Source organism: Zingiber officinale, chromosome 6B (genome assembly GCF_018446385.1).
Source record: "Zingiber officinale cultivar Zhangliang chromosome 6B, Zo_v1.1, whole genome shotgun sequence".
Lineage (NCBI taxonomy): Eukaryota > Viridiplantae > Streptophyta > Magnoliopsida > Zingiberales > Zingiberaceae > Zingiber > Zingiber officinale.
The window spans coordinates 78,844,246-78,915,327 of record NC_055996.1 but is presented as its reverse complement, the minus strand read 5'-3'; the positions used below and the strand labels follow the sequence as shown (position 1 = coordinate 78,915,327).

Here is a 71,082-nt window from a genome sequence, read left to right as displayed (position 1 = left end):
TTGGATGCTCTAGGTATTCACTAGGGATAACTTCCCTAGATACCTTCCTAGTGACTTTGTTTGACTTCTTAGAAGCCTTGGTCATTTTTTCTAGGTCAACTCTAGGGATTGCTTCCCTTGTGACATTCTTTGTGACTTTCTTAGACTTCTTAGAAGTCTTAGTCACATTTGTTGTTGCAAAGATACTTCTAGGGATAACTTCCCTTGTATCCTTGACTTGACCTCTAGACTTAGGGTTGACTCCATAGCTATATGGAACCCTATGGTAAGAAATTACATCCTTCTTAGTTTTAGGTTTGTATCCCAAACCCTTATGACCATTCGATGACTTTGATACTTCTAGACCTAGGTTTTGCTCATTTTGCCCTATTAGGATATTTTTCATCCTTTTTAGGGTCTTTTCCATTTTATCAAGTCTTGACCTCAAGACTTGATTTTCTTCCCATAAATCCCTAGATTTAGGTTTTCTATTTAATCCTTGAGCGTTTTTATTTCTAGGCTTATAGTTATTGACCTTAGTGTTCTTGCCTAGATTCCTATCTACCTTTCTAAACCTAGGTTGAGAGATTTTAGCATGATAAGCTACATGATTTTCCTTAATTTTATCATGCCTCCTATTTTCATGGTAAATAGCATTAAAATGATATAAGTTAGAACTAGCATGCTTTTTACCATAATTTAAAGGGGTAGTCTCAATAAAAGTTACCTTTCTTTTTACCTTGGAGGCTCTCACTTTAATTGAGCTTCCTCCTTGAGCCTTGACCACCTTCTTCCCCTTAGGGCATTGACTTCGATAATGCCCTTTTTGTTGGCACAAGAAGCACACAATGTGCTCCCTGCTCTTCTTTGTTGTGGGGATGGTCTCCTTGGGCTTCTCCTTGCCCTTGGGTGCCACTTGGCCCTTCTTCTTGGCCAATTTAGGGCATTTACTTTTGTAATGCCCTTTTTCCCTACACTCAAAGCAAATGATATGATTTTTGTTATTTTCTATTGAAATTGTTATACCTTTGCTTGTAGGGGTGGCATCTTCTCCTTTTGATCCGGAGGTAGAAACTTCCTCTTGATCCGAACTTGATACTCCTCCAATAGATTTGTCTTGACTTGTGGAGGTGGAAGCTTCTTCATCCTCTTCTTCTTTTGACCCGGATGTGGAGGCTTCTTCTTGCTCCGGGGTCAATGATCTACACTCCCCCTCAATCCTAGAGGTGGAGGCTTGATCTTCTTCTTCATCCTCTTGTACATGAAACAAGGAATATGCTCCTTCCTTGCTCTTTTGGTTGCATTCCTTTGAGGATGAAGTTTCTTGGACTTCTTCTTCGGAAGTTGAGCATCTCTCAACTTCGGAATTCTCCTCCTCTTGGTCTTCCTCCAATAAGTCGCCCTCTTTGGATTTTTCTTGGGTTGGTACAGTGGAGGGGATCTCATGAATTGATGTCAATTTGCTCCAAAGCTCCTTGGCATCCTTGAACTCTCCAATTTGCTCCAAAATGTGGCTAGGCAATAGATTGACCAAAAGCTTGGTCACTTTGTCATTGGCCTCACATCTTTGGATTTGCTCCGGACTCCATTTGCTCCTATTGAGAACTTTGCCCTTTGAATTCGTTGGAGCTTCGAAGCCTTCCATGAGAGAAAACCATTGCTCTATCTCCACCATCAAGAAATTCTCGATCCTTGATCTCCAAAGATCGAAACTTATCATGGTGAATGGTGGAGGCACCCTCGTGTCAAATCTAAGTCCATCTTGGAATTGCATCTTGAAGTTGAGCTCCTTGAATTCTTTGACTTTGATAATTTTGCTCCAACTTCTTCACCCTCTAGCTCTTCTTGTTATGTTTGCCCCTTCCGGCGATGATTCTGGTGAAGAGCGACCTCACTCTGATACCACTTGTTGGGACCGAAATGTAGCTAGAGGGGGGTGAATAGCTCGTCGCGTGCTCGTGGTCGGCGTTGCTTGTTTCTTCAAAGATGTGCAGCGAAAATATACAAGAAACAAATACAACAACGCTAACAAGTAGATTTACTTGGTATCCACCTCCAAAGGAGGTGACTAGTATTGGTGCAAGCTGCACCAGAATCAAACCTGAGTTTTGATGTTGTCAAAGGTTCAAGTTAAGTCTTGTTATGATCTAACAAGTTGACTGAGTGTGCAGGATGTTTTCTCAACCGGGAAAGTCCTAGCTGGAGGTTAGGCAGAGAAATCTTAGCAGGTCATGGAACTCAGGTGCAAGTCCAAGTGGGTCAAGGCTTGGCAGAGTGATCGAGAGGTCTGAAGGACCGAAGATCGAAGGAAAAGTCCTGGGGAGCCGATCAAGGCTTAGTGAAAAAGTCCAAACTAGATCTGGAGGATCAAAGTTTGGCAGGTAGGTTGAGGTAAACAAACTGGAGGAGCGACAGTGAGGTCGGGTTCCCGAAGGGAACAACCTTAGGTCGCTGATCCAACTGAAGAAACCGGGAAGGTTTCCAAGTTGAGATCAAGAACAGTTCTACTGTTCTTTTATTATACTGTTGTGCTAATATCTGTGTTGCAGGTTGTTTTGGTCTAACATCTGTGTTGCAGGTTATTTTTAACACTGTCTTGCAGGTTAAGTTGGATCGGTCGACTGAACCAAGTAAGATCAGCAAATAAGTCAGTTCAGATCAGAACCGAGCCAGAATCAGATCAAAGTCTGATCGGTCGACCGAACAATAAGATCGGTTGACCGAACCTAGTGACTCAGCAAAGCCAGCTTATCATCACCGATCAGCAGCAAAGGAAAGATGAGGCTGATCGGTCGACCGTACCCAGAGATCGGTCGACCGATCCAATCAACATTAAAACTGCATTAAATCAAGATCACGGCAGATTCTGACGAACAAGGAAAAGCTTGTTCGATCGACCGAAAAAGGGGTTCGGTCGACCGAACCATTAAAGACCAGTAAATGCAAAAGATTGAGCCAGCATCGAACTTTAGCCAGGAAGGAAGGGAGCGGGTTCGGTCGACCGAACAGAGGGATCGGTCGACCAAACCTCCAGTACACCTATAAATTCAGACTCGGAGACAGAGGCCACACAACAACTTTTCTGATCAAAATTTCTGCTCTGCAAATGTCTCGTCTTCATCTGTGCAGCAAGCAACGTCATCCGGAAGTGCCGACCTAAGCTACATCTCCATTTTATTAGTCGGTAAAATTTTATTTTAAGCATGCATTTCTAATTCATTTAGGCAAGATAGTAGGGTGTTACTATCTTGCTCCATTGTACGATCTGCTTCTTTCCGAAAAATTTCGGAAATAAGAGTTATAGTGATTTGCTCACAGGTGCGGTCAAGGACCGCGAGCCTTTGAGTAGGAGTCGAGCTAGGCTCCGAACGAAGTAAACAATCTGTCTCTTTTTACTTTCCGTTGTGCACGACTTTGATATAAAAGAAAAGATTAGTTTTAAAAAGCGCGATATTCACCCTCCCTCTATCGCTTCAAACGATCTATCAACTAGTCCAAGGATCCACACACTCACACACACCTCCACTAATAAACACTCCTTTTCAGTAACTACCGAAGGTAGAGAAGCCCTACAAGTTCATACTACAAGAAGAAAGGGAAAGGATACACAAATACAAGCAAAAGCTTACAATAAGTATAGAAAACCTTAACCCTAGCTTTCTTCCTCAGCTGTAGATCCGCCTCTTGACTTGGAAAACCTCCAAGAACCTTCAAGAACTGGCGATCTGAACTTTGTGGAGAAGCTCTGGGAGCACAGTGAAGATCTGAGATGAATCGGTGAAGTTCTGGAGTTCTCTACCGAAGGAATCGAGCGCCTGTAGCTAAATACGACGCCAATGGTTGGATCCCGATCGATGTGGATTGCTCCCAATCGATTAGGGAGGCTTTGGATCGATCAATGGATCGATCCAGAGCGCCTCTGTGCTCTGGAAATTTGCCTGAATCGATCGGTCGATCGATCGATCCATGGCTCATCGCGACAAATCACAGCTTCCCAATCGATCCACTGATCGATTGGGACCTCTGGATCGATCCACTGATCGATCCAGCAGTCTTATGTGTGCTCGCGACTGCCTCCCAATCGATCCACTGATCGATTGGGACAAAGGCTTCTCGCGGGGACTCCCCAATCGATCGGTCGATCGATTGGGCTCCAGCCAATCGATTGGCTGATCGATCCAGCTGCTGGTTTTTACCCAAAACCAAGTCCCAAGCCCCCCAAACCAATATCCGGTCAACCTTGACCTGTTGGTTCATCATGCCTAGCATCCGGTCACCCTTGACCTGTTAGAACTCCCTCACCAAGTGTCCGGTCAATCCCTTTGACCCACTTGGACTTTTCCTCATCGTGCCAAGTATCCGGTTACTCCCTTGACCTACTTGGACTTTTCCCTTCTTGCCAAGTATCCAATCAATCCCTTTGACCTACTTGGACTTTTCTTCCTCGTGCCAAGTATCCGGTCAATCCCTTTGACCTACTTGGACTTTCACCAGATGTCTGGTCAATCTTGACCCATCTAGATTTCCTCGTGTCTAGCTTCACTCACCAGGACTTCCCTTCTGCCTAGCTTCACTCACTAGGACTTCTCTTCTGCCTGGCTTCACTCACCAGGTCTTTCACCTAGCTTCACTCACTAGGATTTTCACCTGGCTTTACTCACCAGGATTTTCTTCTGCCTGGCTTCACTCACCAGGACTTTCACCTAGCTTCACTCACTAGGATTTTCCTTCTGCCTAGCTTCACTCACTAGGTCTTTCACCTGACTTTACTCACCAGGATTTTCCTTCTGCCTAGCTTCACTCACTAGGTCTTTCACCTGGCTTCACTCACCAGGATTTTCCTTCTGCCTAGCTTCACTCACTAGGTCTTTCACCTGACTTCACTCACCAGGATTTTCCTTCTGCCTAGCTTCCCAGTTAGGACTTCCCAGTCAAGTATCTGGTCAACCTTGACCTACTTGACTCTTCTTCAATCAACCTGATCAGTCCCTGATCAGAGGGGAATTGCACCAAACAATCTCCCCAAATGAACAACTGCACCTGCACTTGTTCATATCATCGAAGTCTTGTATTGTCAAACATTGAAACCCAAACCAAGACTCAAGCTTGGTCAACCACGTCAACCTTAACCTAAGGGATATTGCATCAACATAAATACCCACAATTCATTTTGGAGAAACGAATTTAAAGCATATCTTATGACGTCCTGATTTTGAAGCTTATGGTCGATAAGGTGCAATCCGTTGAGGATGTTTTTGATCCTTGCGTGAAGTTGTGTTGTCGTTTCTCCATCATATATTTTAATATTGAATGATGAATTTAATAACATATCTCTTTTTGTTACCTTCGCGTCATTACTGTCTGTTGGTGCAATATTCCGTAGGTCAAGGTTGACCTGGTTGACTGAGCTTGAATTGGTTCAAGCTCGAGTCTTGATGTTTGAGTTTCGATGTTTGACAATACATGGAGATTGCACGTGTAATTGTTCATGTGGGGAGATTGTTGGTACAATTCCCTTTTTGGTCAAGGTTGACCTGGTTGACTGAGCTTGAATTGGTTCAAGCTCGAGTCTTGATGTTTGGGTTTCGATATTTGACAATACATGGAGACGATACATGGAGATTACAGATGCAATTGTTCACGTGGGGAGATTGTTGGTACAATTCCCTTTTTGGTCAAGGTTGACTAGTTCAGATATGAAGTAGAGTCAAGTAGGTCAAGATTGACTGGATACTTGACTGGAAAATCCTGGTGAGTGAAGCCGGGTGAAAGACTTAGTGAGTGAAGTTAGGCAGTATGGAAAATCCTAGTGAGTGAAGCTAGGTAGAAGGAAAATCCTGGTGAGTGAATCTAGGTGAAAGTCCTAGTGAGTGAAGCTATGCAGAAGGAAAAGTCCTGGTGAGTGAAGCCAGGCAGATGAGAAGTCCTAGTGAGTGAAGCTAGGTAGAAGGGAAGTCCTGGTGAGTGAAGCTAGGCATGGGATAAGTCCAAGTGGGTCAAGGATGACCGGACACTTGACACAAGGAGAAAAGTCCAAGTGGGTTAAAAGGATTGATCGGACACTTGGTGAGGGAGTCCTAGCAGGTCGAGGGTGACTGGATGCTAGGCATGATGTACCAACATGTCATGATTGGCCAGATGTTGGTTTAGGGGACTTTAAACTTGGTTTTGAGCAAAAACCATAAGCTGGATCGATCAGCCGATCGATTGGCTCATGCCCAATCGATCGACCGATCGATTGGGAGCGGCGATTCTGCGCGATAAGCCCTAGATCGATCGACCGATCTATCCAGGCAATTCCCGAGAGTACAGAGGCGCTTTGGATCGATCGGTCGATCGATCCAAAGCCTCCCCAATCGATTGGGAGCAATCCAATCGATTGGGATTCGACCGTTGGCGTCGTTTTTAGCCGTTGGCGAGCGTTTCTCTCGGCAGAACTTCCACGGCTTCAATCTGTTGGTTGCTACTCGGAAAACCTAGAGGTTCCACTGTACAAAGATCTGAACCTTTTCCTAGCTACCATGTGTTCTTTTAAATTAAATTTTGGATCGCCTACGAAACTTAACACGTTTGATCCAAAACTTAATCTATTTGTTCTTTTAGGTTTTGACTTGGATCTCCTGCGGAACTTAACACGTTCGACCCAAATCACCTTAAGTTATTAATTTCATTAAATATTAATTTCCATAATTGGTTCCCAGTACTGACGTGGCGAGGCACACGACCTTCTTGGATATGGGAGCAACCACCACCGACTAGACAAAACCTTTTATAGAAATCTAATATTTAATTTCCTAAAATAACTTTAGGTTAACCAAAAAGAACAATCAAATCACAAGGAAAAGAAAAAAATAAAAGAACACAACATCGAAAAATATATTTGAAATTCTAGAACGTAAGCCTCTTGTATTTGGTATTATTTCCATAAATAACTAGCATGATGCGGAAAGAAAAATTACTAGTTATACCTTGTAGAAAAACCTCTTGATCTTCTATCGTATTCCTCTTCTAACCTCGGACGTTGTGTGGGCAACGATCTTCCGAGATGAGAAATCACCAACCACCTTCTTCTCCTCCTAGCTAGGTTCGGCCACAAAGAAAGAAGCTTCACCAAGGAAGAAAATCAAAACACTAACCAAGCTCCAAGAGATGCTAACTTCCTCTCCTTCTTCTTCTTCTTCTCCAAGTAGTATCTGGCCACCACAAGAGCTCCAAGCCTTTGAGAGAGGTTCGTCCACCACAAGAGGAAGAGAGGAGATGATGATAATGGTCGGCCACACCAAGGAACAAAAGAGGGAGAGAAAATAATAGAGGTTGTATCTCTTGAAGGCACCCCTACCCCTTCTTTTATATTCCTTGGCCTAGGCAAATTAGGAAATTTAATTACAATAAAATTTCCTTAATTTTCTTGACATGATTTAATTGAGAAAAATAAAATAAAATTTCCCAAATCAAACTCCAATGGCCGGCCATATCAATGAAGGAAAAAATTAGACAAGTTTTAATCAACAATTAAAACTTCCTAATTTGTTTCCGGAAATTTTAAAAAAATTCTCTTTAAAAATCTCTTCATGGTTGATAAAAGGAAATTTCTATAATTTTAATTTTATCAACATGTGGATAATTTTAAAGAGAAAATAAAATATCTCATCAATCTACAAATAAGGAAAGAGATCTAATCTCTTTCTTTAATCTTTTGTAGATCTTTTACAAGAGAGATATTTTAATTTTAATTCTCTTTAATAAATTATTTCTTCCACATAATAAAAATTAAAATTAAAATCCCTTTTTAATTTAATTTGGCCGGCCCCCACTAGCTTGGGTTCAAGCTAGGGCCGACCACCCAATTTTATACCTAGGCGGCCCTAGCTTGGCCGGCCCCCAATTGGTGGGTATAGAAGGTGGGTATAGGTGGGTATAAAACTCTATAAATAAGAGGCTACGATAGGGACCGAGAGGAGGAATTGGTTTTGGTCTCCCGATAAAATTAAGCATCCCGTGTTCGCCCCGAACACACAACTTAATTTTATCAATAATAATTCATTCCACTAGAGAACTATTATTGAACTACCGCACCAATCCCAAATTACATTTTTGGGCTCCTTCTTATTATGAGCGTGTTAGTCTCCCTGTGTTTAAGATATCGAATGTCCACTAATTAAGTGAGTTACTGACAACTCATTTAATTAATATCTAAGTCCAAGAGTAGTACCACTCAACCTTATCGTCATGTCGGACTAAGTCCACCTGCAGGGTTTAACATGACAATCCTTATGAGCTCCTCTTGGGGACATTATCAACCTAGTATCTCTAGGACACAGTTTCCTTCTATAATCAACAACACACACTATAAGTGATATCATTTCCCAACTTATCGGGCTTATTGATTCATCGAACTAAATCTCACCCATTGATAAATTAAAGAAATAAATATCAAATATATATGCTTGTTATTATATTAGGATTAAGAGCACACACTTCCATAATAACTGAGGTTTTTGTTCCTTTATAAAGTCAGTATAAAAGAAACGACCTCAAATGGTCCTACTCAATACACTCTAAGTGTACTAGTGTAATTATACAGTCAAGATAAACTGATACCTAATTACACTACGACCTTCTAATGATTTGTTCCTTTCCATTTTGGTCGTGAGCTACTGTTTATAATTTATAAGGTACTGATAACATTATCTTCTGCATGTGACACCACATGCTATGTTATCTACAATATAAATTAATTGAACAAATGTAGATAATTTGACCAAATGTGATTCTTTATTCAAAACAAATGTTTACAAAAGCTTAGGCTTTCAGTATACACTCCAACACAATCCTTCTCTTCAGCGATCTTCACAGCGACTCCACAGAGTTCTCACCGCCAGTTCTTGAAGGTTCTTGGAGGCTTGTGCTGGTGCACGCCCAAGTCAAGAGGCAAGGAAGAAGTTAAGGTTAGGGTTTCTTGTGCAAACTTGTAAGATCTTATTGTATTTTGTTTCTCTTTCCTTTTTCTTGTACTAAGAGCTTGTAAGGCTTCTCCGCCTTCGGTAGTTACCGTAAAGGAGTGATTTCATAGTAGAGGGTGTGTGAGTGTGTGGATCCTTGGACTAGTCACCTCTTCTTGAGGTGGATACCAAGTAAATCCCTAGAGTTAGCGTTGTTGTGTTATTTCTTGTATTTTTCGCTGCTATCATCTTGAAGAAACAAGCAATGACGAGCACAAGATCGCGCCGAGCTATTCACCTCCCCTCCTCTAGCTACATTTCGGTCCTAACGTTGTCCTCATGCAGTTCAATTAATTTGTCCCAGAGCTCCTTTGCATTTTCAAATGGGTCAACCCGGTTGAGTTCCTCCTTGGTCAATTCGCACTGGAGGGTGTTTAGTGCTTTGGAGTTGATCTGAGCTTTTTTCTTCATGTCCGGATTCCAATTCTCCGAATCAATGGATACTTTGGTTATTTTTACCCTGCACACCTTTATCCTGCATACTCTTGGGAGACCCTCACAAGTCCAGGCACTCGGATGCCCTCTCGGGCACCCGATTCTTAAAAATGAATCGGGACGCCCAAGAGGGTCGGCAAACGTCTGGACCTGTGAGAGTCACCTATAAGTGTACTGGGTAAGGGTGTGCAGGATATCAAAATTCTCTCTCTTTCTCTCTCTCTCTCTCTATATATAATGATTAACAAGGTTGGGTAACGTTGAGCCTGGGGTAATCGGTCCGGCCTCACGAAAATTTTCTACTGACCACTAGGGTAAATCGGGAAGTACTAGCTACGAGCGGTCCAGAAACTCAACATCTCTTAGTTGTAAGTCCCATTTAAAAGAAAATTTTTTACAAATATATCATAATTATAAATTGAATCATGAATATCTGAAAAATAACTAAGCGCTCTTAATTTATCATTTTTTAAGATAAACCTCTATTAAAAAAATAAAACACTCATCTCAATTCAATGCCCTTAGTTTCTTGTGGATTTTGGGTCAATATTTTCTGGCTTCTTCTGTGTCTTTTTCTTGTAAAAAAATAAAGATAAATTAATGTCAACATTTAATGGTAGGGTTATTTTACTTTTGGCACCATGAAATTAGAGTAGTCGGCAAGGAAGAAGTCACTAATGTGTGGAGCATATTCTAAGAATTATTCTCATCTAAATTGAAGTTTTTCCCACTTCCTTGGTCCAATTTCTCTAAACAAATTGGAATTTTGATTCAAAAACATGATGGCAAGTAAAGTTGACTTTGTTAGAATATGACAAATTATTTTATTTACAATTTAAAATTTTGGCACAATATGAAATCCAATTCTATGAGTTTGCACATTAGCAATTGTATTCCAATTTAAATTTGTCATGGATTCTAACTTTTAAATAAAATATAATAATAATAATAATAAAATATAAGAATTAGTTCTTGGAGGAAAGTAATCAATTTGCATTACTTCCGTCGAGTTGGATCTGTCTCATTAAATAATTTAAATAGATAAAATTAAAATTTTATTAATTTATTTTAAAATAGATTTAAACGGACCAACTCGTCACGTGGGTTGGTCTATAGTAGGGTTGGTGTGATAAGTGGATTTGTGAGTTTTAAAAATTTATAAAAAATTTAAAAAAAGTGATATAATGTTGACCTTTCAACTTAAATTTATAACTTATCTGAAATTTTTACCGTTGTTTTGATTCATTGACTTACACTTTCTATATATATATATATATATATATATATATATATATTTATATATATATATATATATATATATATATATATATATATATATATATATATATATATATATATATATATATATATATATATTTTGAAAGACTTATGGGTTGACCCATTTAATCTGTAATTCGTGTTGAATTAGGTTAGAGGTAGCAAATCCTCTGATTCACAATTCCTAATTTTCTCCTAGTCCCTTCCTCCATTTATACGTTGAATCATGGTCGAAATACGGTTAAAATTGACTGTCTTTATAAATTTATCTATCTACCTAGATTATAATTCGAATTGAGTCAGATGATCGGAGACGACCGACGGTTAGATGGTGGCTGACCCACACTGTAATATGACGGATTTTTAATGGGTTGATTTGTCCAACCCAAATCTTCTAGTCTACTTTTTACGGACCAAAAAATGAGCCACTTATATATATTAATAGGGAGTCCTGATCTCCACTTGTAAAAAAGATAGGAGTCATGACTCTCGATCAATACATATAACTGTCCCCTCTTGGTGGTAAAAGATGAATACGCTCGCCCCCAGTCCGTCCCAGAGCCAATACGGAGGAGGTAAATCACGGGCGACTACTAGCCTTTGGAATAGTGACTAGCACATAAGAAAGACATTTACTCAGTTTTATCGAGATTTAAACCCTAGACCTCATGATGATAACACTTTATATGCTAATCACTACACCGGAACATATAAATGTCCCCTCTTGTGTGGCAAAAAAGGCGATTCACTCGCCCCCAACGCCTCCGTCAACCCGTCCCTAGGCCAACACGGAGGAGATAAATCACAGATGACTACTAGCCATTAGTGTAAATGATCAAAATATAAAAGAGATTATGCTCGATCACATCAAATTTTAACCCTAAAATTTTATGTGATAATATTTCATGTCTTAATTATTATACCGCCTCGAGAGGACATATAAATGTCCCCTCTTGATCTATGATCTGCACTATGATTTCTTTAGAAATTGGTCCATTAACTGTGTGGCGAGCTTACCGCGTGGAACCACAGCCCGGTGGAAAGCGAACCATCAACGACCCGGAGAAAGTCCCTCGTAAACGATCCCGTGCTTCGCCAACTTTTGATTCTCGCACCCGAACTCATACCTTGCTTTTAAACCCGCGCTGGCGATTCAAAAGAATGGAACCGTTGCCGGTGAGGACCAACAAATGCTTCAATCGGGTGAACTTGTGCGTTTGAAACGTGCGCCCGTCAAATAATCACTCGATGAAAATCCAAGTTGTCCCCACAAGCTTCGCTTTACTGGGACCACCACAAGAGGGGGCCACCGGATCGCTTTTTGGCGATGTAGTACAACGCGTTGTGCAGATAGCTTCGTTGATGGACACGCGTCGATTTTATATAACTTGATTGGCCATAGCAATTGAAGAGACTGTACGATGAATGCTTTTATTTGATTCAGTTACATTTCCTGGTGCATTGGATCCGAAGTAGCTTACCTGCTCCATGGACCTAACGGCATCTCTGGAGAGTCCAAATTGGATCCGGATCCGGATTCGAATTCATACCGACCGCCTCCGCTCTTCCTCTTCTTCTTCCTCTTCGATCATTGGATGAAGCTTGAAGACCTGGGCGACCTCGGATGACGGCGCTGCGGGTGGAGGTGGAGGACGTGATCGAATTCCTCCGGACGCGAGGATTCTCCGCGGCCGCCGCTGCTCTCCGCGACGACCTGCTTTCGCGCCGCTCCGCTGGCGAGGCAGCCGACCTTGACCTTAACGTAGGATTCGATCTACCTCCTCTGAAGCTTTCTCCTCCGACCCGTGGAGGTGCAGGAGTCGCCGAGAGTTCGCCTCCCAGCGCCTCCTCCAGCTCCTCCGACGCGTTCGTCAGCATTGGCTCATCGCCCTCGGGTAGGTTGGTTTTTGATTCGGGGATTTCGTTGATCTCAGTGCCCATTCTATACCTTCGGTATTTAGACGAGAATTTGACTTGTTTCCTCGCACCTCGGCTCTGTTGATTTCGCCGATGGATTCTATCCGAAAGCCGAATGTTTAAAAAAAAAAACACTTTTTTTATTATTATTTTACGTATAAACCTCAATTGCAAATGAACTGGCACGAGCATTCCGGAGAATTATTTATTTTATTCCAAGTGTCAGATTATTAAACTGTTTTCTCTTGTCGCCACTAAACTTTTCTACTACTTGGATTTCTTGGAACAGAGCTTTTGAATCCTTACGGAGTATGGTCACCAGCTCGGTCTAGATCGGATGAGGAGTCAACCGATGGGCACTCGAACTTTGGAACTGCCAGAGAGTACAATAATTATTGGTATGATGACCAGCTTGGAGGATATTACGATAATCCCTTCTTCGTGCAGAATGATTCTGAACGATTACATATGGAGGACAAGTTCATCATGTCTAGAGAGGAAAAAAATCTGTTTGAGAATGAAACTCACGATACTTTTGATGTTCTAGCAAATGATCATAGGCATGAGCATGACGATGTCGATTGTCAGGGATGTGCTAATATCTATAATTGTCCTTTCCCAATTTGCAATTGCTGCAATGGATCCAAAAATTGTGAAAGTGGTGAGGTTGCTGAAATGGTGAGGAGCACAAGCTTTGCTATCTATGGACGTTATCAGGTCTTGGATGACCAGACGGAGAGGTTGGATGAATGTGGAGAGAATCAGTTTAATTTCAGAAGGAAACATGACCATCCAGATACTATTGTCCTAGAACATGATCTGTTTCACGATAAAAGTCAAGTTGAAGGCAAAGAATGCTCAGGATCAGATTTAGCAGCGGAAAAACTGCAGACTTTAAATGCCAATGCAGTTGCTGATAGTGGCTTTACAAGTGAGCTTTCTGCATATTGCTTATGTTCGATTCATTTTGAAATTCAGATATGATAAATATGATACTATGGGTTTATCCATCATTTTTGATAGCAAATGCATTGGTTAACTTATGTGAAATCAACTGTTACAATAGGATAATGATTTGATTAAGACTAAAAAAATAGGTAGGTATCTACCAGTCTGCCCAACTTATTTAATCTGCTTTGGTCCTCCTGTAGTTTTCTTTTTCATAGATGCTAGCTGCATCGAATAGCGTGCTTTCTGGTATACTAGTACAGACCCAACATTGATGTACACCAGCATTAAACATCTTGCATTACCTTGTCTAAAAGGACACGAGTATTATGGCCTTTTTTGTTCCACATTGACTTGCATTTCTTTCCCTTTTTTCTGTTTTAGTTCTCATTCAATTCTTTTTTTTTTCTTTTTGCAGAGTCCGATACTAAAATATATAAGGATATTGTAGGAGATTCTTATGCCAGAGACTTTATTTTTTTAGGCGAGAGAGATGATGGAGAGTTGCAAAGGGAATCTTTCAGTTTACCAACACTTGAAGAGGTGTCTAAACAAGATGCAAATTCTGCATATGGACATGGGGATGACAAGACAGTTGACAAAAAACTAGAGGAATCTGACGCTGTTGATGGGGAATTAGATGGTGATATTGGTGACAAGCTTCATTTTCATGCTTCCTCTGATGATGAACTGGAAGTATTTAATTTGAGAATAATTCACCGCAAAAACAGGTTTGAAGCAAAATTTTCTTCTAAAATGTTGTGTAACAAATTGGAAAAACTTTAGAAAACCAGTACTAACTTTTGTACACCGTTTATAGAACTGGCTTTGAAGAAAATAAAGAGTTTCCAGTTATCCTGAAATCAGTTATAGCAGGCAGATACTATATCACAAAGTATCTTGGTTCGGCTGCATTTAGCAAGGTTGTTCAGGCGCATGACCTCCATACTGGAATGGATGTATCCCTCAAGATAATAAAGAACGATAAGGATTTCTTTGACCAGAGTTTAGATGAGATTAAACTTCTCAAGTTTGTTAATAAGCATGATCCTTCTGATGAGCATCATGTATTGTGCCTTTATGACTACTTCTACTATCAGGTATATGTGCTTTTGTATATATTTTCTCTGTTTCCAGAAAATCTTTCATTTTGTATATGTTAACTTCCTTTCTTATCTGTGGACCTTAAGCCTAGAGACTCCTGATTCTATATTAGTGTAAGCTAAAACTCCCTCATTAAGCTCCAAATGGATAGCTGAAAGACTGTGCCTTTCAAATAAATGATGCTGTCTTATGAGGACACATTTTTGTGCATTGGCCTGAACCAATGTGCTTGTTGAAATATTGTTCGCTTTTGGTTTGAGACCCTTACTATCTTGCCCTTTCTTAGAAGGTACCTTAATGGGTGAAGAACCCACTCCTTTCCAACATGGGTTGAAAGCCTCTCATCAGATTCAAATACACAGGAGGATGGTGGACTCAATTTCTGAAGATGCATTTCTTTCACTCCTTCCAATTTGCTTTGGACCAACCAAGTGTATCCACTACTGTACAACTAGAGCTTGTGCAAGTTACAACATCTCGTTGGCTCACTTGCCTATCAATAGAAGTTTTGTTTATATATGCAATATTGCATCTGGCAGTGTGTTGTGCCTCCAATCTTGATCTTGACCAATGACTACGAGGTCATTAACCTAGTTAGTGCCGGTGGTTGGCAATTTACCATTGTGCAAGGGATGATTTATGGTCTGGTTTAGAATTCCTTCGAGGTCTAAAATTCATATTACTTTATTTTTTTGGTAATCTAGGTATCCATCTCTTCGAACCGACTAAAATTCATATTACTGCATCATTACTTTGAAGTTATTTCCATTTCGGTACTCATCTTGATCAGTTTATCAACTTTCTTGTGTTTGGCCTAAGTACCAGATGAAGTAATTCATTACTGAAAGTTTGGAGCATTGTTAGTGTGCTTTCTTGACATGAATATATATGTATATATATATTTGCTATTTACATCTAGATGCATGCTACTATCAAAATATTTATCATGCTGTCTTGGTTGCAAGCACATTGTAGTAACATTCTGGTGCTAGTTCTCTTTACATATTGGTTGTAGTTGATAAAAAAAATTCTTAACATCTTTCAGTTAATTGCTGCAGGAACACCTTTTCATTGTAACAGAGTTATTACGGGCTAACCTCTATGAATTTCAGAAGTACAATCATGAATCTGGTGGTGAGGAATACTACACATTGCCTAGAATACAGGTACGTGATTGACACATTGTAGATCATGACAGTGATTTGTTGTTCAGTATTTGTCATCTATTACAATGTTTTTTTGGATCAATAATCTAATCATCAAATTCTATATATAAGACTCATAACCTTGAATTTCATCAACATCCTAGTTGCAGCATGTTCTAAACCTAGTCAGGAATCAATTCCTGAATCTATAAATTCTTTTTTTTTTAATATCCTAGAAGCTGCTATTAGGGTAGTTTGTGTTTAAAAACTCTTTTCTACTATAATCTTTTTAAGGTTGTTTTATTCTTTGATACCAGATTGCACTGTATTATTCATTTGTGGCAGGCTATAGCTCGACAATGTCTAGAGGCTTTAGAGTTCCTCCACCATCTGAGGATAATTCATTGTGATCTGAAGCCTGAGAATATCCTTATCAAGAGCTATAGAAGATGTGAAATTAAGGTTATTGATCTCGGAAGCAGCTGCTTTGAGACAGACAACTTTTCTGTATATGTGCAATCTCGTTCTTATAGAGCCCCGGAAGTTATCCTAGGTCTCCCTTTTGATCAGAAGATTGATATTTGGTCTCTAGGTTGCATCCTGGCTGAACTGCACACTGGTAACGTAAGTTTTATATTTCTAAAGTTAAAATCTATAAAATGTACTCTTATGCACATATTCTAAAGTTAGATTTATAAAGTCCACTCTTCTGCACATATTGGTCAAGAGCATAAACCTTTTTTTATGACAAATGAAAGAAAGGATCATAATGTTTCGTTGATATAATGCATTTTTTATTGTTGCATACCAATCCATTTTTTATAGTTTGCCTTCAGAGTATCATGCAATTACACTTGATCCACCGATAATTTTTTTAGGCAGGTATTGTTTATGGTTTAGTTCCTTTTGTATCAATCTTAGTTCTAGCAATCAGTTTTCATGCTCTGGCAAATTGTTGGAATAAATCAAAGTTAATTTGAACATTTTTCCATGTCTCATGGGTCTATTGAGATCACTCTACCCTTAATATTCTCGAGATGAAAAATCATCCCACATGTTTTCAAAGGCTGTTTGGATGTGGGCTCGACATCAAGTCTATGGACTTTTTTTTAGAACTTTAGAAAGGTGTTATAGAACTTCCAGAAAAGGAATATTGCTAAACATGTTTTGGTGGAAAGTTGTAATCTTCTCTGATCTACTAAGTTATTGCTTATTTTATTTTTCATGATATTCAGATAATAATTTACCTTCCAACATCAGGTGCTATTTCCAAATGACTCAGTCCCCTTGATACTTGCTCGGATAATGGGGATCCTTGGTCCAATTGATGAGGAGATGCTTGTACTGGGACAGGAAACGAGCAAATATTTCACTGAAAGTTTTGATCTATATCATCTGAACGAGGTCTCTCCACCCATCCTAAATGAAAATGAATTACCTGTCTGTTCCACTCATATTTTTCATTGTAAATTATGCCTGCTAGATTTCCTTAGACCATATTTAATTATAAATGTTAACAGCACTGCAAGATCAGGAAATAGCACAAGCCTACATTTTTCTATCTATTTAATCGGATTTATTGTGTAAGTAATTTATTGTGGAACAACAATAGGTAACATACTAACATCTCCATTTTTGTAAAAATAATTGACATAGGTAAAAAGAAAATTGTGAGCTCAGTTAAATTAAAGGTAAAGGAACCTCAACATGTGTCAATATGTTTAATCAGATTTATTGTATAGTTAATTAATTGAGGACCAGCAAATCAGCAATAGGTATACTCTCCCTTATTTGGAAAGTTACATGCTAAAGAAAAAATGAAAACCCAGTTAGTTAGATCCCTTAACGTGATAATGATCAAATGCAGTGGCTCAGAAGCATATTTTCGCTTATTTACCCATTTCACTTCTAACCCTAGGCTTGCAAATATTGCATTGATATTTCGCTGTGGGAGAAGGTTCATTAAAGTTGAAGCCAATCTCTCTTGGTTCCTGGTTCAACCTGCTTAATGTAAGCAGAGATCTTAAAAGGAAGACACTATATCTCGTCCCTATGCATCTATTTGACAGCCACGGGCTGATCAGTATTCTCCAACTTGGGCCATCAGCATTTTCTAGACCGAAACTTTCTCGGTCTTATCATATTCGTGCCAGTTCGAAAGAGAAAAAAAACTGTCTTCTTTGAGATATTCACTTGTAGATGCTTTGCCAAGAAGACATTGTATGTTCAACTGTTAAATGCAACCAAAATCTTGCATATATTATTCGAAATGAGAAATCTATTTGAAATCATCATCAAATGTATATTTTATTGATGCAGTAGCCAACAATCTATGATAGACATTTGCTACTCTGTACTCTTGTTGCACTTTCGAATATATCCTCATCTCCATATGTTTTTCAGGAAATGCATCAAATGGAGTACCTGATACCAGAGAGGTCCTCATTGTCACAACAGCTGCAAGATTCCGATACTGAATTTGTTGATTTCCTTTCTTATTTGCTCCAAATAAACCCTAGTAGGAGACCAACAGCTAGTGAAGCACTGCAACATAGATGGCTTTCCTTCTCGTACCATTGACAAATGAGGTTTCACACTTTTGCTAGGCATTCACATCAGCAAAGGCAGATCTAACCTAGCATGCACATATCTTATAGTAACTTTTGTTGTTGTTGTTGTCATCGTGAGTATGTAGTTTGGGTATGCAATTTACCACAGAGCATTGTACGTGTACAAACCATGTAAATATTTCATAGTTGTATTTCTTTTTTGTCCTGAAAGCAAACAAAGTGTTGTGTGATTATGTATTTGATTTCTGCATCAGGATATTGTGAGTTGAGTTGATGTTCCTTTGTGCACAGTTGCGAGTCCTGGAGAGTTTCCAGCTCGCCTAGAACAGATTTAGCTTCATTAATCATAAGAGCTTGACAGATTTACTCTTATCTGTAGCTGTTGCTTCATTAATCATAAGAGCTTGTTTTGGGACTTTTGTCTCCGCACTAACCAACTATAGTTTTCCGATTTACTTCCTCGCATATGATCGTGGGGCCAACATGTGGAGCCGTTGGGGTGGCGGATTTCACTTTTTGCAACATTTGTTTTGAGCCTTTTGGCATATGTTGATGATTCTTGATCGCTTTTGCAATTGTTTCCTTGTCATGAAATTATTTGAGATATTCCTAAATTTCTCTTGCGACTTATAAAAAAAAATGAGAAAAAATTGTTTCACAGAGGAAATCCAGAATGGTCAAATCCACCTGTTGAAGGTGAAATGACAAGTGTGTGACTCACTATTCCAAAGGCTAATAATCCGTAATTTACCTCCAAAGGCTAATAATCCGTAATTTACCTCCTCCGTGTTGGTCCTGAAACGGATTGACGAGGACACTGGAGGCGAGCGTATTCACCTTTTGCCATAATGACAAGTGTGTGACAACCTACAAAGAACAGGGCGGTTCAACAGGCGATATCCGCTGCTTCTGGTGGATTGACATAACAAGAAGCCAAGTTCTAAGATCTGCTATATGTTTATTCTACTTTCTAACTTCTCAATTGAGATTTGTCAAAAACTTGCAGCAAGATCAAATAACCAACGTTGTGACTTATGAGGAGCAAGATATGCACACAAAACCAAGGTCAGGGTACAAACTGTGTGGAGCAGGTTAATTTGATATCTTCTGTCAAATAGCTCTTTTAGAGAGATTCCCAGAATCTTAAATCCTCACACGTTCTCATGATGTTTAACAAAATAATGGTCCTGGAATGACAGTTATCGTTGACGACAGGTTTATTCGGTTGTAAGAAAGCTTAGTGCCACGACAACATCGGTCATTAGTGGGCGAACCGAAGGCTCTTCTTGGAGACACATTGCAGCAACAGCAGCTGCTTGGCCCAGGCCCTTTGCTGGATAGTCCCCTTGTAGGAGTGGATCTACTAACTCTGGGAATCTCTTCTGGTCCTTTAACAAGGGCATTGCCTGTTGATAGGAGAAACAAACGGGATTAGCTTAAATAGTGAAAAATAAGGTACATCTTTATCTAGCAAATAAAAGGATGGTTTTGATGCTATACTAATTTACATGATTTCATACCCAAGCAACAAGGTTCTGTTCATCTGTTGGCTTAGCAGTGTCAATTGCCCTCCTCCCTGTGATTAGCTCGAGCATAACAACACCGAAACTGTAGACATCTGACTTCAAAGTAAGCTGACCTGCTCTTACATCTTCGGGCGCACAGTATCCATATGTGCCCATCAATGCTGAAGAAACATGGATTTTATCCCCTACGGAACCCAGCTTTGCATGCCCAAAATCAGAGAGCTTTGCAACAAAATTTTCATTAAGTAGAATATTCGATGATTTAAGATCACGATAGATCACCGGCGGATTGGCTTTCTCGTGCAAATACTCCAGGCCTTGAGCGGCACCATGAGCTATTTTCATCCTAGCATACCAGCTTAGAGGATTCTGATCGGCTGAGATATCTGGCAACAAGATTTCACTCTGTTAAACTCATTTAAACTAGAGAAGCTTTGCCTAATCATCGTATGACAAACTAGCACAGAATAATTACCAAATGATATAAAATGTTTAAGGTTCAAGCACTTTTGTAGCAAAGTAAATTAGTAAACTGGAAGAAAAATCACAGGGTATTTGATAAAATATAAAATTGCCTATGAAGCTTGCATAAACCATTAAACTTCGTAAAAAGAGTATAAGAAAGAGCTGCTGCCTTTGGAGAACTACAAAGCAGTTGGTTAAGAGGATCATTTCACAAATTACAAATAATCGTCGCAAATGAAATTGAAAATCAAGTATGAAGCAAGGAGCATTGGACAGCAAAGTAAGAAAGAATCCTTTCGACAAAATAAAGTTAGTTAAAGGGAACGGGAGTCTTTTTGTACACCATGCTGAGAACGTCATATACAAATTTAGTTTAAAAACTATCAAAAGAAGTTGTGAAGATCTGCTAAATGCCACAATCGTATTCATGGAAGTAATAAAACTACTGTAATGATAGAATACCGAGCAAATGATCTTCTAAGGAGCCGTTAGGCATATACTCATAGACCAGAAGCCTTTGATCACCATCAGCACAGTATCCAATAAGCTTGATTAGATTTTCATGATGGAGAAGACTGAGAATCAATACTTCAACAAGGAATTCTTTGTTGCCTTGGAAGCCATTCCTGTCTAGCTGCTTAACAGCTATAACCTAAGCATCAAATTCAGAGACCTGTAAATAACTATATCGCAAAAATATATTATATTAAATAAATCAGTCAATTACTTCTCTAGTCTTCTCGAGTAAACCCTTGTAAACCCTACCAAACCCTCCTTCTCCCAAAAGACATTCTGGTTTAAAATTCTTGGTAGCAGAAGCGAGTTCACGGAATGTGAATCTCTCGGCAGCAACATTTTCTTTTCCAGCATCATTTTGAGTTTCATGAGTAGGAACTTTCTCCAGGGGATACTCTGCATGACACAAGTCAAGTAAGAATACGACTAGGCATGTGAGTTGACATAGTTACTTATCAACACACTTATTTTTTTAGCATCACTTTCTAGGTTGTGAAACTGTCTATTCAATTCAGACTGATAGAATAATATCAAGTGATATGCTGCTTAGCAGGAATATTTATACGCTTAGAAGAAATTTAACATGATCTGTCCATATTTTGGACGGCAAGTATAGAAAGTATAAAAGGTAGTGCTCAGGTAGAGTTTTAGGAAAAATTCCTAAATGGATTCACAATCCATCTACTTCAACTATTGTATTACCTTAGGCACTTCATAGTCTAAGAAACTTTAGGAAGGGATAATCAAGAAGTAATAAAAGGCAAAAGAAAAGACGTCTGCATTCCAAGTTGTGGTGCAATCTATTTTCATCAACTCTTCAAGAGAATAAGAATCTCTGATGCTGGGGTGCTCTGGTTGAGCAGATGCATGTCAATGATTGATTTTATATTTCCTGCTGAAATAGCTCAAGCCTAACCCGATGTTAAATTGTAGGCACGAACTTTCAAACACCATGTTAAATTTCCAAGTACCATAATTCATCTAATAGTTCAAAATGATACGAGATCTAAATATTTTTCCATATATGTTTCTCCACAATAATGTGCAAATTCGCATACAAAATTCTCAGCAATCAAAGTCGGACGAATGGAAACTATAAAGTGAATAATGTGCTCTCCAAAACTTTTACCTTGTTTTGCATGAACTTTTGCTTATAAAGAAATTCTGGGTATTGAGTTTCTATTGTTCACCTTCTTCAAAAGGCAAGAGATTGTTCTCCTTCTTATGGTTGTTGTTAACCGCAAAAGGACAAAAATAATGACAACTTAATGTTATCTATAAATCAGCACTGGTGCAATAGAATATAGGGTTTATTGTTTTTGATTGAAAACATGAGGAAGAAATTAACAAACATAACATAGTGGTATATATGAACAATCGATTCACAGACAACCAACAAAATGCAATCAATGTTCAGTTTTTTATCCTGAATGGGAAAAAAAACTCACCAGGCCATTTCGTCACTTCATGGACCTTAACCGCGCGTGCAACTGGAGATAAGTCGGCGTTCGGGAAATTCTTCTTCAAGAAACAAGGAAAGCAGCTCATCTTGAAGTATTTACGCCAAAGAAAAATTACCTCTCGACTCCCGCCGATTGTCTCAAATCCCAACTTACAAACTCAGAGAACTGAAAATAACAAAACCTTTCAGCCTCCAATCCTTGAACCCCCAACAAAAATCCCAAATTTCAACACGGAGCTGAAGATTTCGAGTGAACTGCAAAAAAGAAGTTCCGCCTAGGGTAAAATAAGCTCCACAACTTCGACGGTCCGAAAGAATCGAAATTTACACCAAAAAAGGCGAGAAAAGACTTGAATCCCTTCCGGAGGAGACCTGAATCGGCGCAACCGCAGCGGCTTTGGCGAGGAACGACAGAAGCTTATCAGAAGGAGAAAGGTGACGACTTTTTCTGGGCGATTGCACCAGAAGCGGATGGTGGGTATTTGAGGACACGTCTGAAAGCGCAGAAGGCGAGACGTGGATCCAAATCCCGCTGGGTAGACGAGCAGGCGGAGGAGGGAAGGAGCTGTCAATGTTATTGTTTGTTTAAAAGAGAAAAAACAAACAAAGTCATTTTAAAATTAAAGGGATGGCAGGGTTGAGGAGGTCGGTCGACGTTGTATAGAAATTTTCAATTGGGCCCAAAATTTATTGTTTTTTGGGAGAAATTCTCAAAAACTCTCTTTGCTTTTTAAATTCCCAAACCACCACACTCCTTCCTTCCCCCACTTGGGTGCACAAAATGCCCCTGACTAAATCAATAACTGCAAAATAATTTTCTAAAATTCACACCAAACTTTCTAAATTTTCAAAAAGTGTTTTTCCGTCTCACCTTCTATTTTTATTTATCTATTCAAGCGGTGACCAAGACAAATCTGCAATGTTTTTTATTATTTAATTAATCATTTGGAGGACTGGACCGCTGCACCATAATTCCAGGAGAATTTATTTGAATTTTCAATTCTTGAAGTTGTAACTTTGAATGAATAATAATTTTCATATTCCTAAGTATTTTTTTTTAAGTAGAGTTCCAACTTGAAATTTGCATCTTGATCTGAAAATTTGCTCAATTTTTTTAAACAAGATATATTATTTTACATTATGTGTAGTTAAGCAGCTGAGCCCCAACTGTTGATAGATAAAGCTCCAGAGGGATTGGCATTAAACCACTTCAAAATAAACAACAGATGGATGAAACATTTTTCACAAGAATGAACTAATCAAACTTACGATAAATCTTCAGCTATAGGAGGACAAGTCTTCATTATCAAATACTTATGGACACAATAACAGGATTCCATGTAATTATGGGAATAAACATGACTAAAAACTTAATAGCTCATAATATACACAACTTTATTCCTGGGCTGACATTGTAGAATAGACATGACTTATTGAGACTAATAACTCGTCAACAATTCTGTGCTTGCAAAATGCTCCTTAGTCACCTGACTGAACTATGTACAATGAAGTGCTGAGGCTGAGAAGGCTTCTTCTTGCGGCTAATGTACAACTGCTAACCCAATATATTCACAGTGTCACTATCCTTCTGAGTCTGAGTCATATCCACAGGATGAATTAAAGATTATGAGTCATCTTGCAGCTGATTGCCTATGATAGGTGAAACGATCCCTGACCTTCGGTTATCGCATATAGCAATCTCTCTCTCATTATCTCCTGCAGAAGAATTGAGACCTGATTAGTATAACAATGAAATATTTATGCAATGTACTTAAACCATTCATTCAATAGGGCAGCCAAAACATAAGGTACCATGAGTTTGCTTTGAGTATGTTACATTGCAAAAAATCCAAACGGCATTATCTATTTTTAAGAACATCCCTATTTCTGAATATCTGATGCCAACAAAAAAAAACATCAAGTATCTAGCATTTCGAAGAGCTTCCCTATTTTCTGGATATCTGATGTCAACTAAAAAAAATATCAGGTATTTAGCATTTCACACTGATTAATACAGGGATGACCAGTCCAAACCCACAAAGAAAAAAAACATCCCTATTTTGATTATTTTCATTAGGACGCCCTCATCACTTGAAAGATTTACTTTACATCCATTTTAATTCTTATTAATTGTGCCAAACTGAATAGTTTCATTGAAATGGTCACTTTGCTAGTTTGAGGTAAAAATCATCGTAGAAACTATGCGTGAATATTAACTTTCCAAGTTGTTAATTATTTAAAGACACTTGAAAATTTTTAGCTGAAAGTGTGAATATATTTCTCTTGTAACAAGTCTAGAATTAAAGGAGAAACTAGAGCAATTTTTGTTTCAAATTAGACAAAAGAAAAAACTTCAATGAAATTATTCACTTTTCAACAAATTAGGATGAAAGGCCTAATGAGCATATTAGAGATGATACAGCACCCCTTTAATAATCATGAAAAATAGGGGCACCTATTTGATGTTTTTGAAAACAAAGGAAGCCCTTTTAATTTCCCCTAGGTTATATTTGCAATTTGCACCATAAAATTAGAAGAAGAAAAATAACAAAGTACACAAGACATCAGTAAATTGTTCGCATCTGAAAAGAGAAACTGATTTGCTAACATACAGTTTGTTTGGTAGGAAAATTTCGGCAAAATGGGTTCAACCAAACTAGGAACAAGTAGAATGATCAATAGTTGTTTGAGGGGGAGGACAATTTGACAAAGGAGGTTGCAAACTTGTTGTTTTACTCTCTTTTTCAAACTTAAGAGAAAATCCATAAACCAAATGTCACAATCATTTTAAAGGCGAACTACAATCAGATAAATTTTGAAAAGACAGAAATTTTCAGTCAAATATACGTAGATGCAGTGGAGGGGTTATATGTTTCAAGGAGTCATCCAAGAAAGTGAGTATATTGATCAAAAAGGAAAATAAGAGAGCATACTTTAGATGAGTAAGGTGGGAGCTTTAGATAATTTGCACAAGTCATGACACTCGGCAAGTCCAGATCAGCATCAAAACTAGAGTGCTGCAATAAAGAATAAGAAGTTAATTGTTCGGCAAACTATACAGCCAGTGCATTACCCAACTGCATGAATTCTAACCTTTCGAACTACTGTTAGCTTTGGGTTAAGAGCGGCTAAGCCTCCATGTGCAAGGCGAGGTGCTCCAGTTACAAATTGCAAGAAAGCTCTACGCTGATCATAATCATATTCTTGAATGATTTCTAACAACTGAAAAAGAAAGTAATAGAATGAATTTACATGACAGACAAAAGAAAATATTTATCTGCACTTAGTAGATTTCTTCTCCGGATACTGACATTGGTAGCCATAAGGCTGCTCACGCTATACCCATGGTCAAACTTGATGTGATTCACAAGCTGAATGAACTGCAAGGAAATAAACGTAAATACATGCAAAGATTAATAGCTAAATAACAGAGTAAAGTAGTGCATACATCCCAAGTATCTTGTTCTCCGCAGAGTAACTGCTCCAACTCATCTTCAGTGAAGATTTGGAGATATCTTAGAGGGAATACCTGGACATAAACAGCAGAAGGTAAAATAAACTAACTTGAAGGGTGATGAACAATCTGCATTTGTTTTCTCCAAGTGCAATATTGGAATTATCAAAGTTAAAATCTTTATTAGGTATTTCTTAGAAATTACTCTCCATAGATAAACCAAAACATGGTATAAGAACATGACAAAAAAATAATGCAAAATATACCTCATTAAATCCAGATTTGAAGGCATTAATTTGTCTCGCAACTCCACTGCCAATTGTCGCATCAATGACCAGTGCAACATATTCTTCCAAATTGGCAATGTTCACCTATCAAAGAAACAATATAAGCAGCCATAATGAAAATGACATGAAAGAATCCTACTCCAAGTATTACCATCTTTGCACTTTCTGATGCGAGTGCATAGTCAGTGTAACCTGGAAGAGTGAAATCAAGAGAGAGATCCTCTACAGCCATGCTCCTGTAATATAACTTTGATGGATCCTTATCTCTTTCTCCAGAAACTGATTCAACAAATTTTTTCCTGTTGACTAGAGCTTGAAACTCCAGCAAAGTCCTTCCAAGGTCTGGATCAAATGACTGGATATCACATATATTGAGCTCCTACAATGCATGTAGAAGTTCATTTCATGGTTAGATTATAAACAAAAAAAATCAAAGAAAAGAAAAATCAGGAAAAAAAAATTAAAGCATAAGCACCTGCTCGAGCATAATCTTATAGAAGGCATTAGAAAATGATATGTCCATTGTTCTCCCATCTTTAATTGCCTTGGCTACCAGCTTACCAAGAAGGGAAAACTTTTTCTTCACATCTGAGAATTTAATCCCACCTGACCTTTTTCTCGACCATGGACAAGGAAACAGTCCACATGGAGCAAACAAAACTGAAGAATCACTACAAACACTACTTTTGGCTGCACAATAGTCCTCTCTCCACATACCTAATCCAACCTTTTGAAATTCATGACTTACTAGAGTGTAGAATTCCATAGTAGGACCTAGACCAGTACCAACTTCATCAGCATATTCTACTTCAAGAGAGCCCTTACTTTGAGCATGTAATTTCATGATTTTTGTAGCACATTCAAGGATATTGTTGCGGTCAACTTTAAACTTCTTGCGGGAGTGAAAACTAGTAACCATGTGCCATTCACCGGAGCTCATGCTACTTCTATCTGAATGCCGAATGTTGTTATTCTGATTTCTTAAAGAACCAAATGCTGTGAGGTAGAAGTACTTCAATCTTGCCTCAAAGGAAAATAAGAAAGGACATGCACTCGTTAACTGGCTACACCATGATGGAAAACAACCAGTGTTTAGTACCAGCTGATCTCTCATTTGTTGCTCCAACTTCTCAGTTAGCTTGCTGCTCACAAAGTCAACTTTTGGTACTGGAGAAACTATCACCTTCAAATCATCAAAGTTATCTATTCTCCCTTCTGCAAATTCTTGAATTCTATCATTAACTGACAGTTCCATCGAAAATTGATTCAAGCCCTCTAATATTTTCAACATAAATAAAATATCATATGAGGTATTCATTCTATCAATGTTGGAAAGCATTTCAGCTTGTAATTTGGTAGGGAAAAAGGGAAGTTTCAGGAATGAGAATCCAAGCCTATTCAAGAAGATATTTGACTGAGAAACCAAATCTAACATGTTGTTCTTGTTTGCTTTGTCTTCTTCAGCTATTCTATAAGTAAATTCATAAGTCTGATTCCAGAATTTGGACCCCACGATCATGTCAAATCCTGGAGATACTTGATCCTCTAGAACTGCTTGATAAAGGGTCTTTGAGCGGTCAAGTTGTTTTCCTCTCAAGCTAAAAGTTAATCTTGGTTTAGTATTCACCATGCATGGAGATACTGTTGTGATTCTTCCTTGAGCAACTTCAGTATCTAAAAATCAGTACGAACAAAAATGTGTTGGTTTTTCATACTCATAAAGTAAAATTCACAGCAAAATACTAGCATTATTAATAAGAGAAAAGAAATTGCTAATCTTTGCAGGTTAACGAAAGCTTACCAGTTGTCAGTTTTGAGCTAGTCTTTACTGGTAAAAGCTGCTCCTCTTGACTTCTAATCACCTAATCTCAAAAAAATTAAAGCAAACATGAGAAAAGTTTCATCACCCAAGGCAATAGACATTTTACTTTCATTCAACTTAAATGAATATTTATATCACACCAAAATCAGACATGTTATTGTCGAGGTATGAATCTTAATTACAATAAAGTATTTCTATAAAAAAACCTGGAATGGGTAAAATATAATAGATTAACAAGCTGTACCTCTAAAGAATTAGAAATATAAGTCTCATACGAGATGTTCATGTATGCTTCTGTAGAACTCCCTTCTGAGTCATGATGTAACCTTGAAGCTCTGAGGTTTAGTTTGCTGATATGGTAATCCACTGCCTCTGACTGATGTCTGTTCATGGCACTAACTTTAGGCCAGAGATATGCTTCTACAGCATCTACTAAGGAAGAAGCAATATCAATACTTAGTACATTGTCAAAGTCCAATAAGTTTGAATCTTTGTTGTCACGTACAAACGAAACTTTTAAACAAGGATTCATTGTGGGGCTACTACAAGGGATATCTGTATAACTTTTTCTTGGTTTCAACTGTTGGCTTCTGACAACAGGAAAGTTATCCAAAGAAGACAATACATCCTGCAGATTTTTCAATAAGCAAGCCAAAATAGTATCATCACGATTTTGACTAGGTTTGGACAAGCATATGGAAGCGAATATCTGGAATCTCTTCTGTACAGCTAGAATGTGATCTGATAAGCCACTATCATGAATTCCAAGCAGAAACTTGCCATTGCATAAATAATGAGCCAGAGATCTTGCAATACCACTCTCAACAAACTCAAAGGTTGACAAAGACTCTCCCTGAGAAAGCTCTCTCATCACCTCATCCAATATTTGTGTTGAAAATTTCACTTCATGTAGGTTACCAACATCATCTGAATGTGTGTCCATACTATCATCTAGCACTCTGCACAAAGTTCTGAGATGTTGAAGAGTTTTAGAACATGACATATCAGAGTTAGCTGCTCCATGGCCCAAGTAGTAGGAAGCTTTTATCTTCCCTCCCAAATTGTGAATAGCATCCTTTCCAAGCTTGCATGTTTTTAATTGAGAAGGGGGAACACTAGATGGAGTAAATGCAAAACACATGCATCTGGAAACAACACTGACAGCTATTTTCTCATCTGAGTGTGGTACAGATTCTATGCATTTATCTTGGACTAAAAGCATGTCAATTGCATAAAATACTCCTTCCTTGATGAAAGAGCTTAAGAAAACACCTGGAAGTTTTTGCATCAGAATCTCAACAATCTCCAGTGTGGAAATTAGTAGATGTATATCTTTCCTGGACAACAGCCCTGCCAAAAAACTGTCACATAAACAATTAGCAAGTGATCTTAAAAGATCTCCACAAAATGGCTTACTTCACATATATTGCACATTTACCTTGAGATATTTGTATCTTTGATCGAGTCCAGAAGTATCTCAGGTGTGCTATAATGGGCAATACGTCTTATGATGGAAATGCAACCATAACATACATAATCATTTGCACCAGAGTTCACAACCTATTTGGAATACAAAGTTTATCATAAAATAATAATAACAAATGCTATAAATAATGAATCACTTAGAAGAACAAACCTGGATGGAAGCTGGAAGAAATTCCATGGCGAATTGATACAAGAAATTGGGTTCGTCCATTAAAATCTTCTCCTTAGCTTGTATTAGTTTATTGACTGGAACATCTTTCTTTTTTTCAGGAATCAACTGATTAGTTAACTTTAAAGCTTCCCATACCTGCAGTAAATATTACTTTATGTAAAAATTACAAACACAAATAACAATTATGCACAGACTACAAGACAGAATTGTGTTTGAAGAAACACGTTAGCCTTGAAGAAACATGTTAACATTTAAACAAAACTCATCCAATTAGTTATTTTAACAAGGTAACAGACTAGAGGACAAAATTCACATGGTTTTTAGAAATTAAACTAAAAATTATTTAAGTAGAGCACAGAAACCTGATTGTTTTGGACATCTTCAGTAGATGCATAGGCAGAATTGTGTGACATGTCAGAACCTATTAAGATGCCTCTCAAAGTTCTGCTTATGCTAAGCTCAAATAGGATCCGAACTGCTAACTGAGAATGTGAGGCAAGTCTTGTGAGGAGACCAACTAAACTCTGAGGACAACAACAACAAAAGGTAAGCATGCCAGTAAAGAATATATGTCAAAAGAAATGGCAGATAATCCACAAATAAGGTATTTAACATCAAAAAGATAGAGATGCTTACAGAAAAAGTAATGGAGCTAATTGACCTGTGACTATCATTATCTATCAATTCCAAGGACTTCTCTAACACTCCATGCTTGCACAGTTCATCAGTCAAAATAGGAGAATAGCGAACAGAGTAAGCAACCCATGCAAGACAAGTAGAAACAGTTTCTACCAGCTGCCACAAACGAGAGAACCAAATCAGTTCAGCCAAAATAATTAGTCATTGAACAAACAGCCCAAATAGTTTGTACTAACACTGGTAGTTGATGTTGAAGCTGATAAATACGAAAAAGGAAATGGAGACTTTAACTAAGCTACTCTATACCAATTACGATTGAGTCTGAGAATGGCTGTAGCACTAACCTCCTTGTTCTCATACTGCAGAAGAGTGCATAACGAAGGGACTGCCTCCATTATAATTGATGAATAATCAGGCGAGAGTTCCTTGCACATATTAGTTACTGTTATAACTGCGACTCGCTGAAAAAAAAAGGCATATCGAATTACCTTTTAATTTAACAAACCATATCTTATGGACAGAGATAAAATACAATAGTTTATGCTCCTCCACTAACCTGAATATTAGACGGAAAGAAATCGATATAAGTTAAAACTGCATTAACAGCGCCTGCTTTTAAACATGCAACGGGATATCCCCGCGAAATCTTCTCCAATGCTTGATGACACTAATTAAACGTAAACATAAAAATATAAGTATCATGATTCTGGATATACGAGGGTAGAACAAGAGCCACCTACCTTTTCTGCAACGTCCAAGTATTCGATAGCCAAAAGCTTTCCACAGAGGACAGTAATTCCGCCATGCCTCGCGATAGCAGCGGCCGAAGAAGGCCTGGCGTCCAAGAGATAAGTTAGCGCTCTAATCGCCAGAAGCATAATCTCAGGGTTGCGACCATTGGCATTAAGCTTCAATAGAGACGGCACGAGCTCCTCCAGGGGGAAGCGCTCGATGGCGTCCTCCATGACGAAGGAGAGCATCTCGCATAGCTCGGTCAGTGCCTCGAGTTGCGCGGATTCCCCCGAACCATCATCGGCGAGGCGAGCGACGACTCTGTGCACCCTCCTCTTCGATAAACCCATAGCACGGTTATCCGAGCCTAACAAGCCGTGGTCGGGCAACCCCTTGCCGCGGTCTGAACCGGCGGAGATGGAGCGCTGCAACTCTGTTCTGGAGGCGAACGAGACGGGTAGGCGCTCCGTCGATCTGCAAGCGCGCTTTTTCACCGGGAGTTCTCCGTCAGAGATCTTGCGCTTCTGACTACGATCCATGACGCCTTAGGAAAATGCGATTAAAGGCAGGAAGAAGAAGAAGAAAAAAAACGAATCAACCGAGTGAAGAGTTTGATACTGCACAAAGGAGGGGAAAGATGTAGCTTGGTCGAGGCGGCGATCGATGGAAGAGGAGGTTTGCTCGCGCTGATGCGAAGAGGCGAAAAAGAGATGGTTGGATGGATAATGGGTATGGTATCTACATCATCGGCATCGGTAGAAAGAGATGACGGCTAGGCTAACTATGCTAATTATATATATGTTATATTGTTTTCAGATTTAATTTGACCGGAATAATTTTTTTTTTTGTTTATTTCAGTCATATATATGTAGAATCTAATTATTGATTAATAATTCATGAAAAATATAAATAAATGGATAAAGAATCAATTATTTTCATCAGAAGTGTTTGGAAAAACTTTAAAGTTGGGGAGATGAATGGTAAACATGCATGTGATTCAGTGTGAATATGTAAAATAGACCAGAGATCTTATTGTAATTATTTTTGTATTTTTAATAAAATACAATGCAACCTTCTCTAAACTCCTCTGGACTTTCAAATCATTTGTAAGGGGTATTTAATTAATATAATCTTAGTTATATGTTATATGATTACTGATTACATAATTAGATTATGAAAAATATAACATAATTTAATATTATTTGGTTCAATATTAAATAATATAATAAAAATTTATTTATTTAAAGATTTTATGATATTATATCACTTATAAAACAAAATAAGGTATATTATTATTATTACTATTATTATTATTATTATTATTATTATTATTATTGGTGATATATATATAAATAAATAAATTTGGATAATATTTTAGATTTTTTATTTTAGAATTTTTTTAGGATAATTTTATTGGACTTTAGACTATATCCGTTTAGTTTATCTCAACCCTAACTAAGAATTGATTGATTCAATTAAACAAGCTTAATAAAATATTTAAGTTAAAAAAAAAACTAATTTGAAAAAAAACCCATTAAACCTTCCGACGAGCCTCCTACCACCTCCTGCCCCTAGCAAGCGATGTTCAACAGGCGACGGGTGATGTTCAACGGGTGGCATTCGACGGTAGTGTTTTGCGGACAATGTGTGTGAGGCTTTCAGACGCTAGCACTGCTTATCACTTATCGGACGTCTTATTCACGGGAACGATGAGCCGTCTGCCACCTCCAGCCCTCGGCGAGTCTTTCGCATGAAGGAACGACCACGATAGACATGACTAGATTCTCGATAATTCTGAAATCAAGAGAAACCTCAAAAATTTGAGGTAATCACATTCCAGGTTGAATTCCCAAATTACTAACGTTTGTTGACAGTGTCGGACATGCAAGCTTACTCGGGAATCATTTATCACTTAAATCAAATAAGATTTTTATTGATAATCTTAGATGGATAACCAAAATTATCAACGATAATCCATAACCAAACGTACTCTTGGATATATATATAACCATGTGTAAACAGTAACTATATCAAGTATAATTGAAAGAAAGAAGAACCTATAAAATCTGTGCAAGTTACGTAAGAATGATTCTTACCTTAAGTCTTACACATAAACTGAGACAATGGTTCAACGGTGAGATCTTAACAAGTGAGACTCCCTGAAAAAATAAATAAAAAAAAATAGCTAAGAATAATATAGTATTCTCTTACTTAACCAAGTCTATCTCTCAAAACAGTTAACCAAGCTATTTCTTGAATTCTCGACAACAAGCACAAAAATTTTATATCAGCACAACAATTTAAGCAATTTAACTTCGACAAGAAGCACAAAAATTTGCTATTTTGTGCTTCTTGTTGAAGTTAAATTGTTGAAATTTTTGTGTTTCTCGTTGAAGTTATATGTTATAACAGAAAAATAGAATAGAGAACAGTAAAGTAAAATAGAAAAGAGAATGGTAAGATTATAGTAAAAACAGAACAAAACAATATATTAGAAAAGTGACACTAAAATAACTTTAGCAATAATAGGAAGCAAAATAGAAACAAACGTAATAGAATGGATACCAACTTTTTGTGTCTTTTTTTTAACAAATCCAAGAAGTGGCTTGTTTAACTATTTTGAGAGATAGACTTGGTCAGGTGAGATAATACTATATTATTCTTAGCTACTTCTTTTCTTATTTATTTTTTCAAGGAGTCTCACTTGTTCAAGATCTCACCGTTAAACCATTGTCCCAGTTTATGCATAAGACTTAGGGTAGGAACCTTTCTTATGTAACCCGCATAGGTTTTATAGGTTCTTCTTTCGATTATTCTTAATACAGTTACTGTTCACATGTGGTTATTGAGAAAAGGACTGAGGAAGAAAGATCAAAAAATATAGACAGAATAACATAGTACTGTCCCTTCTGACTATGATAGAGAGTATTTAGTTTATCATAGAGAACAAAAAGTTCTTTATTTAATATGGAAATAAAAAGAGATAGTCGTTTGTACAAAAACTATACACACAAATATTGAAAAAAGACTTATATATATATATATTTTGATACGAGATATTACGAATGGACTCAGGTATGACGTGATAGTCAAAATCAATGTGAGGTGATGGTCAAAATCAATTCAAAGGTAACTCTACACTTTTTATCAGTCAACACATTGTGACATCATATTCCTTCAACCGTCGCATTAAGAGAGTATATATATATATATATATATATTATCCTCCATAATCCTTGGCAACAATCACAAAAGTTAATTGTAATCTTTTATTCAAACCTTAAAATCCAATATTCAATATAACCCCTAAGGACATAATTGAACCAATATTTTTATTAAAATTTTAAATAGTAGTCATCTGAAACAACTTTGTTTTTTTCAGTGCTAAAACAAAAATATTTTAAAATATAAGGTATCCTTATGATATTTTTTTTAAAATAGAGTATAAAAATAAAATGCTCTTAATTTTTTTTTTTTTTTTTTTTGCCTAGATATAACGGACGAAATTTCACATATTTAGGTTGTTTTTTGATGGCCCAAACAATAATGGGGTTGCTTGTAATACCTCATAAGGATAATCAGTATTTGTTTGTTTTTTTTTGACTTATTATATATTGGATTATGTTATTCTCGAAAACATTATTCAGAATTTTGTTACTAGAGACGTTTGCTTGAACAATAATTTTGTATTAGCCCGTCCACAGTCAACAGTTTAGGAACATCTTTTTCCCATATCACTATTTAAGTGGCAGAGATAAACGAAGATCCATAAATCCACAATTACATTTTCTCCTGCAATTGTTGGTGGTGATATCAACAGAATGAAGCGTTCCAGTGCTGTTGCCAACTCCATGATAACAGGAACTTGGAAGTCTTGCACTGAACTGCACATATATATTCTCTCCCAATGAACACCTGGATGGATATTTCCAAGCAAATAATTTCACTCAACCAATTCCTATTAGCAACTGAATCAGGAACCATAAAACTCTATCCCAAAACGGGCAACATTTTGCAGAAGGCGGAATATGTCGCAATAACTCATTTTAAGACTAGTTCAGTACCTTTTTCTGTGACTTAGGCCACAACCTAATTAGGCGATTGTCATCTGTTTGAGCCAAGAGAATCATGTACAGCAGATGGACTACCGTTAGGTAGCTTATTTGGTGTTATTCATGGCCCGCTATAGATTTCGGCAGATAGTTACCAAATTTCAAGCAAAATTTCTCTTGCTTCTATTAGCCTTAGCCTTAGAACTCTCTCCTTTGCGCTTCGGAAGGATCATGAAAATCAAAGCTAAGAAACCCATCCCAGAAAAGGCCCAAAGTCCAACCATCCAAAAGCTTGGAGGCTTGTCCTTCGAGTTCAAGAAGATTTTGGATGGCACCTCGATTGCAATATTTTGTTCATCGCCTCTTCCACTGATCACTCCATGTTTCAATTCATGGAGTAATCCCACATCTTTCGAGAGAGTAAAATTAGCATTGCTGTCTGAAGGATAACGACAATTCCTCCTTTTGTGATGCAGATAAAGAGCATCATTCAATGCTTTCCCACATTCAATGCTAAGGATATCTCTTTGTCGAATATTATCATCTGGTGTAGACAGAGTAGAAGGATCAGGTGGTTCAGGAAACTTAGACCAGCATGTATTTACTACGTCGATATTTCTCCAGTCAGCCTTGTCAAAACTCCAATTGCCAACACCAAATCTCAGTCCATAGTGAAAAACCTTGTATTTGATTCCAGGTAGAGGTACATAGCCTGGATATATTAATATGTCATTCCTTATAATATGCCTCAGATTTAACTGCAAAAAATTACAGGAGAGTCATCGGAAGAAAATAGAAACTGTTTCATTTTTAACCAGAAAACTATTGAAGCAGAAAAATATGCATGATTGAGAACAGCTGCAAACTAACTGATAGCAGCTAACAACATTTCTCGTGATTCTAGTGAAATTTTTTAGAACACAAAAATTGGTTACATCTATCTGTATGAATGTGATGTTTGAATATGCAATTCTATAAAGTACTTAATCATGTAAGTTCTAATCTCAGTTGTGACCTTATTGAGCAAGAGGTGAAATTCCCATCACTTTGAAAGGAACTAAAAAGAGGAGTTCTGAATACACCTGCAATTGAGTAATTATGCTAGATGCGTTAGGAATTTTTTATAAAGGTAGGTGCATGCCAAGGCAAAGGGAGATATTTTAAGCATCAGCCAAAAATAATTTATTCTAGTAGGAACGAAGTATTTTGATTTAAGAACATAGTAATCTTCTATTCGTTCAAACGGTCAATGATGAATGAAATTAGTATTTTGTTTTTTTATTTATCAAATTATGGACAATGTTGAAAGTTTTGTTTTCAATCTTCCGTGAAAGGTAGTTTTAATTTTAAAAAGTCAACTTCGAATATTTTAAGTTTTTAACCCTCATGAAATGGACAATTTTATGCTCCTACAATCTACACCGATTGCAGATAATTTATTCTGAATATAATTTTAAGGCATGCAATTTATAAAACAAATTATTAATTAGTATAGCAATCAAAATCTGTTTGATGAGTTCTCCTGGAGTGATCAGAATGTATTAGCTATTACTATGAATAGGGTAGCAATTTTTGCGGATTGCAGTAAATCAAGAAAATCTGATTCATGATATTAGTGGACTTTCAAAACACACAGATAATTAGCATTCAACTTACTAAGTCATAACATACCTCAGCTGCACCAAAGGAGTAACCGTACATTTCACTTATCCAGCCAGCTCCATAAATGTCCCCAGTAAAATTTGTTGCATAATGAGCTTTGTCGGATCGGACCTCCTCTGTTTTGTGAAGCCACAACAATGCAAATTTCTGTAGATCATCTATGTGCATTATTATGACACCACCAACCTTTTCACAGGCAGAAGGATTTCGAGTGTGAATCTTTGCAAGCTCGTTGTCGCAGCCAATAAGGTACCTAAGCAAAGGGCAATCATTTAGGAATAATGAAATAACAAATAGCCTCTCATTTAAAAGCCAGATATATTTCCTCATACTCATAAGGAGTTGAAACAGGATGACCACGTGCAGCACCATACTCCCATGGAGTAATTGGACCTCGCATTATCATGTCAGCATCGAGAATAACAATGAATTCAGCATCAGTCTTAACATGATTGAGCCAATGTAGAACAGCAGCTGGCTTATTGATAGCTGGGTACCTTATTGTGGAGTAGAAAACAGTTAAGGATATCAAGAGAATCAAAATACAAGAATCGTTAATCACAGATAGTAGAAAGACAAAAGAAGTTCACTATAAAGATGGGAAGAAATTTAAACTTGTTTACCCATTTGACAAATTATCATATATTAAATTAACAACAATTATTAGGTTAAAATTCAGCAATCTCAGAAATAATCAAGGAAGCATTACTTTTTTATTTCAAAAATAAATTTGATCTTGGCATTTAAATAACAGTAATAAATGCATAGTTTTCATATTTGTGATATCAGTTGATACGGTGATAAAGATGGACCCCAAAAACAGGTCAAAGCAGCAAACACCAGCTGACGGAAGGTCAAAGTCGTGTGGTCAGGTGGGCCACTAGACCGCGGATTGTGGATCAAGCAAGGTTGGCCGAGCGGGCCTTTAAAGTATGCCGGACGTGAAAGGCAGATCAGACCGTCCAGATCAGACCGTCCGAACGGCCATCCTCCGCAACTTGCAACTGAGGTTAAGAGTCAAATAGTTACCCGCCCCACCGACCTTAGGTCCGATCGAACACAAGGCGCCTCTTCGGCAACCGTACAGCCTAGTTAAGAACGGGTTAGTAGCTTCACTCTGTACGGCCGAGCTATATCCCGACCGATTGGCTCCCGGTCGGCCTACAGCGGGATCCACATACATGTCTTATCATACTTTTTTGAAAGTTTACGCTGTCGACAACAGAAAATGTCCTACGGGCAAATCGTACTTTAAAAGCTTCTAGCCTGTCACATCATAGAGATTTGTGTGCATGCTTAAGAAAAAGTGTTAGAGACACTTTTTGACATGTCTTTTCTCAAGAAGTCTTTGGAAAACGAACATATGCTTTTGGAGGTGTGCATAGGCGCTACAGTAACACTACAAAAGAGGGTCTCCATCTACAGGCGGAGATATGCGATGCTTCTTACTTGCACATGCCTTTCGCTACAGTTTACTGCTTTCTTCTCTAAGATTGGGCACTAACTTGGACGTCGGAGGGCCAACATTGGAGACCCCTTCCTTGGCCTGGTACTAACGCTCCTCGTATTGCAAGACAGCGCGGAGTCTTTACAGAGTCAACAACAGAGCCACATCCCAGCTCATTGCCTTTACCGATTTCGGATAGGATCATCGGCCAATATCAAAACTTATGATTTCTAGTTATCCATTGCATTCCAAGTGAAACTACATAACATGTTGCAATAAAATCACACGATATTTACTTTCATATAATGGAATGAATCTTTGCTACCCAGTGAAGTAGGTTGCTACAAAAGCTTAGCACCAACAATATCCACATGACAACACAAGATATACCCTCAATCATAATGTCTACTAGGCTTTTAAGGTTTCCATAAGAGAAAAGAAGTACATTCTTGAGTTGCATTACCTCATAGGTATAAAATCAAACCATCCTTAACAAAATCTTCATTCCCAAACATCACCTTTGTTCAAATTTAAATAATGAGTTGACGGTCCAACACGTACGCGTCATTTTCCTTTGTTTATTTCATGTGATTTTAATAATGTTTTCATAGCATTTGTCAGAGATTCAAATCTCCATCTAGATGAACTGCACTTAGCCTCTGAGCTGAACTATCCTTTTGCCATTAGGATAAAAAACAAAAAAAAAGTGAAGGGGAAAGGCAAGCTGTATTAGACTTATCTTATGTCGGTTTTAGAGCATAAAGATAATGGATATGTGCAAGATGGCTATCAGTACCCTGAATGCCAGAACAATAATTAACAAAAGGAAATGACAGGCAATGGGGTCCAGAATGGATATCTGAGAACGTCTTGTTTGAGACCCTTTTGCCATTTAAGTTGCATTTGACAGCCTCCAAATCGATATGTTTTTAAACTTGAGGAGTTGCATGGCACTGTTGGAGAAGAGAAGTTACTGAGGAGGTTTTGACAACAATTGTGACAGACAATTGTAGGTTTGGGCATGAGAACAGGCAAGGATAGGCACTGGTTGCAAGAATGGGCACCATTACAAACATAGATCATTGTTGAGTGCAAGCTGTGAAATGAAGAGTTGAAGTCTATGCAGAGGCTGCTGTTGAACAAGGGAAAAGAGTGTTGAAGTCTATGCAGAGGCTGCTGGTGAACAAGGGAAATGAATATGGTGGTGACCAGGGGAAGGGAAAGGAGAAAGTGATACTGTTCCCGATAGCAAGCGAGGAGAAAATAACTTTTAGTATTTTATTTGATCGAGTAGTGTAATCACACGATATATGAATAGTACCTGACTATAATATGGAACTAATAACTGAACTATTCTAACACATGATATGCTGATCAGTGAGAGTCATTTAAAATACATAATTATAATACAGTCTGCGTATGATTGGAAATATGCATGTTTAAATCTGAACATATTGTCTTAGGGTTGAGCATAGCCTTTTTAGGTTGCATCACGTCGACAATGATGTAAATGCAATTCAGAAATTTAGTACTACAATAAATCTGTTGATACAAGAAGCATCAAATGATCAAACCTAAATTTTGATAATAGCAAAGGGTTCAAAGTTAAGGTTTGTTGTTGTTCTAACAAGTCTAACTAAGTGTGCAGGAAAGACCCAAGTGATCTTAGACAAGGTGAAAGTCCCAGTTGAGGCTAGGCAAAGAAGTCTAGTGGACACTTGACATGTGGAAAATCCTAATTGCAGCTAGGCAAGGAAGTCCTGATCCATGGGACTGGGCAAAGTCTTGGCAGGTCGAGGACGTCGGGCAAAAATTCTAGGGTCTAGGACACTAGGTGAAAGTCCTGGGGGTCGCGGACACAAGGCGAAAGACTGGACGAGTCAGGGTTCGAATGTCCAGCGGAAAGTCTTGAAGTCTCCGATGCTAAGCAAAATTCCAAACAATCTAGAGAGTCAGTTTGACATCAGGTACACTCTCCTAAGAGAAGCAGGTGAGGACACGTTTTCTGTAGAGGAAACAGTAGACATTGGTTCGAGATAAGGTTTCTAAGAAATTCGAAAATCAGAACCGGACTGTTAAATATTTTATATCCATATTATGTCTTCTTTTTCTAACTCTGTGGGGTAGGATATTGAAACGGGAAGTTGGCTGAAGAAGGAGCTTCAAGCTCCTGGACACAGTTCAAGCGCTTGGACATCTAGGCACCTGGACTAGGCCGAACCCAGGCACCAGAGTGCAGATGAGATGACACTCACTGATTCACCGACACACGTCACAGTCCAGGTGCTCAGACCCGTCCAAGCGCCCGGAGATGGATAAAGTTCGCTAGATAGAGTTTTGACGAGAGCACGCCGCGTCAGCTTTGTGGGAGCACCTGAAACCAGTCCAGGTGTCCGAACAGGGCTATAAAAGGAGGGATCGACCAGCACCTCATGGACATTAATTCCAACAACTTTCTCTCTTGCATGCTGCTCCGAAAACGACTCTACGACGTTGTAACTCTGCTCCGACGATCGAAAGCTCAAATCTTCAAGTCTAGTGTTGTTGGTATAATTTCAGTTACAGATTTTAATTCATTGTCATTCCTTGTAATTATTCGGATTTATTACTAGATTGCCCAACGAAAGCAATCAACAATCGCGGGTTTGGAGTAGAGTCATCACAGGCTCCGAACCAAGTAAAAATAATGTATTAGCATTGTTTCTATTCTTCGTCTCTTTTTTTTCTTTCCGTTGCATTTAGTCCGCTTTTACGAAATTATGAAAAAGCCACAAGCGCTCTAGCACTTTCAATCCTACAATTGGTACCAGATCGGGGTCACTCTGAATTGGTGAAACCAGCATTCGAGCAAAAGTTTTTTTCGTGTTTTTTTGCTGTTGAAGATTTTCTTATGCCTTTTTTCCGATTTTGCATCTTGAGATTTTCGGAGTCGATCGGAATCGGTGCTATCACCTCTTCCAATCAAATTTTTATTTTTTTTCTTTCGCAATCGAGTTTTTCGTTTCTCGAAGTTGGTGCAACACCACCACTCGAGTTCTTTAGTTTTTCGTAAGTCTTTTATACCGCACTAGTCTTGGAATAAGTTTTCCTTCTTTCTTTGTGTGCGAGATTTCGAATGGCTCATTAAGTAGGCTACAGTACTGCACGTCCGCCCCTCTTCTTCGACGAGGATTTCGACTACTGGAAAAGCCGGATGAGTACTACCTGAAGACTTAGGTGGAAATGTGGATCATTATTCAAACCGGATTCACACTCCCCACCGAAGATGGAATACCCATCGCCTGCGACAAGTGAGACGCACCAACTCGTAAGAAGATCGAGGCCGATGCAAAGGCAACCCAAACCTTGCAGTGCAAACTGACCAAAGAAGAGCTGAACCGAGTTAGTCTATTCTCAAATGCAAAGGACCTGTGGGAGAAGCTAATCGAACAACACGAAGGCACCACCGATACAAAGGTAAGTAAACACGACCTTATTTTAAATAAGTTATATAATATTAAAATGCAGGATAGCGAATCGGCGAATCAATTACACGCTCGGATCCAAGACTTGTTAAATGATCCCCACGCGGTCGATCAGAAAGTGGAAAATCACGATGTTATTATGTACGCCTTAAATGTTTTTCCGAGAAACACTTTGTGTGCATCCATGATAGATGCTTACAAAGTCTATAAGGATCTTTCTTTAATTAGATTAGATGAACTATTTTTGAACTTCATGAACAATCTATTGCTACTCTGACCGAGAAAGATATCGCGTTACTTGCAGAAAAACTCACAAACAAGAAGTTGAAGGTCAAGTACCAACCTAAACCCAAATCCGAAAACGAATCGAATTCCAAAGACGAGATCACCGCCGAACTAGTCAACCTAGTTCGAAAAATGCTTAAGAAGAAAAAGATGATCCAATCCAAGAGCAAGCAATCGGATCCGAATGAAACCACGAAGCCCAAATCAAAAGTGATCTACTATGGGTGTAACCAGAATTGGCACTATAAGCCGGAATGTCCAAACAAAAAGTAAAGAAGAAGGAAGACTCTGAAAACAACGTGGTCCGAGTCATTAGAAGACTCTAAAGAAGAAGAACAAGCTCCAACGAGCTTCCTTGTTCTACCGGTACAAGCTCACATTGTCGAGATTGAATCTGAGTCGGAGCCCGAGATCGAATCGGAGGTCGAGTCCGAAAGAAGCCACGGATTCATATGTGTTTCTGAAGGACCAAACACAGTAAGTTCTCCTCTAGTAGATAAGTTGTATGATTTAATAAATTATTTGATACGCAAATTAACCAAGTCTAAAGCCCGGGAAAAGTCACTCCAATAGGAGGTAACAACCCTTAACGAAGTGACTAACCTAAGTTCCTTGACCGACCAAGTTCAAAATGGAACCTCAACTCAAGTCCAACAACTTGAAGAAGAGAATTCCACTTTGAAAAGTAAAGTCAAGGAACTCAAGGACACATTGGAATGGTTCACTTTCGATTCCAAAAATCTTGATCTGATTCTTGAAAAATAAAGGGTCGTATAAAACTGATCCAGACTCAGATACAAGGCTAAACATCGATTCAGATCTTACTCGTCTTTAGTGAATCGAACAAATAGAAACCTAGTCCAAGCATGGATCCCTAAGTCTAACTTGACTAATCAAGTTGGACTTAATCAATTTTGGATCCCTAAAGATCAAATCCATCAACTTGATAGACCTTATCGAGGCTATGATCCAGGGAGCAAATAGAAAGACCATCTTTATTATTAGATAGATTTGTCCGTTTGTTTGATTGCTTGATTTTCTGCTTTCCTTATTTTTGCTTAGATTAGAATAATTAGATAAGAACTTAGGCTTAATCGACACTTGACTAGTTAGACCAAGGATTTTCAGAAAAAAAAGTTAAGCATTCAATTTCCTTAAAAAGCTTTGTCTAGAAGTGGTCGTTGCTCCAATAACTAAAAAGGTCCTTGTGCCTCACCATAGCCTGGAAGTCGATTATCGAAATAAATATTTAACTTAGTAACTGTCAAACCTAAGTCTAACTTAAATATAAATCGATCCTTAGATTTAAAATTAAATTGAAAATAAAAACATCTCACAAAAACCTATAAGGTTTTCTGATTGAAAACCTAGAAATGAGTGAAATGTTAGGATTAATCAATCTAGACCTACTTAACCTAACTTTCATAAACTAATCAATCAATCTACTTAACCTAACTTTCATAAACTAATCAAACAACTTACTTAATCTAACTCCAATTGAATCAAATTCAAATAAATTGACCAAATACAAACTAAATCAAATTAAAATTAACTTTAATATAATTCAAACTTAATTTTTTTTTAAACTTAACATTTTTCAAAATTCAAACTTAATTATTTTCCAAAAATTTAAACTCATACTTAAAAATCAACTTAAAAGTTAAGATTAACTTAACTCCATCTTACATAAACTCATAAGGTTAACATGTTTGATAACATAGAATGGGTGATATGGAAAATTAGGAAGTTCAATCTACCCAAAATTGTTGGTATAGAAAGCATGAAGACAATTATAACTTACTTGAGTTTAGTACACTTAGAAGGCAGTTAGAAATGTACAAGGTGGCATAAGTTGGTTTATAACTTCCTTATCTTTTAGTCTTTAATTTCTACTTTAAAAATTTGTTTTCAAAAATTTTTGTTTTTAAAATTAATATGTTTTAAACTTTAAACCCTATCTTTCCAAAATCAATGTTTTCAAAATTGAGCTATGGACTTAAACTAGATTATCTCCCTAGAAAGAATTATCATATAGATTCAACCTAAGGTTAGATATTTTATTAAGGCTAATAGATGAAGTATATTTAAATATTATTTCAAAATTAATCATTTTGTTTTACACATACTTGTACTCTAGGGTTTTACTCATGTGTTACCTAATTTTTCAAACTTTTTTAAAACAAAACAATGATTTAAGTACTTTTGTATTCAAAATTCTATTCAAAACAAGTACTTAAAAGTTTTTTTTCAAAAAAAAAAAAACTAAGGCATTAATTGAGGGGGAGTTCCTTATATTTTTCAAATTATTTTTTTATATATATCAAAGAGGGAGAAAGAGAATTAAAAGTTTAAGTTTCAAATTAAGCTTTTTCAAAATCAAGTACTTTTTCAAAATTTCAAATTAAGTTTTTTTTTCAAAATTTCAAAAGCTAAGTTTTGCAAAAACTAAGTATTTTCAAAGCAAAAGTTTTTAAAGAAGTTTTTTTAAAGTTAAGAGTTATTTTTCACGAGGAGCTTAAGTTTAAAATAGTTAGGAAAACCTTTAAAAGTGTACTTAGCAATTGTAAACTTTGAAAAAGAAATTGAAAAATCTTGTTTATGTTTTCAGTTATTCTTAATTTGTTATGCATTACTAAACTTTGAATTTTGAATTGTGTTGTCAGAGTCAAAAAGGGGGAGATTGTTGATGCAGGAAACATTAGATGATCGAACCTAAATTTTGATAATGGCAAAGGGTTCAAAGTTAAGATTTGTTGTTATTCTAACAAGTTTGACTAAGTGTGCAGGAAAGTCCTAAGTGATCTTAAACAAGGTGAAAGTCCTAGTTGAGGCTAGGCAAAGAAGTCTAGTGGACACTAGACATGTAGAAAATCCTAATTGCGGCTAGGCAAGCAAGTCCTGGTCCATGGGACTGGCAAAGTCTTGACAGGTCAAGGACGTCGGGCAAAAATCCTAGGGTCGAGGACACTAGGTGAAAATCTTAGGGTGGCGGACACCAGGCAGAAAATTGAACAGTTCGAACGTCCAATGGAAAATCCTGAAGTTTTGGATGATAAGCAAAAGTCCAAACGGTCTGGAGAACCGATTTGGCATCAGGTACACTCTCCTAAGAGGGGTAGGTGAGGACGGGTTCCTCATAGAAGAAATAGTAAGCGTCGGTTCGACCTAGGGTTTCTAGGAAATCCGAAAATCAGAACCAGACGAAGACTGTCAAATATTTTATATCCATATTATGTATATTTTTTCTAACTTTGTGGCGCAGGATATTGAAACTAGAAGCTCGCTGAAGAAGGAGCTCCAAGTGCCTAGACACAGTCCAAGCGCCCGGACATATACACGCCCAAACTGGTCCAGGCGCCCGGACTAGGCCGAACCTAGGCGCTCCAGTACAAATGAGGTGGCGCTCACTGATTCATCGACACACGTCATAGTCCAGGTGCCCTAATGGGTCCAGGCGCCCGGAGATGAATAAAGTTTGCCAAATAGAGTTTCAACGAGAACACACCACGTCAGCCTTGTGGGGATGCCCGAGACAGGTCCAAACGCCTGGACAGGCTATAAAAGATGGCTCGGCCAGCATCTTATGAACATCAACTCCAATGACTTTCTCTCATGCACGCTACTCCGAAAACAACTCTACAATGTTGTAACGCTGCTCCGACGACCGAAAGCTCAAATCTTCAAGTCTAGTGTTGTTGGTATAATTTCGGTTACAGTTTTTAATTCATTGTCATTTCTTACTTTGTAATTATTCATATCTATTAGTGGATTGCCCAACGAAAGCGATCGACAATCATGGGTCTTGAAGTAGGAGTCGTCACAAGCTCTGAACCAAGTAAAAACAACTTGTTAGCATTGTTTCTATTCTTTGTCTCTTTCTTTCTTTCCACTGAGTTTACAGTAAACTGTTTTACGAAATGTGAAAAAGTCACGAGCGCTACCCTCCCCCCCCCCCCCCAAAAAAAAAAAAAAGCGCTTTCGATCCTACAAAATCAACATTAGTAGCTAAGAAGTTTAGCAGGGGCAATCTACCCCTGTTTATGAGGCCAGATTGCAATCCTTTAAGCATAGAAGAGATCTATTTTCATAATTCTCAACAAGTCATATTGAATAATTTAGCAGATTATCCTCAAGATTAAAAGAATGTAATAAATGGGGCAAAAGCAAAGGAATGATGATGCATTTTTTTTCCAGAAATCATGGTTCAACTGAATGCAAGGGATTCCCCTAGTCTATGGAGCTATCATCGGAAACTTGTCACTTGATAAAGAAAAATCAGAAATCAAATTTAAGACTACAAACACAAGCAGACAGTTAATACCACATACCAATCTCCTGTCAATGGATGTTGGCTCATAGATGGAACATAGTGCGTAGGAGCTAAGTCATGACCCATGTATTGCTTCAAGTCATGCTCAGTACAACTGAGAAGACGTGTGATATTTCCTGGCTGGCCACTCAAATGAAAACTATGAATAAGACCAACAGTTTGCCAATCAAAATATGATGAGCACTCTGTGGAGAACAGAGTGTGTATCTTCGGATAGAGCTTGGTTGATTCCATCAAGATATTCTTTTGTTCAGTTACTTGACTTAGTTTTTGACGATTTATATATTTTGGCTTCGTAAGCTCAGCAAATTTCCTGCTCTTTAGGAAACTTAGGTATTTCGACCATTTAGGCTTCGGACAACTGCTAGAAGCATGATGCAATAGAAGTCCTTGATTTAAAGTGTTAATGCACTCTGTACTCAAGAATAAGCCTCGCCTTCTATTGATATTAGTTTCCATCAGCACAACCTGCATGGTAGGTATTGTCAGAATCCAAAATTTCTGGCATTATATATCTAAGTGGTTTTCCCCTCTGTACATTCAGAAATATGAAAATTTTGAAATGACTTATTTTCACCAAAACAAAAGTTGGATCCTACCTCTCTAGGAAAAGGAGGTGGAGGGAAAATATGGTTGCATTCATATACAATGTCATCATCATGATGTTCTAACTTATTGAAAGACCAATTACCAACTTTAAATGGTAAGCCATAGTGCAACAAAATAGGCTCCACGCCATCTCTGGGAGTGTAACCTGGGTAGATCATTAAATCATCATTTATCTTGTGATGTAGGCCGACCTATTACAAATTAAAAAGAATATGAGAGCTTATGATATGTATCTCTTCTGTAGGCTGACCATTTTGAAAATGAATTATGAAACCCAAAAACCCAAAACAATTTATTTACCTCTGCAGCACCAAAGGCATAGCCATACATCTCACTGATCCAACCCTGACCATAAATGTCACCTGTTATGTTAGTTCCCCAATGTGCCCGGTCCCCTCGCACTTCCTCAGTCTTTAAAAGCCACATAGGAGCTAGGGCCCGTAAATCATCAATATGCATAGCAAGAAGTCCACCGACCTTGTCACATAATTCAGGGTGCTTTGTGTGTAAACGTGATAGAATATTATCACATCCCTTCAGGTAGCTAAAGAGATACAATGTAGTTGTTATTAATACAGAAAGCTTATCTTAACAAATCAATGAGGAGAAGAATAATCTAAAGTTGGTTCCGAAGGAGAATAATGACTAAATGTTCCTACCCATAATATGCAGCAATCGGTCTACCTTTCTCAGCACCCAATTCCCATGGTATTATTGGGCCTCGAATAATCATATCTGCATCCAAGATCACAACCCAATCCACGTTGTCTGCATCTTCACTATATTTAAGCCAATGTACAACACCTGCTGGTTTATTGATAGCAGGATACCTAACAACATCAACATGTCAGGAATAAATCATAGAAAAGTAAAGCATCCACCAGTTAGATTGCTTCACAAGGATATTTTTGGAAGGGAACGAAAAAGGAAAGTCATGACTCATTGGAAACACCAATGAAAGGTGAAAACAACTATGTTGGATAAAGAAGACTGTTCTCATTATTAACCAAGACAAAAGTATTAAATGTGCTTATGGTGTTGAATAAATAGATATAGAAAATTTCATTTAGCTTATTAGATGGAATAAACAAGAGATGCACCACTACTACATTTTCAAATGTTCCTAGAACTAATACCAACAATATTCCGCTGCACAGTTTTATATTTGCTAAGAAATGCAAGTCTTCTTGAAACATCTGAAAATACAATTTGAGGTCATGAATGTGAAAATTAGCTTTTTCCTCACTCTTGTAAAATCAAATGAAACAAAAACAATAAATTATAACAAGATAAAGAAAACTAAAAGCGGAAGTAACCGACCAATATATTTGGCTCACCAATCACCAGTTTTGGGGTGGCGACTCATAGAAGGGACCTCAAAGGTGGGGGCAAGACCCATTCCCTGATATTGGCGACGCTCCTCATCCGTGCAACTGAGAAGTCGAGTAATAGGTCCTGGTTGCAGCGATTTGTGATAGCTGTGCATCAAACCTACTGTCTGCCAATCAAAGTAGTTCTGACACTCGACGGAGAATAGTGTGTGGATCCTCCATGGTGCTTTTTGGGTCGTCGCTAGGACCAGTGAGGTGCTCATTATGACCACAGACACTGCTGCTGCTAAAAATGTAGCCATGAGGAGTGACACTGCAATGGATCGTGGATATTTGAGGTTTTCTCCTTTCTCCTCCCTTTCTATATTTCAAGGAGTAAAATATTTGTTAAAAGAATTAGCATGTATCATTTACATTTCAAAGTCCAACAAAGAGGAATGCATGACTAAAATGTTACGTACCAGCCCAGCAAGAACTACTATGACAATCAGAATATGGCACTTGTAAGTTGCGACATTGTTTTTTTTCTCGAGACTCGAACCCGTGACCTCTAGGTCACATGGCACGAACTCTACTGTTGCATCAAGGCTCCACTTCTAAGACTTCAACCACCATAACATCATCGACTAAAAATTTATTGAGCAATTAGCATCTTTCCACTTTCATACACCTTTGACCTTCATACTCTCCTAAAGCAACAATCTCCATAGTAGCCTTATTTTCTGCAAGAGGATAAAGTTCATACACCTTTTTCATTACTTCAAGAAAGCATAAAGTTCATGCCCAAAATATCAGAAGCTCAATCTCTTAAAACTCATTGAAATCACAAAGAAAGTTTGATGCAAAAGGACAAAGTATTCAATAAAAAATTGTGAAAGCAAAAGATTAAAGAAATCTGAGAAAGAATTCCATCAAGGCACCTTCACAAAGTTGATTTCTAATTTTTAGAGAAGGGTTTTCTATAGAAAACAGTTTAGCTTATGATATTGATACACACTGATAGCAAATGAATCAACATGCACCATCTAAAAGCATAAAAAATCAATTCATTTACATTTCACAGCAAAGATGAAAAGGTTGGTTTAATGGAACTAGCATGATCATTTAACTCTCATTAGCAATACATATATATCCTTAACATGAATCAGCAAATGTTAACAGAATATGAATATGCCCATGTATGACAAAGAAGATAAAAACCACAATTTTATTAGAAGCAAGTCAAACAGAAGAACAACGACTCATTTGAGTTTTCCATCAGATTTGGCTCTGTGCAACCAATCTAACTCCACTATCTAACTGGACCCTAACCTAATCAGCTGGATTGGGTCAAATAAAACACAACTCTAAAACAGGCCTCAGGCTAAGTTTAAAAATTATTCACAATCTCTTCCTTTATTTAAATCCTATCAAATCGCCAGTCTTTCATGGATACATCCAAGCATACATACAATTTCTTCCTTGCCACACATGTAATAATATATGATACTTGACTTGTATATATACAGATACACACTCTGACATATACAACACTACATCACATACTCCATTTTTCTACTGCCTCCTGACTCATATTCTCTTGCACAGCCCATCACCAACACCATCATGTGATCAGCCAACTCCTACAAGTGACTGGATTGCAACTAGCTGGTTGCTGAAACTCAAATTTCCAAGCAATTAACTCATATGGGAAAAGGTAAAACCAAACCGATTTAAACCCACACCACAAGCCAGAAAACGATCACCCAACTGATATGAAAATGGTCAACATTAAAATGGGAAAAGGAAAATTCAAAGGAAGAGACAAGAACCTAGCTGGTCCATTAATCCCACTTCGGAATCCAGTGGCTGAACCAAGATTTTCACCCAGGCAGGGCACTGTAAAAATAGAGTGCAAAAATTCATTGGTGTATTTATATTGAAGATTTATAAGAATAGTCTTTATTGCACAATTGTATCAACACTTTCTCATATGTTCTCCATTCTCTATGGTAGAACATGTATACAACCCTTTCACCCTTCAAAAGATGAGAATTACATTGTTTACAGCCCAAAGGAGATTCCTCAAATCTTCCTACTACGAACTTGGTGTTACAAGCTTCTAGTGTTTGTTGGTTTGACAAGACAAATTGTTTCTTATACCTAAATAAAGATCATAAGGCAGCCTTGTGTATGCCTTTGACAATGCTTCAGGATTCATTAGTACCATGCCCAATGATCCAAGCAGCACATGAAGCAAACTTAAGTCAATACATCTCATCATCTTATACATGAGTCTATTGAACCAATTCTTCTTTAATTATAGATTCTAAGCATCAGTTGATGTCAGAAATTAGTAATTTGTATATGAAGCGACTTGACCAAAACATTAGAACCATAAAGTTCAGTCAGTAGGTTAGTCTAGAGGCTTGGAAATTGAAACCTATGAACAGAGTTGATGGCAAGATTGAATTTAACACAAATTTGTCAAGTACAACCTCTATGACAATATACTATTCCTCTCCCTCAAGTTAACTATTATATGGTTCTCAATAATAAATTCATTATAGCTAGTTCAAGAAGAATTGATCACAGTGATAGTCTCTAAACTATTTGCGTTAATCTAAATTTGGTGCAATGTTCAAATTAGCTCTTGAATATTTATTTTCTACGTCCCATTGATGGAGAGTCTACACGGCGGTGAAAAACTAATTGGAAGAGCAAACCTAACAAACTTTAGTGAGAAAAGTGTTCCACGCCTATTTACCAATGCGGTACTTTGTCGACAGTACCGCCGGAGAGGAGTGAGAGGCTGAGAGCCGAGAAGACAATCCAGAAGTGATGCTCCGATCGCCCAATGCAATTTTGTCACCTGACGTTGATGCCGCCGGAGACGAAGAGAAAAAAAAATAGCCGAACGTCGAGAGGATACTGGAGAAGCCGAATGGGTGAGATTAACGATCGGAGGAGGAGGCCGCTGAGAGGGAGATTGGTCGTCGAAGCCGAAGAAGGACGACGAGAGCCGTTCGTGTCCGTGCGAGATCGCGATCTGTGAGACGGTCAGAGGACCGGTGAAGGTAAGATCCCCAATAAAAAAAATTGGATCAGTATGATAATTTACAGTAAGGCCTAGTTCGTAGAATCGTGATTAAAAAAAATCTAATATCAAAATTTATCGTCATTCTAAACAGATCCTAAACAGATCAATTTAGGGTTAGGATCTGTCGCGATCGTAAACTTATACAATCCTACTAAAAGTATTAAAATTTATAATACTAAAATATATATATATATATATATATATATATATATATATATATATATATATAAAGTAAATAGATTAATAATTTTCTAAGATATCGCATATTATTATATTAATAATTTAAATTAATTAGTAATTTTATTACAATTTTAACATAATAATATTTGATCATGTCTGAAAATGAAAAGGTGGAAAACTAGAAATGTGACGGCTTTGTCGATCGATTATAGACCTCGCTCCACTTTGTAAAACAAGTAACGTCAGTGCCGAGTCAAGGAAGAGATCCCGGCGTTGGCCTCTGACACTCAAGTCAGTCACCGGAAGTGGAGAAGAAGTGGAACAATAGTAGAACTAGCCCCAAACAATAATAACCTGTATCTCCGCTAGTGATGCACCCCCTTTATATAGCAACAGAGATGCGACCATAGTGAGAGAGAAGGAGAAGAAAAAAAAGGGACCTCGGCGTGGTTGCTCGCGTGGACGATCGGCAACGCCGGCTGTCAGCACCCGGTGGCGATGACGCGAGTCGGACGGACCTAGGGTTCGGCTGGCGACTCAGAGAAGGGGAGACGGGAACTCGGCCGGTGATGGATTGCACATCGTCGGCGCAATTTGGCGGCTCGCGGTGAAGACGCAGAGACAGAGGTGGCCGGCGATCGTGCGGTGTCGTTGGGGAGGAGAGGAGAAGAGAAGAGAAGAGAAGGAAATCGAGAAGGAGATGTGCCCGATTTCCCCTTGGCCAATGCTTTAATCGCGAGGAAGAAGAGGAAGAGGCGTGAGGCGGCCCCGGTTTGGAGAATATGATCGGTTTCGGTAGAGTCGGCGTCGGGAGCTGTAGGGGCACAAGTAAGGGAAATAAAGAAAAGAAAAAAAGAAAATGATATAAATAAATAATAAAAAAATTAAATATTTCCTCGTTCAAATAGGATAACTTAAATAGGTTTTCCCTTGACCGAATAATTTATCCCCTTAATACATATCATACGAGCTCCGATTAATTTCCAAAAAATTTTAAAAAATTTCTAAAATTTCTCTTATGGTTATTGGCCCTTTTTCAGTATTTTACATTCTCCCCCACTAATAAAAATTTGGTCTCCAAATTTTCGTTATTACCATCAGCAGGTACTAATAATAGATAGACAGTATAAATGCTAAACGGAAAACTAATCCACATACCTCAAGTGAAAAGATGGGGGTATTGAGCTCGGATCGTGTCCTCGAGCTCCCAGGTAGCTTCCTCGTCAGAATGATACTGTCATCCGACTTTAACCAGCCGAATAGTCTTATTCCGCAGTTTACACTCTTTGTGATCCAGAATCCATATCGGAACCTCCTCATAGGTAATGTCAGGCTGAATGGGAGCTGATATATCTGACAGAATATGTGTTGGGTCGACTACGTATCTCCTCAGCCACTACAAGAAAAAAACTAAACAACAACGCTTTTTTGGCGTTGTCGTATGTACTTAAAAAGTGATGTTGTAGATGGTGTTGTAGAAAGTCATATCAAAGACAACGCTTTAAAAGCGTTGTGGTTGGTCACAAAGACAACGCTTTTTAAGCGTTGTCTTTTCGTTCTTAAAAAGCGTTGTTATAGATGCTGTTGTAAAAATGCACATATCAAAGACAACGCTTTAAAAGCGTTGTGGTTGGTCACAAAGACAACGCTTTTTAAGCGTTGTCTATTCGTTCTTAAAAAGCGTTGTTAAAGATGCTGTTGTAAAAATGCACATATCAAAGACAACGCTTTAAAAGCGTTGTGGTTGGTCTCAAAGACATTGTTTTTTAAGCGTTGTCTTTTATTACTTAAAAACGTTGTCTTTTTAAATTTATAAAATATAGTGTTTTTCTAAATAGCAAAATTATAAAAATACTCAAAATTTACATATAATTGAATATCCACAACCACAATCATTTTTATAATAAGACTATTTAACAAATAAATAAAACTTTATATTATACAAACAAAATGTATACATATTGATCCACAAATTAAATTTGTATCATACAAGTTATCCTTAACTTCATGACAATAATTTTTCAAACACACAAGTTTTACAAAACCTCATCATTGACTAACCGCTGTTGTTGGTGTCCATCGCATGGAATTGCTTCTTTAAGTCCAACAATCTCTTCTTCTGAAAGGCTTTCAGCTATCACTCTTAGAGCCATCTTCTTCAACTTGTCATCAACACACCTGGGGTTGTAGGCAATCAAGAAATTTTGTATGAAAACTTTCATACATGTAAATCTCGTACTAAATAATATGTCAATGTTATATATACATGTAATTCATACCGTAAGTGTGTTTATATCGTAACTGACAAGTTTTCTTTAGGGCCAACTTCTACTCAAGCTCTTTAAACACTGCATCAAAATAAAAAAATTGGCATTAGTTCTGTGCTAAATGAAAATCATATTTAGAGGAAAAAGCGGGAGTGCTGTAGATGGATATATTAACCAAGCATATTAATGTTTGACCTGTCTTTACAAGTTCTAAGCATATATATTAACCAAGCATATAACCTAAGAGGAATAAGTTACAAAATGCTACTTGATGTTTGACCTGTCTTTATTGGATTTTGCGGCCCCGGTCTTCTTGTAGCCAGGCACAATGTAATACTTGATGTTGTTTTTTTTTTATTCATTCTACATTTGTCGTAACCCTTTTGTTTATGCTACGACTAGTAGACTTCGCAGCCGAAGGAACAATGAGTCATTGCGTCTAGTAATTCGCATGAGATTGTAAAGTTGTCCAAATGTTACTTCGTGTGGAAGGCCTATAATGGCAATGACAAATGGGAAGCAAAAGGTTGTATGGCGTACCTCCACTTATCATTATCGATGTGTTGAGCAACACTCCTATTAAGTTGATTGCCCACATCAATGTGTTACTAACCGATCATTTTTTAATCGGTGAAAGAGCGCCTTTCTCCATTCCAATTCTACAAGCAAAATCTTCCTTAATTCTATACTCTGCTCGGTCCATAAGGATCGACAGAAACAGGAGTTTTCCAGATCTTGGGTTCAAAGGCTTCCTATAGGACCCTAGAAGCTGGAAAGCTAAAAGTCCATTTGCCATTCCATAAATATTTGGAACAAAGCCTACGTGATGGAACCCATGAGCAGTTGCTCAAATCTCTAGTATCCCAGCCTCATTTGAAGTATCTTAGATGAAGTACAAATTCAACTTAGCATGAGCTTTTCCGTCTATATCTACCTTCGCCATCACATCCTTGCATCTCATTTCAGTCAGCTGAAGAAGTGCACAGCTCTTAGACCAAGATAATATCATCTTGTATGCAGTATTGCATAGATTAATTATTAATGGGCATAATTTCGGCAATAGTTTCAGGTTGTTCTTTCTGTAGCATAATAATTTAATAGATAGATTCATAGAATATTCGCATAACACAATCAACAACCTAACATAACCCTAAACCCTAATACCCTCAACCTCTTTGAGGTATGAGAACCAAAAAGGGCTAGTTAAACAGTCCACTTCCTCATTCACAATGTTCTCCGCATAAACTGGACTAGCAATTCTCCAACAATATCCAACAATACCGCATTTAAATGTGACATTGACTTGAACACTTGTAGTATTTCTTCTCCAAGTCTCCTGTTACATTGGTTACATTGGTGAAAATTGAAAAACATCCAGTAAATGAGGTAAAATATTAGCAAAGGCCCCCAAGAAAGTTGTCCATATCAAATTTCTTTAAAAAACAATAAAAATGTGAACTACCCTGAGAGCAAAATTCTGGAACCAGTCAAAGTACAAGACACTTGCAAACTAAAATTCAACCTTCAGCTATTTTTTGTGAGCTATTAATTGTTTCACTGCGAATGTGAAAAATGAGAGATGATATATTATAATTTCACAGCATAGACTCCAAGGGAATAAAACTTTTAGAGAAATTGCAGATGACATTACTAAACTTCTTTGAACGGAATATGGTTCAGTGGATAAGAAACCAGAACACAATAAGGTCACAACATCCAGCACAATTAAACAGCAATCTAGCAAGTAGTATGAAGTACGAAGAAACGCAGATAACAAGATAAATGGCCTTGCCGATCAAAGGCGAGAAATGACATCTTTAACCTCGGCAGGTGTATATAGATGGTAAGTAGGAGCCACCTTTGCAATGTCAACATTATTAGGGGTTACCTGTTAATGCAAATGAGTAATTAGCAATGTAAAAGTTGCAATACTCTGCAATTTATGTAAAACAAAATGAAACCCTAGAACTGGATCCTTAAGCATCAGTCCAATTTACCCGTCTAATACAAAAGTACCCAAAACATACATTCAGGTCAGCTGGTACCAGATTGAATAGTGTATTCTCTCTTTATCATATTTAAATGCAGTGTTTATATGATTTAGAAGTAAACATCTAAGCACACCCGATTAGTTTATCCAAATAGACCAAGTAATAATTCATTAACCAGGAGCCTGAATGAACCTAATCCAGGTTTGATAACAGGGATGCTTTATCTATCTTCTAAAGCAGGTAGATACAGAAAAACCACAAGAAATATACCTTTTCTTCCATGACTTGTTTCAGGATGGAAAGAGCTATAGTTTCAGCTTCCAGAAGGGACAGGTCCTGGATAAACAAGCGCCCTCATGAAATTATTCTCATCACCGCCACCACAATACCACAAACAAAAAATTACTATAGATCTAAGTAGCCACAATAGAGAAGGCTGCCGTCAAAGCAAATTTGCCTTGCACAGCCATGTATATCTAAAATTGCCATAGTAGCTACCTTGTTGTATTGCTCTTGAAGAGAACTATCAGCTCCTTCGGATCCAGATCCTATTGCTTTTGCATTGCATTGCCAGAATGTGCCAGATGGATCGGTATAGTACCTGCAATTTATAGCATGTAACATTTGAAGCAAAACATTGAAATACAGGACTACATAGCAGAGACTGTGTAGGAGAGACTTCAGATTTTACCAGATAACTTCTGACATTTGTAATATCGAGCAGAAACATTAACATACGAAAAGGTCCAGCACAATAATACATATGCACTAGAATATTTGTATCTCCTAAAGAGTGATCTCTGGGAAGAATCGTTTAGGACACAAGAAGATTATCTTAATAGTAGTAAACAACCCACTAGGACAATAAAATCAGTTCCCTAATAGGAGGGTTTAACGTGAAAATTTTATACATTTTAGCACTTCAGACACTGTAGCTTATTGAGGAAATAAAATATTATCAAAAGGATTGTGTCCACCCATCCTTGTTCATCAGCTTGGAACCTTTGAAATGAAAGCTGCATTGGGTACATGGAAAAAACAACAAAAAGGGAGGATAAATGATAGCCACCAACCTAATTGTTCACAAATATCTGTATAAGTTATTAAGGGTGTTCATAGAAGTTGATCCTTTAGCCGTGTCTGTTAGATGGTCAAATCTAGGCGCCAACTCAAAAATGTTGGCGTCCAAGTGTTAGTGTTCAACTACTTCTGATTTTCTTCATCTTTGAATTGTTAAATACATAGGGTATTTATAGGGAATACTCAAGATGTATCTAAATAAATACATGAACCAATATTAAATGACATACATTCATCATCCGAAGAGTCATTCATGAATCCTCCAATATTCATGCTCCAGATGACCATACATTAGATTATAAGTCCAATTAATTTGATTGCAAGGTTGTAAATAGTCCTTGAGGGCTATTGATAGTGATTCCAGTACGTACTGGAAAATAATGGAACAAACCTATGAAACAGCTATCAAGGGATTCACTTCAACTTTCCTAAACCAAAGAAGAAACAGATGGATTACAAAAGAAAACAATTTGCACCATCAAACTGAAACTTATAATAAGCCTTAATAAATTAATGAAAAAAGAATTGTTTAGAAGTTCACTGAGAAACATATGAAAATACAACAAATGCAACTGCAAAAAAAAAATAAAAAACTAGTATCCAATTAACTTTTTTTTATACTTTCAGATCAAAAGGTCAAATTTATATACTTTGGTTCATGTTCAAGCAAGAGGATAACAATCTCATCGACAGTTAGTATTTCCTTTTAATATAGAACACTAAAAAGAAGGAATATCAATGATGAAACAAACCTGAAAATGCGAGCTACTGAGGCAGCGAGCAATCTGCTTGAACAAGGTAATCATGCAGCGTTGGAACTCTGTCGTGAGCATCAAAGACCAAATATTAAGATCACTGACAAACCAAATAATACCTTATTTTTAACAGCTATCTAGAGGATCTAGCTTTTTGACTTGAAGCTGGTTCAAAGAAGACAAATCAAATATACAAATACTAAGATGAAAGCATAATGAAGTAGTTAACTTTTTCTACTTTACCTGATTATAAGATCTATAGCTTCTTGCTCAGTATTTTGCTGCACGAGTAATTATTAGAAAAACAAACCCAATAGTGGAACAAAAGCTAGATAAAGAAACTAGATAATTTACACCGATGTAACTTTACTGAATAACATATAATACATTGCTTTGTACTTGCATATTAATCCAGAAAACATCCTTTCACCTAAGTGACAATTTTTCCAAAACATCATCATTCACAAAACATCATCATTCACTAAAAATTTTCACAAGTTTTTAAACTTCAGTGACAACTTTTCTTTGGGGTCAACTGCTCAAGGTCGATCTGGTAACTATGCACTGCATCAAAAAAATTGGCATTAACTATGATTCCACCAAAAAAAACCACCATTCCATGAACTTAAATCTAAATAGAATTATGGCAACTATCATTCCATACCTATTCATAAATATGATCTTGTATGCACTCCACCAACTCGGACCGAACCTCATCAATTTGTTCACGAGAGTACCCTTTTTGTGAACTGTGAGCATACACAATTTATGTTAATGGAAAAATAATCAACACTGATCACTTTGCAATTTTAAATAGTTTATGTCAAATAATTTGAGATAAGCTAAATAATGTTACTATTGATTGCAGCGAATCTCTCTCAATAGTCTCAACTTCTTCAATAATTTCTCTCATAAAGCGCATCACAAAAAAACCACATTGTTTCGCATCCGGTTGTTGAGGAGCCTATATATAGTAATTAGAGTCAAATTGTTAATGAAAATTATACACATTACAATATATGTTAAACAAAAGTACACATACCTTAACTACTTCCCACTTAACATTTTTCCTACCTTTCCTTCCCTTGGTTGAATTAAACAATTTTAAGGCCCTTCATACGTTAAGAATATTTGTTAAATAAGATTTTTATTATAATAAATATTTACTAAAAGAAATCTGAACTCACATTTCCATTACGTATTTTGAATCATCATCACGAATGCGGCAACTTAGGGAATCCAACAAGTAAATAGCATCCTTGTAAGGTTCAATAACACTAAGATTCCAATGGAAACTAGGCAAATACATAGGATTAGATCATAAAATTGAATAAATTATCGAAAGGAAGCAATTGAAAGTGATGTTTTACTTCTTGCTTACCCGACATTACATGGCACTAACACTAGTTGATCTGTTGATGCACTTGTCAGCTTATCTGCTAAAAGAGTTGCCCTTTGATTCAGGGTTTCAAGCTTAACTGATTTGTCTTGTGCCGCTTTTGCGATATGGGAGTTTGTGAGGATTCATAAATCTGAATTTCTTTGTCTTGGTATCTTTCACCATCTTTTATACAGACACCTATCATTGCAAAGAAAAAAATATTTAGATACTAAATAATAAAATTTAGATACAAAACACTCATAATAAGTTGGAAAAATAATGATCACTCATAACACTAAGTTATGGTTGATGATAGTAACATCCATACATGAGAACTTACTATGAACAGTCTTGCATATTAAACATACCAGAAATGTATACATGCAAATTCTTTTATTTCTTGAGGACAAGCACATTTAAGATACTTAAAAATATACAAGAAAAAGATATGAGCAAAGTACTTCCTGTCTAGAAGAACAAATGGCAGAAGGCAAACATTAAGGGCCGGTTGAAAATGAATGAGCTATATTTATGTAAAGTGTACCACATCAATTGATATTAGTAAACCTCTCAATAGAAATGATGAACTATTAACTTAATGAGAATAACATGGTATGAGAAAATTACTAGAAGTTGAATTTTTCAAGAGTAAACTTGTTCACACAACAATATTAGTAAACTTCTTGCAGTTCAAATCAGGGATTTTCTGTCTTGCTAGATATTAGAATTTCCCAGCAAACATAAAGCAATGCAGTAATTTCCCAGCATAAGTAAAGCAATGCAGTTGCAACTGAGAAAATAATATTTAGATACTAAATAATAAAATTTACTAACAAAACAATCATGTGGATTAAAAAATAATGATCACTCATAATAAGTTGGTGAAATTGTAACAATAAACCATAATAAGTTGCTAAAATTGGGAAGCAAACATGTGATGAAAAAGTTGCTGAAATTGCTTAAATAAACTTACTTTATGTAGGCAACGATCAAATTTCCTGAAATTGACTCCAAATGATACAAAGAATTGATGTCCTCAAGGTCAAGAAAAAGTTCACAATCTTCATCAAACACTTCATTATCTAAGCACATTGATATACATTTTCCTCCATCTAGAGCATGCTTACTGTAACAATATAACATATGTAATGCTCTTGGGACACTTGTTGACAAAGTAGGTTTTGATTTTTTTCGTTCAAACTTCTTCCTTCTAGGCTTCTAATAATTTCAAATATAAACAAGTTAGATAGCTAGGTTGAATAATAATAAAGTGGCAATATAATTAGAAATATAATAATAAAGTGACAATATAATTAGAAATATAATATCTCATATACCTCATCTTGCTTCACAATCTACTGTTCAGGCCAAGCCACAACAGTTCCTATGGCATCACCAATTACTTCACATTCACTTGGAATTGGATATGGCAAAGGAGCGGATTTGTCCACTGCTTGATCAATGGAGACTCGAATGCAATTCTTGGGAAATGGAATACCATGAAGCATTTTTTCCATGCCATTGAAACAAACAATTGTACCATATGCAACAATATTTGAGCAAGATTCCAATGTCAATGCAACTGATTGACCCTAAAATATTAAAAAAAACATGTTGATTATATTTAGTTTATAATGCTATAATAATAATGAATATCACTATAACTTGTATTTTACCTGTAAAACTTCGTCTTTACCCACAATCAGACGTCATCTTCTTCAATATTCTTCCGATGAAACTTCACCGAGCAACTGCCTTTGTCATCAATTGAATTGTCCCATGCACCCCTTTTATGCATTAATGCTTCAAGTTTTTGGATGCGTACATCTTGTTCTAAAATTTGCATCTTCGCCTCCTTCAGCTCCCTTTTATGCTCAGCGATTATATCTAGGGTAACATCATATTTCTTCCTTGTTCTACCAACATTGAAATAGATTGTTGGGTTGATATGACCTCCGATACCCCGGACACGCCCAGAATATTCCTGAGTTTCAAGTGCCTTGGTAAGAATATCCTCTTTTGCTCCTTCGCATTGCAGCTTACCCTCCCTCTTTTGCTGTATATATTCATCCTGTAATGCAACATTAAAAAGAATTATCAGTACTTTACCAAGGATAATTACCAAGGATATGCAATATTGGTTTAAAAAATACTGATGTCCAGGCCGGTTCTTCCCGTGATAGCTCAAGTCAAGTGCTTAGTAAGTCATATTGAACAAATATGAAGTTGACTTTGAAATATTTTTTCCTTTTTTGGCATTCAATCATATATTTACTTCTGCACAGTTCTAAAAAAGGCACATATTTGATTGAGCAATTGACTACAAGTTTAATAAAATGACAAAATTTTAATAAATTTTCACTACACAAACCCATAAAGAGAGGACCACCACATAATTGAAGCTAATTGTCTGGAGTTGCAGGAAAGAATAATCAAAAGTAAAGTTGTTCCCAACCTCTCAAGTTCCGAATCATGAATCTTATGCTTTAATTCAAACTAAAACAACACAAAGAGAATGCTCAAGGAGACAAGGAGCTTTATTTGTCACCAATCAAGTGGGAAAACATAATAGAAGCTTCAGAGCAGTGGTCTGGGGAACAACTTTACTGGCCCTTGGGTTACTGAAGCTTACAAATTGCTTACTGCCAAGAACGTTTCAAACCTGGTTGATTTATCTGCATCTGTTCTATAGAAACTCTAGCTATCACCTCTAAGTTCTCAATGCATTCACCATTAATTGATTGCAGCAAAAGGAAACCACTGCATGTAATAGACTTTTCGACTTGATCTCTTCTCCAAGTAAGAACATTTCAAACCTAGATACCTAGTAAATCCACATCTGTTCTATATAAACCCGTCACCTCTAAGCTCTCAATGCATTCATTCACCATTTACTTCCTCAATACATGCTCTAGTACTGAGAATTCAAGCTATGCAAGGAATGGCTGTTAAACTCCTCATTGCACTGCTTGCCTTGGCTTCCTCACGCAAAGGGTATGCATGCATGCAACTTTACTCTCGAAAACTAGAAGATATATTGAAGTCATTATCAGAAGAACATGAAAATTTACTTACAATCTTGTGTACTGTGTCCACCAAATCTTCACCTTCAAACTCTCCTCCTTTGTTGGCGCGTCCTTTCTTCCACATAATAGCTCTATTGATGTCATTATCATCACATAATTCAGTCCCCTACAACAAAGAAAAATCAAATAACAAATGTGAAATAATTTAATGTGAATCAATTAGAGGGTTCTTAGAGGAAATATATTTTAAAAATACTTACAATTTCTTCAGCAAAGCGTGCATACCCTTTGCGTGAGAGTCGATGAGGATATCTATTTTTTTTCCTTCGCTCTTTTTGTTGATCACTGAGTTTCTAGTTATTTCAAACAGGCGACATATCAAATTTGAATAATACATAATGAATTATGATCGAATAGTTTCAAAAGAAAAAATTTAGAATCTTATAATGAAATCTTCATAAATGCGGCTAATGACAAACGCACGCCAATCTTCTCTTGTAATTTCAAAGCCAACAGGTGGCTCATTCAACTCCTCAAGTTTGTCACGCCTGCTTAAAATAAATTTTTGGGTGAGATGGGTCTTGTATTGCCTCCACTTACTGTTTGCAGACCTCAAACATCCATTTTTCCACTTTGAGTCAACATTATAAATCAACTGTACATCAAATAAGTGGAAAACATTAATAAGATTAATTAAGACAAACATAAAATATATCTATCATTAGTAGTGAAATATTATAATTGTTAAAACATGCTAACTTGCTTACATTGACTAATTCCCATATTAATTCTTTGACAGCAATTGGGACTTGCTTCCATGTCTTGTATTTAATATTAACCTTTGCCGAGCCAAGACACCAATGTAACTTTGCATGGCTACAGCAGCTGGTCCTATCGGTTGTCCAAAATTATTGAATGACACCTCATTTCTAATACCTTGCATTCTTTGCTTTGTAATCTTATCCAACTGTGTGCAACCTCTAGAAGTTCTTGAGGAGATAGTGTCTTTGGAATCCAACACTTTATCACCCTCGCAACTCTCTTCACGGGCAGCTGTAATGACTTCTTTACCCTTGTCCAACTTTGCAAGTTGCCCTATTCTCTTACTCTTTCTAGTAGAATCCATTGATCTGTAACAACTTAGACTGATCAACATAAGTTTAGTTAGAAACATGCATAAACTCACAGCAAGATGATATATTTACACCAACAAATTCACAACAGTATGAAAAAAAATAAAAGATAAAAGCAGAAACTTGCAGCAACATCACAACATATCTGATTCGAATTAAAGTGAGGAATATAACATATTAATATTGTCCACAAATTCATCCTCATAGGTAAATTGTTTACACACTTATATTCAAAAGCAAAAATTCAGCAATTAAATATTGTCAATCCAACTTCCATCACAGTCTTCACGAATACATGGTGGTTCATTATCATCTTCTCCGTCAATATCCATTGATGGTAACCCCTACTAAAACATTGATAGTGGATAGCAGTGTCCTCTAACTCTTCGCCCTTTAGGTATTCAAAGTAGTCTCTGTTTGGTGTTGCAAGTACAACACTCCATAAAGGATCTTCGGGATCTTCAATGTAAAATACTTGCTTTGCTTGGCTTGCCAGATAAAAGCGTCAGATTTGAATCCAAGTCTATTGAGGTTTACCAATGTGAAACCAAGATCATCTACTTTAATGCCGTTATTATGCTCCACCCAATTACATTTAAACATTGGAAGTTGAAATTTATGGTAATCAACTACCCATATTTCTTCTATAACTCCATAAAAAACCATATCTGACACAATAGGATTTTTATCCTTTGCACTTGCAACTTGCATTGTCTTTGCAACTAAGCTGACTCCGGAGTTTTGAACAACTCGTATAGCATCACGCTCTTTTGTAGCATAAGTAACCCCATCAATCAAATAGCTAGAGTATTTTAGTACTTGCTTGTTAGGCCCATGAGCTATCCACATCAATCTTTCTGAAACTTGATGAGTGGAATGGTCAACTACATCAGCAACCTAAATTTTTTATGCAATAAATTTTTAATTATGCATAAATATGAAAATGAATGTATGCCAATATGTAATACTAAAGAAACTTACACGATCACGCAACCAAGTAATAAACGTTCGATTATGCTCATCTTGTAACCACTTCTTGGACTTAGCCTTACGAGGAAATCTTGCATTCAAATACGTCATGTGTTCCCTAATCAAATTATTTGGTATAAATAAACCAACAGAATGTAAGCAAACCACATTAAAATATTAATAAGTTAGATACATTACTCGATATAGAGATCAATCTCAGCATCATTTGCCAATACATAACGATGTGCTTGCGTCAACTCATCGTGAGTAGTGGAGTAGACTACTGCACCTGATAAAGGCTTAGTAAGTTCTATTTGTCGATGACTTGATGGAATCCCAATTGTGTGCACACTAGACAGATAGTCTGAGCAAAATTCAACAGCCTCTTCAGCAATATAAGATTCAGCCATACACCCTTCAGGTCGATTGCGATTTCGCACATAACCTTTCAAAATCTTCATGTATCTTTCAAATGGATACATATACCTATACCAAACCGGTCCACACAGTTTCACCTCCCGCACAAGAAGAACACTTAAATGAATCATTATATCAAAAAATGAAGGGGGGAAATACTTTTCAAGTAAACACAATATTGTCACAATCTCTCTTTGCATATCATCCATCCTTGAAACATCTATCACTTTATTACATAACACATTGAAGAAGAAACACAAGCGAGTGATAGTGTCTCTAACATGTTTAGGCAAAACACCACGTATCGCCACAGGAAGCAATTGTTGCATTAAAGCGTGGTAGTCGTGTGACTTAAGGCCAATAAGTTTTAAGTCCTTCAACGACACGAGGTTTTTAACATTAGATGAGTAACATGATGGAAGTTGTATTCCAAACAAAGAATTCAAAATTTTCCTTTTCTCATCCTTACTAAGTGTATAACAGGCTACTGGCAAAAATGTTTTCTTCTCCCCCATCCTTGGTGCCAAATCTGTCCTGACATTCATTTCCAAAAGGTCTAATCTCGCTGCTACTCCATCCTTTGTTTTTCCTGGAATATCAAGTAACGTTCCGATAAGACTTTCACAAATATTCTTTTCAATGTGCATCACATTAAGAACATGTCGAATGTATAGATGTTTCCAATACTGAAGTTCAAAGAAAATTGATTTTTTTTTCCAGCATGATTTTACATCATCATTCGACTGAGACTTTCTACTCATTTTTCCCCAATGACAATTAATTCTTTCAACTCTTTCAAAAACTTCATCGCCACTTAATGGTTTTGGAGCAGGGTTAAATTCTTGGTTCCCATTAAATGCCTTCCGTTGCCTTCGATAAGGATGAGTTGCAGGTAGAAACCTTCTATGACCTGTATAAGACATTTTCCTACTATGCTTCAACCTTGTTGAATAGGTATCTTCACCACAAATAGGACATGCATGATATCCTTTCACAATGCATCCTGACATGTTCCCATATGCAGGAAAATCATTGATCGTCCATAATAAGATAGCCCTAAGCATAAAAGTTTCTTGGCGATATGCATCATATGCTTCGACACCTATATCCCATAAGCATTTTAAGTCATCAATTAGAGGTGCTAAGTAAACATCAATATCATTTCCTGGCTGTTTGGGACCAGAAATTAACAATGTGAGCATCATAAATTTTCTCTTCATACACAACCATGGAGGAAGATTATAAGTAATCATTAAAACTGGCCAACAACTATATGCAGAACTCATTAAACCATGAGGATTCATCCCATCAGCTGATATAGCCAATCTGAGATTTCTTGCCTCAATACCAAAATCTGGCCATTTGCGATCAACTATTTTCCAAGAAGGTGTATCAGCTGGATGGCGTAAATATCCATCACAAAGTCTTTTTTCGGCATGCCAAGTCAACTCCTTAGATATCTCTTTATTCCGAAACATTCTTTGAAATCTTGGAATAGGGGGGAAGTACCACAAAACCTTAGCAGGAATTCCTTCATTTATCATATTTTTTTTCCCCAACTTCCACCTTGACATCCCGCAAGTAGGGCAATTAGTTAAATCCTCATACTCCTTCCGGTATAAGATACAATCATTAGGACAAGCGTGAATTTTTACATAATCCATCCCTAATGCAGATAAGCTTTTCTTTGCATCATACAGAGATAAAGGCAATTTATTGTCATCTGGAAGTATTTCTCCTAACAAACTGAGTAGGTCAGTGAAACTTTTATCACTCCAACTATATTTGGCCTTCAAGTTGAATAATTTCACAATTGCAGATAACCTTGTAAATTTAGTGCATCCCGGATATAAAGGTGTCTCGGCATCTTCAAGAAGCTTATTGAATTGGGTTGGATTCTCAGCATAACTATCATATGCATCATGAACCATATTTATTGGTTCCTCACGAACATATTCATTTGGCCCTACTTGGTCACTTTCATTTTGTGAAATCCCTATCGTAGATCTTTCGCCGTGCCATATCCATGTATGATATGTCATATCTATACCGTTACAATACAGATGTGCCCTGATAGTTTGTATATTTTTCTTCTTTAGATTGCCACATTTTGCACATGGGCAAGATATTCCCATATTCGGATCATTAGTGTTTTCCATTGCAAATTGCAAGAAAGACTCAACTCCATTCTCATATTCACGTGATAGTCTATCCTTTGACATCCAATCTTTGTCCATTCTTTATAACTAATCAATCAACAATGAGCTAATACCTAAAAATATTAACACAAACAATAGTGTGAAACTATAACAAAATATTTAAACAATTAATCAAAATTGTATTTCTACCTGAAAATTTTTGACCATACAGGTTTCTCATCAAAATGCAATCCCAATAGCAATTTTCTCACTTGGGGAGATAACCTAGTTATCTATATTATCCATATGTACATGTTTGTTAGAGTCTACGTATAGGTAGTTAGGTACTTTTGCCTTGGTATAAATTGTAGAGTCATATAATATTGGAGCATTCACCAAAACATATTCTCTATTGAAACATGTTAACCTTTAGTTGAAAAATGAAACCATTCCAGGAAAATGCTTGAATTATAACTTATAATAAGCAACTTTGTTTCTTTAGCACTTGAGAATCTACAACTTCCTCAAAGGGACATCAACATAAGCAACTCAATGCAATAGTGCATGATGTATTAAATCATACTTAAGCCATTAAGCTCTTAGAAGGCAAGTGACATAAATATAACAATAGTAGTTGATATAAATTCAACAAACTGAGTAGGCACAAGTCACTGCCCAGAATTAAGATGAGATAATGCAGAACACAAGTTTTAGATACAATAAAAATGAGAGATATTCTCTACGCATTAAGGGTACACAATAAAAATAATAGTAGAATAACACTAGAGATTGATTAATTTCAAGCTGCACATTATACCTGACGACAAAGAAAGGCTGGAATGTGAATAATATCTGCAACTTGGCCAACAGCTTCACACTGAATTTGAGAAAAAAGGATAGCATGTTATATGCTTCATGCTATTTTTAAGGATTAATACCTACTGCCAAAGTCTATAGCTAAACGTTTAAAAATTCCAGATTAAATCATGAGAAAATACAATCAGGGGAGGGGGAAAATTGATGCAGTATGAATCCGGCAAAATGGCTAGTTCGGAAAATAATCAAAAATAAACAAAATCTTATTCTAGAGGGATGGAAGAAATTTTACCTTTCTTTCTTCCGTTCCTCCTACTCTCGAATCTGCTCTGCGAGGAAGGAACTAAGATCGAAGGGTTCAGAGGAGTTGAGGAGTCGTGAGAAGATTAGGAAGGGTAAGCTGACTTTGATTGAGGAGATGGGGAAATGCGAGATTAGGGATCTCGACTTGGAGGAGTTGGGCCGGCGTGAGGAGTTTTGCGTGAGGAGTTTGGGTCGAGATTAGGGTTCAGAGGAGATCACGCGGCAAGGAGAGGAGAAGGCGCTCGTGGAGAGGAGAAGGCGCTCGTGGAGAGGAGTGGAGAGGAGAAGGCGCTCGTGGAGAGGAGAAGGAGAGGAGAAGGAGAGGAGAAGGCGCGCACTCATGGAGAGGAGTGGAGAGGAGAACTCGTGGAGAGGAGTGGTGAGGAGAAGGCGCGCGCGCGTTGAGGGTTTAGAGTTTAGCAAAGCGAGGGCTGCGAATTTATTTTAAGTGAGTTTAGGGGAAACATACACAACACTTTAAAAAACGTTTTTTAAAAAAATGTTGTCTTTGACCATAAACAACAACACTAAAGACAACACTTCATTAAAAACCGTTGTCTTTAGTAAAAAGTAAATACCATAGACAACGCTTTTCACTAAAAGCGTTGTAAAACAAAGAACGACAACGTTTTTATTAAAAAGCGTTGTCTATTGGGTGTTGTTGAATGCAAAAATTCTTGTAGTGAGCATAGACACATGGAATACATCATGAATGTCTGCCAGAGCCGATGGTAGCGTCGGACGATAAACTACCGTTCCAATCCTCTCCAAGATTTGGAAAGGCCCAATATATCGTAGAGCTAGCTTACCGCGGAGAGCAAAGCTCTTCACCCCTTTCATGAGTGAGACTCTTAGAAATACATGGTCGCCAGTAGAGAACTCCAGAGGTCTCCGTCTCCGATCAGCATAACTCTTCTGGTGGTCCTGCGCCTCTGACATCTTCCGTCTGATAGTGCTGACCAACTCTGCCTCCTGCTAAGCTCTCTGCGGTCCTAGCAGTTGGGCCTCCCCAACCTCCTCCTAGAGGGTGGGTGTCCGACAAGGTCTATCATACAACGCTTCAAACAGTGCCATCTGGATAGCCGAATGATAGCTGTTGTTGTAGGCAAACTCTACCAATGGCAAGTGGTCCTCCCAGTTACCTCCAAAATCCATAACACAAGACCTCAGTAAGTCCTCTAATATCTGAATGGTCCACTCTGACTGCCCATCTGTCTACGGATGGAATGCTGTACTGAAACGAAGTCGTGTGCCCAAGGCCTGCTGCAGACTCTACCAGAACCGAGACGTGAACCGTGGGTTTCTATCTGATATAATGCTCAAAGGCACACCATGCAATCTGATGATCTCTCGACAATACAGCTTTACCAATCGATCCAGCGAATCAGTCTTCCGAATCGCTAAAAAGTGTGCAGATTTGGTTAATCGGTCAACGGCTACCCAAATCACGTCATGGCCTCGTCGTTTCCTAGTCAATCCCACTATAAAGTCTATAGTGATGTGCTCCCATTTTCACTCTGGAATCGGAATCCTCTGAAGTAATCCAGTAGGTCTCTGGTGCTCAACCTTCACCTGCTGACATACTAGACATCTAGCTACAAACTCCGCGATGTCTTTCTTTAAGCCGTTCCACCAATAGGAACGCCTCAAATCTTGATACATGCGTGTACCGCCTGGGTGGATTGTAAATCGAGAGCGATGAGCCTCTTGAAGTAGCTCCTCCAAGACCGGGTGAGATTGAGGTACCCATAATCTGCCTCCGAAATAAATAATGCTCTCGCCATCTCGGGTGAACTCGGTCTGCTGCCCGGAAGTTATCTAGCTTCCAATGGACTGCAAGCATTGATCATCGGTCTGGGCCTCTCGGATCCTCATCCTGATCGACGACTGAGCAACCATGGTAACCAAAATACTCTGCTTTGTCTGTCTCTGCTCCTGAAGGGCCAACTCGGAGAAACCCTAAATCAAGTCCGTGACTAAAACTCGGTGGCAAGCTAAAGTCTCTCTGGACTTCCGGCTAAGTGCATCGGCAACGACATTAGCTTTCCCTGGGTGGTAGCTAATAGTACAGTCATAATCCTTCAGGAACTCCATTCACCTCCTCTGTCGAAGATTGAGTTCCTTCTGGGTGAAAAGGTACTTGAAACTCTTATGATCAGTAAGAATCTCAAACGTAATATCATACAGATGATGCCGCCAAATCTTCAAAGCAAATATAATGGCGGTCAACTCCAGATCATGTACAGGGTACTCATGCTCCTTCAACTGACGAGAAGCATAAGAGACTACCTTGCTATGCTGCATCAAAACAACGCCTAAACCCTGTAGAGAAGCGTCAGTGTAAAGTACAAATCCGTCATCTCCAAAAGGCAAAACCAGAACTGGTGCCAACACTAATCTCCGCTTCAACTCCTGAAAACTGGTCTCACGGGCTTCTGACCAAGTGAACTTCAAGTCTATCTTGGTCAGACGTGTCAGCGGCATAGCAATGCGAGAGAAACCCTCGACAAACCGTCTATAATAACCAGCCAGTCCAAGGAAACTGCGGATCTCCTGAACTGATTGACCAAAAGCTTGGTCACTTTGTCATTTGCCTCACATCTTTGGATTTGGTCTTGGCTCCACTTGCTCCTCTTGAGAATTTTGCCCCTTGAATTCTTTGGAGCTTCGAAGCCTTCCATTAGAACAAACCATTGCTCTATCTCCACCATTAAGAAATTCTCGATCATTGATCTCTAAAGATCGAAGCTCATCATTGTGAATGGTGGAGACACCCTTGTATCGAATCTAAGTTCGTCTTGGAATTCCATTGAAGTTGAGCTTGATAAAAATTTTGACTTGATAGAATTTGCTCCAACTTCTACACCCTCTAGCCTTGTTGCCCCTTCCGGCGATGATTCCGGTGAAGAGCGGCCTCGCTCTGATACCACTTATTGGGACCGATTATGTTGCTAGAAAGGGGTGAATAACTCGACGTGATCCTCGTGCTCTTTGTTGCTTGTTTCTTCAAAGATATGCAGCGGAAAATACAAAGAAAACAAATACAACGCTAACACTAAAGATTTACTTGGTATCCACCTCAAGATTAGGTGACTAATCCAAGGATCCACACACTCACACACCCTCCACTAATAAGAACACTCCTTTATGGTAACTACCAAAGGCAGACAAGCCCTACAAGTTCACACTACAAGAAGAAAGGGAAAGGGAACAAAATACAAGCAAAATCTTACAAGTTTGCACAAGAAAAACCCTAACCCTAGCTTTCTTCTTCGCCTCTTGACTTGGACGTGTTAGGATCGATGATCGCGGCTAGAGAGGGGGGTGTGAATAGCCGCCCCAAATCGTTCGTTTCTTTCTACAAATCAAGGTTAGCGCAGCGGAAATAAACAATAGAAACGACAACGGAGAATAGACAAACCTCAAACT

General features: G+C 37.6%; 5 protein-coding genes across 12 annotated transcripts; 1 reads left to right on the top strand and 4 right to left on the bottom strand.

The window, feature by feature from the left end:
* The first annotated feature begins 12,261 nt into the window (after positions 1–12,261).
* Positions 12,262–18,615, top strand: LOC121992799 (CTD kinase subunit alpha-like). Of its 2 annotated transcripts, none has more exons than XM_042547375.1 (8): positions 12,262–12,589; positions 12,901–13,542; positions 14,044–14,290; positions 14,380–14,659; positions 15,722–15,829; positions 16,154–16,432; positions 17,069–17,212; positions 18,212–18,615. In XM_042547375.1, exons 1-8 carry the CDS (start codon positions 12,319–12,321, stop codon positions 18,386–18,388), a joined length of 2,148 nt encoding a protein of 715 aa, XP_042403309.1. In that variant the 5' UTR covers positions 12,262–12,318; the 3' UTR covers positions 18,389–18,615. The 2 variants fall into 2 exon arrangements, with proteins under 2 accessions (XP_042403309.1, XP_042403308.1); XM_042547374.1 differs by having other exon boundaries at positions 13,978–14,290.
* Positions 18,616–19,380: 765 nt separating this feature from the next.
* LOC121992801 (probable serine/threonine-protein kinase PBL26) lies at positions 19,381–22,935 on the bottom strand. 4 transcript variants are annotated; one of them, XM_042547381.1, is made up of 6 exons: positions 22,676–22,935; positions 22,334–22,602; positions 21,097–21,281; positions 20,832–21,021; positions 19,899–20,290; positions 19,381–19,784 (listed from the first exon to the last, which is right to left on the bottom strand). In XM_042547381.1, the coding sequence occupies exons 2-6, from the start codon at positions 22,431–22,433 to the stop codon at positions 19,596–19,598; spliced, it is 1,056 nt and encodes a 351-aa protein (XP_042403315.1). In that variant the 5' UTR covers positions 22,434–22,602; positions 22,676–22,935; the 3' UTR covers positions 19,381–19,595. The 4 variants fall into 4 exon arrangements, with proteins under 4 accessions (XP_042403315.1, XP_042403316.1, XP_042403314.1 ...); XM_042547382.1 differs by having other exon boundaries at positions 22,698–22,935; XM_042547380.1 differs by having other exon boundaries at positions 22,720–22,935.
* A 646-nt stretch (positions 22,936–23,581) lies between these two features.
* LOC121992797 (E3 ubiquitin-protein ligase UPL4-like) lies at positions 23,582–31,545 on the bottom strand. The gene is made up of 17 exons (XM_042547373.1): positions 30,947–31,545; positions 30,763–30,873; positions 30,551–30,667; positions 30,204–30,362; positions 29,930–30,091; positions 29,547–29,702; positions 29,349–29,470; positions 28,155–29,271; positions 27,890–27,950; positions 26,564–27,762; positions 26,240–26,467; positions 26,068–26,172; positions 25,796–25,876; positions 25,659–25,727; positions 25,441–25,569; positions 25,281–25,364; positions 23,582–24,063 (listed from the first exon to the last, which is right to left on the bottom strand). Exons 1-17 carry the CDS (start codon positions 31,475–31,477, stop codon positions 23,998–24,000), a joined length of 4,497 nt encoding a protein of 1,498 aa, XP_042403307.1. The 5' UTR covers positions 31,478–31,545; the 3' UTR covers positions 23,582–23,997.
* A 3,130-nt stretch (positions 31,546–34,675) lies between these two features.
* LOC121992796 (peptidyl serine alpha-galactosyltransferase-like) lies at positions 34,676–51,236 on the bottom strand. Of its 4 annotated transcripts, XM_042547370.1 has the most exons (11): positions 50,865–51,236; positions 49,930–49,996; positions 48,580–48,840; positions 48,125–48,479; positions 47,447–47,617; positions 47,088–47,331; positions 46,778–46,978; positions 46,177–46,646; positions 36,985–37,149; positions 36,662–36,905; positions 34,676–35,748 (listed from the first exon to the last, which is right to left on the bottom strand). In XM_042547370.1, the coding sequence occupies exons 4-11, from the start codon at positions 48,418–48,420 to the stop codon at positions 35,152–35,154; spliced, it is 2,388 nt and encodes a 795-aa protein (XP_042403304.1). In that variant the 5' UTR covers positions 48,421–48,479; positions 48,580–48,840; positions 49,930–49,996; positions 50,865–51,236; the 3' UTR covers positions 34,676–35,151. The 4 variants fall into 4 exon arrangements, with proteins under 4 accessions (XP_042403304.1, XP_042403303.1, XP_042403305.1 ...); XM_042547369.1 differs by lacking the exon at positions 49,930–49,996; XM_042547371.1 differs by lacking the exon at positions 49,930–49,996 and having other exon boundaries at positions 48,125–48,475.
* A 4,128-nt stretch (positions 51,237–55,364) lies between these two features.
* Positions 55,365–56,343, bottom strand: LOC121991151 (proteasome subunit alpha type-5-like). The gene is made up of 4 exons (XM_042545171.1): positions 56,327–56,343; positions 56,134–56,236; positions 55,906–55,971; positions 55,365–55,532 (listed from the first exon to the last, which is right to left on the bottom strand). Exons 1-4 carry the CDS (start codon positions 56,341–56,343, stop codon positions 55,440–55,442), a joined length of 279 nt encoding a protein of 92 aa, XP_042401105.1. The 3' UTR covers positions 55,365–55,439.
* Positions 56,344–71,082: the final 14,739 nt, after the last annotated feature.

What these genes read in the sequence shown, in the direction of transcription:
- LOC121992799 (XM_042547374.1), top strand. Translation starts at nt 12,319, where the DNA reads ATGACGGCGCTGCGGGTGGAGGTGGAGGACGTGATCGAATTCCTCCGG. An exon ending in CATTGGCTCATCGCCCTCGG is followed by an intron (nt 12,590 to 12,900) that starts GTAGGTTGGTTT and finishes TTCTTGGAACAG; the next exon opens with AGCTTTTGAATCCTTACGGA. An exon ending in ACACATTGCCTAGAATACAG is followed by an intron (nt 15,830 to 16,153) that starts GTACGTGATTGA and finishes CATTTGTGGCAG; the next exon opens with GCTATAGCTCGACAATGTCT.
- LOC121992801 (XM_042547379.1), bottom strand. Translation starts at nt 22,433, where the DNA reads ATGAGCTGCTTTCCTTGTTTCTTGAAGAAGAATTTCCCGAACGCCGAC. An exon ending in TGAAGTGACGAAATGGCCTG is followed by an intron (nt 21,282 to 22,333) that starts GTGAGTTTTTTT and finishes TGTGTCATGCAG; the next exon opens with AGTATCCCCTGGAGAAAGTT. An exon ending in CTTAGAAGATCATTTGCTCG is followed by an intron (nt 20,291 to 20,831) that starts GTATTCTATCAT and finishes TCTTGTTGCCAG; the next exon opens with ATATCTCAGCCGATCAGAAT.
- LOC121992796 (XM_042547370.1), bottom strand. Translation starts at nt 48,420, where the DNA reads ATGGCTACATTTTTAGCAGCAGCAGTGTCTGTGGTCATAATGAGCACC. An exon ending in ATGCCTTTGGTGCTGCAGAG is followed by an intron (nt 46,979 to 47,087) that starts GTAAATAAATTG and finishes AATTTGTAATAG; the next exon opens with GTCGGCCTACATCACAAGAT. An exon ending in CCTGTTTCAACTCCTTATGA is followed by an intron (nt 36,906 to 36,984) that starts GTATGAGGAAAT and finishes CCCTTTGCTTAG; the next exon opens with GTACCTTATTGGCTGCGACA.
- LOC121992797 (XM_042547373.1), bottom strand. Translation starts at nt 31,477, where the DNA reads ATGGATCGTAGTCAGAAGCGCAAGATCTCTGACGGAGAACTCCCGGTG. An exon ending in ACTTGGACGTTGCAGAAAAG is followed by an intron (nt 30,874 to 30,946) that starts GTAGGTGGCTCT and finishes ACGTTTAATTAG; the next exon opens with TGTCATCAAGCATTGGAGAA. An exon ending in GCAGCCTTATGGCTACCAAT is followed by an intron (nt 25,570 to 25,658) that starts GTCAGTATCCGG and finishes TTTCTTTTTCAG; the next exon opens with TTGTTAGAAATCATTCAAGA.
- LOC121991151 (XM_042545171.1), bottom strand. An exon ending in TTCAAGAGCAATACAACAAG is followed by an intron (nt 55,972 to 56,133) that starts GTAGCTACTATG and finishes TTGTTTATCCAG; the next exon opens with GACCTGTCCCTTCTGGAAGC. An exon ending in AACAAGTCATGGAAGAAAAG is followed by an intron (nt 55,533 to 55,905) that starts GTATATTTCTTG and finishes TTGCATTAACAG; the next exon opens with GTAACCCCTAATAATGTTGA.